This window comes from Littorina saxatilis, linkage group LG7 (assembly GCF_037325665.1).
Source record: "Littorina saxatilis isolate snail1 linkage group LG7, US_GU_Lsax_2.0, whole genome shotgun sequence".
NCBI classification, from domain to species: domain Eukaryota; kingdom Metazoa; phylum Mollusca; class Gastropoda; order Littorinimorpha; family Littorinidae; genus Littorina; species Littorina saxatilis.
The window spans coordinates 22705966-22778054 of record NC_090251.1 but is presented as its reverse complement, the minus strand read 5'-3'; the positions used below and the strand labels follow the sequence as shown (position 1 = coordinate 22778054).

Sequence of the window (72089 nt, the reverse complement as noted above, 5' to 3'; positions counted from 1 at the left end):
TACAAGTCATCCGGTAGAAAAACCGGAAGTATCGTGTACTAAGCATATGTATATGTTTAAAAAGTTAATTGTGTTAACGTAGAACATCTTGCCTATGTATATGTTTAGGTTTTGAATACTTTAGGGGAAAAGCATAGCCATTATTCAGTCATCTTTAACTAACACCCCTAATCTCAGGGCCCATTTTGTTAGTGGGGGTAGGGTTTCAATCAGTCAAAAATCACTTTCATTCAATATTGTCTACCATTTCAAATACATACACGTAATTGCACAATTTCTTGAATTTTAAGATGCTTTAACTGACTATACCAAGAAAACCTGCACTTTTTGTAGAATTAGTTTTTTGTCCATGATTTATGTTTAAAAATGTCAATTCTTACGACAAAAAATGCTAACAGTTGCCTCACCAGACGACACGTACCTACGACGTGAATCGTGTCTGCCAATTAAAATGCATATATTTTGAAATAAGGGGAATCATAACATATTTCACTGTAAAGTGTCTCACTCTAATATCTTCTGGGTTCATGGTGTATTTGGTTAAGTGAATTGCAGATAAGGTTTTTTGAAAATGACAGCTATACACATATTTTATTAAAACTGAAACTGGTGGAGTGAAAAACAGACCTGTTTTGAAGAAGTCGTACTAAAATCATTTATGGCCTTGAACTTCACAGTTTGCGTGTTATCTTTTAAAGAAAACCCGTTTTCATCACTAACAATGACCTAATTTACACATACATATCGGTCGGTCATAGTCGCGTTTTTTTAGAGAGGTAGTGTACAAAATGTCGTTTTGTACGTTTAAATTACATGTCCATTATTTTAGTCATATATCAATCAATAAGTAAATGCGCATACTTTTATTAAACGTTACTTTCACTTTAAGATCGCTTCTAACATTTAGTATAATTTCTGACAAATGCACGCTATGTAATAAATTGATAATATTATGGACGCCATGTGGTAAAACCGGAAGTTGAATTATTTTGCGATAGCAAAATCCTTTTACAATGATCACTTTCCTTTTATATTGAGCTGATCTTTAACGTTATGGGTAAAAATCTAACAGATTGAACCAAATTATCCTTTTTCAAGCCTGTGTATGTGTAAACTCTTTTTTGCTTCGACCCGGTTCGGTTTTCGGAGTTGATTCAGAATCATCCATTATTTATCTTATATGACTGTTGTTTTCCTCAGTAAATTAACAATTGTTGATGTAAAATAATTCTAGCTGTGAGAATAAACAATTTTTAAGATGTTTTTGATTGCGGTTTCAACCAGGCGTTCAGTTAGCTATACATATCGATTGAGAAAATGGCATTTCCTGTTTTGTCGTCCGCATGTTATACAGATGTTGTTAAAAATAAAACTGTGTATACGAATTAGGCATTTTACTTGCTGCCTGATGGCAACAATCTTTAGCTTTCGTTTAAGGTATAATTTGCTTATATCCGTATGCAGTCAAGCGGTACATGACGTTTTTTTGTAACCTACCCCCTGCGTCATGGCTGCATTTTGCAGAATATGGGTCATGTTACAAAAACGCTTCTCATTCTTAGGTGGTTGGGTTTAGCCATTTGTCGTTTACCGAACTGTGGCTGCAAATAAAACGAACTTTCCAAAAAACATAATATCTAATGTGACCACCAAAAGTAACCCTCCCACTATAGCCAGCCAGGTGACTAGTAAGCTTAGGTGTCACTGTGCAAGAAAGAGAGACACTAGATCTAGATCTGTCTGTGTCTGCATGTAGCCTACTTACAGGGACACGACTGCCAAATAGTCTCGGCCCGCTCAAAATAACAATGACCGAGACCACACACACCACGCGAGAGAGAAAGACTACAGGGAGGCATGCCGTCATGATGCATTAATTGACGTCAAACACTTTTGACCGTGACGTAATCTTATGCGAGCTTTATCCATAGTCTTGGATAACCACTCACACATAGACTCGGAAATGTTAAAGTTTCTACCACAGACATACACACACACGCACACACACACACACACACACACACACACACACACGCACAAACGCACAGACAGACAAAGTTACGATCGCATAGGCTACACTTCGTGAGCCAAAAAAGTTGGTGGCCAACATTGAATATGAGGGTATGTCATTTCCCTTCGTAATTTCCCCGACATTTTCATTAAATGCACCTATGTTTTGAGTGAGAACGTATATCCTTTACAATTGCCATGTGATATAAATATCTTTTAGTTGTCGGCTGTCTGGCTATTTTAGAAGACATACATTCTTACTGTTTCACTCATGATTTATGTCTTTCCTGAAAATCTTCAGGTATTGTTCATTCCCTGTGAATTGTCTGTTATACACCCTCTAGCTGTACGCAATAAGTACACCATAGAAGAATAGGAGATCTCCATTGATAAAGATGCATGTATTGTAAGAAGAAACCTTTTGTAAGTCCACGGTTCTGTCTGGACCCAAACCTTCTTGTATATCGCACGTGCATAACGGTTGTTTTCCTGATGGCAGGAAGAATGAAGTCGCGAGAACAGACGTCAGTACCGCTGGACTTGTTCCCGTAGTATATTTGGATATTTACGTAACACCTTATGTAGACAAAGCTGAACATTATCCAGGAATGTAAAGGAATGTCCACGTGAGCCCATCTGTCCATTTTGTTGAAATGGTAGAACGTGTGACCATCAAAATTGTGCGTTTGAATGTGTCCTGAAACAAAGAAACAAAGATAAACAACAACAATAAACAAACAATCACCCAATCAACAAACAAACAAACAAACAAAATAAACAAACCGCTTGCATCGTAATTAAACATTCAGTCAATTAGTATAGGCTTATACAGACGTCAAGTTTTTGACAAAATGTTTTGAGATAGACTGGGAATCGAGACGAGTGTGATGGTGAATGTGTGTGTGTGCGTGCGTGCGTGCGTGCGTGCGTGCGTGCGTGCTCTGTCGGGTTTCTATGGGTTGTGAAAGAGTGAGTACCCTTGCTTCACTCAGACAAACATCACGTGGTTCTTGTCCACGTGTTTGAGACACACTCTCGCTAGTGACTGGCGTCTAATGTCACGTTTCACAAATGGGAAAAAAACTGACGTTACGTACGCGCGCAGGGTATCGACTATCAGAATCGCACTTTCCCCAGAAGCAACCCATAATTGTTGGACCGATTTCTCTCCTCTCTCCTTACTTGTTTACTTACTTAACGTGTTGGCCGGAAGCAGAAGTGGAAATATTTGTCCGAGCTTCAAGCGGCATAACTCTGCCGAACGGTCATGCAGCAGTGACAGAGTTATTTCTAAAAAGCGTCTATTCTACGCCTTTCCCCACCCTGTGTGCGAGCATGGGTTTATGAGTCTACCAACCTGTGCTGGGACTTGTGAAGACAGTCTCCAGGCCTGGAACAAGCGTGCTATTGACCCAGGTAAAGTTGACTACAATGGGAGGGATGTGATCCATATCCTGTACGTTCACATGCAACCACACGGTCTGACCAGGGCTGCTGTAGGCTCGTCTGTCCCAGGCTCTCCCGAAAGTGTTCCAGGACACCACGTACTGTCTGTTGTAACGATCCACAAGCTCCTCCCCTGACGTCTCCGATACGGAGAACACGATGGCTGCACTGTCTTCTCTTGAAGTTTCGCTGAATTCCATCAGCAGAACCTTACCCGGGGCAGCTGCCATGGACATGTGACACTCGAGGTCTTCGTTCAGCTCTTCACTCAGTTGTCTTGGATCAATGTCAAACACCAGCTGTCCGTCCAAGGAAGGTAGAGCAACAATGCTGTTGGCTTGGAGACAATTCACCAGGAATTCAGTGTGGAGATGCAGCCGGGAACCGTTCTGGGAGGTGACAACTGGCGGTTGTAGAGTGGTTGTTTCAGAGTCGTTTTCTGTGTGTCTTCGATCCTGGTCGTGAGGGTACTCTGAGGACAGAGGTTCGGAGCTTCCGCTGTAAGTTGAATATCTATCAAATGTACCAGCAGCTACAGTGCTTGCATACGTCTTTTTAAGAACTTGATGGTGACATTTTGGAATTCCCGTGTTCGTGCTAGTGGTATCTGCCATCTTCAAAGATCCGTTTTTGGAGAAGACCCGCAAAGTGATATTATCATTTCCATCTGTAGCTAAAGTCATCGTGCCTGGAACAACTGCAGTAGAGGTCCATTCCCGCAAACGTTGCTTAAGGTTACGTTTGTTGTTTACTTGTGTGTCAGACGCATTTTGTGTTGAGGTATTGATCGCAAGAGAGCTAAGAGCAAACTTGCTACTCAAAGATATTTTCTTGGATGACTTGCCAGTGACTTGAAAGCAACTGGCGAATAATCCGCAGGTTCTTGATACAGTACTCGGAGAAAAGTTCCTAAAGACTTGAAGCGTTCTTGCAAGGGGTGATGTCCTCTCCAACATGTCGTTTTCATCTTGTTTAACTGTCATTGTTTCCCTGAGGCCCGTGTTCTTGGCGACTGTGACAGCAACAGAGAACACCACTAATGCAAACTGTGCAGCCACCATCTTATTCCTAACTGAAGCACGTGATACAAGAATCAAGTGTTCTTCCATGCTGGTGCATATAGCAGTGTACTGAATGCAGAAAGGATTGTCCTTATTCGTTCTTTTTTAAACCCAAAATGCGAAAGTGGCATACCTGTTTCCGAAGTATATGGTTGTGTGTGTGTATGTGTGTGCGTACGTACGTGCGTGCGTGCGTGCGTGCGTGCGCGCATGTGTGCGTGCGTGCGTGTGTGTTGTGAGTGTATGGGTGTGTGCGTATGTGTGTGTATATATATATATATATGTGTGTGTGTGTGTGTGTGTGTGTGTGTGTGTGTGTGTGTGTGTGTGTGTGTGTGAAGTTATGTACATGGGCACTTGGCGCTTTTGTACCTCATGCGTGCGAATTTGCGCGCGCGCGCACGTCTCTATGTGAGTGTGTTTGTGTGAGTGTTTGTGTGTGTGTGTGTGTGTGTGTGTGTGAGTATGTGTGTGTGTGTTGTGTGTGTGTGTGTGTGTGTGTGTGTGTGTGTGTCTATGCGAGTGTGTCTATGTATGTGTGTGTGAGTGTGTGTGTGTGTGTGTGTGTGTGCGTGTGAGTGTTAGTGTAAGTGTGTGTGTGTGTGTACTTGTTTGTGTGTGTGTTTACGTGTGTGTGTGTGTGTGTTGGTGTGTGTGTGTGATGTGTGTGTGAGTGTGTGTTTGTGTGTTATTTTTATATTCTGCTGAAGATTTCTCCTATTTTATACATTGTTACTTGCAATTTCTTCTCCTGCTGTTTCTTTGCCAACCACTGGTAGCTTTGGTGAATTCAGGGTTACAATCGGTGCAAGCAAGGCGACCCAACGTGCAGGATTAAACAAAGCTGGATTACAAAAGCTGGTAAAAAAAAAAAGAGCTTTATATTCAGCAGGGAAGCAGAGATGGCCAATTACAAAGGAAAGTAAACTCACCCGGAAAGTAGGTATTGTAACAAAAGAAATGCCTTTCATTGTGTGGAACGCAGTCTACACAATACTCTTAATAATTAAATCTCCATCACGAATGCCGAACAGGGAGCATACAAGAAAACAATTATATCATGTGCGCGCATTTATTTATATGGCGTGTCTCTTTCAAATGTTTTTTCGTAATTAGCTACCTTTCGTGAATCTTTCTGTGTTTTTGTTCTGTGGTTTTTTCTTTCAATATCAGGCTGAAATTGTTTTTACCTTTAAAATGTTAAAGATTTAAAAATCTGTATAGCCTGGGGTAAATACCAACAATTACAAAGACAACTGACGCAAGCTTCCGTGACAAACGACAGAAGACATTAACTCAAACACACACACACACACACACACACACACACACACACACACACACACACGTACACACACACGCGCGCACGCACATGCAAACACACGGTAAATGTACTGTATGATTTGTGCACACACTTCTTCCTGTAAATATTCTTGTCGGGATATATTTATTTTCAGCACTATGCCAAAAAACAAAGAATTCGTCTTTACTGGAAATAGTTAAGACGAAGAAGGCTAAGGTGTCTTGTAAATAAACATGGCATTCAGCCTTAACTTTGGCACATAGAGAAGGCTCCAAGGCACAAAGTCAGAGTTCTAAGTCGCCACATCTTTTGTCTCAAACGAGACACAAACGGAGCTAGATCAGGGCCCCAGAGACAGTAGAATACTCAGAGTACGTGACACGATACTGAGAGCCTTGATGCGCCCCCATGGGGAAGGATTCATACTGCCTTCTTCTTCGGGGTGGGGAAATAGCTCAGTCGGTAGCGGCGCTGGCCTCAAAACCACTTGTCGCTATTGGCGGGAGTTCGATCCCCACCTTCGGCGAGGGATTGATTTCCCAGAGTCAACTTTGTGCAGACTCCACTCGGTGTCCGAACACCCCCGTGTGCACGCATGTGCTGGATAAAGATCCCAAAGATCACAGCGAAAGTCTCAGGGCTTGGAAACGTGAATACACGCATGCAGGAAACAAAAAATGGGTAGCACCGTACTGAATGGCTGCTTGCTTTCCCCTGAGAGAAAGCCTCACGAATGTCTACGAGGGTAACCTCACAGGACTATATGACATCTTATCCTTATCTTTCTGCCTTCTGCTGCTGTGGCAATATCGTGTAGCACATGCCATGATTGAACCAAAACCATAACATGGCGGTACATGGTGTGCGGTTATTAATTGTGATTTTTCTTTTTCCAGAGGTTGCAGAAAGTTCAATTTCCCAGAAGGAACAGAGCAGATAAGGATGTTTTCCCTTTTCGACTCTTTTTGTTTCGGAAAATTAAAGCAGTATCAATTCTAGTGTCACATTTAGACTGAACTTTGCCAAAAGCGTAAATAAAAAACAAAAACAAGTCGCGTAAGGCGAAAATACAATATTTAGTCAAGTAGCTGCCATTTTTCAGCAAGACCGTATACTCGTAGCATCGTCAGTCCACCGCTCATGGGAAAGGCAGTGAAATTGACAAGAAGAGCGGGGTAGTAGTTGCGCTAAGAAGGATAGCACGCTTTTCTGTACCTCTCTTTGTTTTAACTTTCTGAGCGTGTTTTTAATCCAAACATATCATATCTATATGTTTTTGGAATCAGAAACCGACAAGGAATAAGATGAAAGTGTTTTTAAATTGATTTGGACCATTTAATTTTGATAATAATTTTTATATATTTAATTTTCAGAGCTTGTTTTTAATCCGAATATAACATATTTATATGTTTTTGGAATCAGCAAATGATGGAGAATAAGATAAACGTAAATTTGGATCGTTTTATAAATTTTTATTTTTTTTTACAATTTTCCGATTTTTAATGACCAAAGTCATTAATTAATTTTTAAGCCACCAAGCTGAAATGAATACCGAACCCCGGGCTTCGTCGAAGAATACTTGACCAAAATTTGAACCAATTTGGTTGAAAAATGAGGGCGTGACAGTGCCGCCTCAACTTTCACGAAAAGCCGGATATGACGTCATCAAAGACATTTATCAAAAAAATGAAGAAAAAAAAATGGGGATTTCATACCCAGGAACTCTCATGTCAAATTTCATAAAGATCGGTCCAGTAGTTTAGTCTCAATCGCTCTACACACACACACACACAGACACACACACACACACACACACACACACACGCACATACACCACGACCCTCGTTTCGATTCCCCTCGATGTTAAAATATTTAGTCAAAACTTGACTAAATAAAAAAGAGAAAAGCCTAACGGTTTTGTGGTTTATGTTTCTGAAACTGTTTTGACATGTGCAAGTTATCCAAAAAGGGGGAACATACAGCGAATGAAATTGTTTACAACGCTCTAGCACCGTTAGTTTGTCAGAACAGAAGGTGGTGCATATTAGGAGGTGGTCCAGACACGTGTTTGAGTTCCTTGGCCATTCCTGGTGGATACAAGAGTTCAAAGGTCCGCCTCAGCATAGGCTACTGTCTCAGCGTGCTATCTTCTCTTGAGCTCTTGGCGCCAAGATTCTCTTCCCTTTTGGAACAAAGTTCTGCTGTTCCTCCAGGATATACCTGGAAACAGCTGCCAGATGTATTCAGTGATTATTTTATCAAGAAGGTTTCAGATATTCCTTCTGAACTTGATCAGATGGGTGCACATTCTGCTTCCTCCAGTCATGTTGATGTTCCCACTGATTGTTCTTTTCCATCATTTCAGCCGATCAGTGAAAAAGACCTCAGATCCATTATTCTAAAGTCCAAACCAACAACTTGTCCACTTGATGCCATACCCACACCACTGCTTTTTGAGAATCTTGATGTGTTGTTGCCAACTCTTACTCAAATTGTCAATGATAGCCTGTTATCAGGAGTTTTTCCATCATTGTTCAAAACTGCACTTGTCAAACCACTTCTCAAAAAACCTAGTCTTGATGTCAATATTTTGAAGAACTATCGTCCTGTATCTAATTTATCATTCTTGTCCAAAGTTTTTGAAAAGGTTGTTTTAAAGCAGCTGTTGTCATATTTGAACACCCATGATTTGATCTCGCACTCTCAGTCCGCTTATCGCCCTTCTCACTGTACTGAAACAGCCCTACTTAAAGTAATCAGTGACATTCTGTCTGCTCTGGATGGTGGTGATGTGTCAGTGCTTACCCTACTTGACCTTTCTGCAGCGTTCAACACGATTGACCATGGCACGCTTCTCCATAGACTTCAGACTCTGTACGGCATCTCCGGTCCACCGCTAGCATGGCTTGAGTCCTATCTCATTGGCAGGACTCAGGCTGTGCTTGTCGATGGCCAGATGTCTGCTTCAGCCCCACTTTCTTTCGGTGTTCCTCAAGGTTCAGTACTCGGTCCCATCCTTTTCATCATGTACACTAAGCCCCTATCCATACTGATTCAAAACCATTCTGTTTTAAATCAGTATTTTGCTGATGACACCCAGCTGTATAAACCCAGTCCCCCTGCAGAGACACATTCCGCCATCCAGACCATTCAGACATGCATCACTGATGTTAAATCTTGGATGGTCGATAACAAACTTAAGCTGAATGATGATAAGACTGAAGTCTTACTGTGCAAAAAGAAGAACACTACATTTCCCTCTCCCCAACCTGTTTCTGTTCAAATAGGCAACACCGACATTCTTTTCTCACCATCAGCTAGAAACCTTGGATTCACCCTTTCATCTGACATGACCCTTAACAAACATATATCTTTAGTCTGTAGAGCAGCTTATTTTGAGCTTCGTAAGATCAGCACCATTCGCCACACACTCTCCTCTCAAACAACTAACACTCTTGTCTGTGCCTTTGTTCTTTCTAAACTTGACTACTGCAACTCTCTTCTCTCTGGCTGTCCTCTGTACCTCCTGCATAAACTACAAAAAGTCCAAAACTCGGCAGCACGCCTCATTCTCAAAGCACGAAAACGAGATCACGCAACACCACTTCTTCACACACTGCACTGGTTACCTATTCAAGCCCGCATTGATTACAAACTATCCACCCTCTGCTTTAACTTCTTTTCTGGCTCGTCTCCTGCTTACTTCTCTGAACTCCTCACCGTCTATTCTCCGGCAAGACAACTCCGTGCCTCTTCTGACTGTCGCATCCTCACCATACCACACACCAAAACCAAAACATACGGACAACGCACTTTTACTTTCTGCGCACCCACACAATGGAATTCTCTCCCCTTTCACATCCGCCACTCTCAGACACCCCAAGCATTCAAACGAGCACTTAAAACGCACCTCTTCAAGAAATACAACCCCTGATTTTGTTTTCTCAGTCCATCAGTAGGCTACATGTAGTGTATTTGTTGTTTTAGTGATAATGTGATAATGTTTATAAACATCTAGGGCTGTTTTTCAGTATTGTTGATAACATGTTCTGTTTGATTAAGGGTATCCAGCTGGTATTTCCTTGTTTTCACTACCTATTTTATTCATGTTTTTATTATTTAGTTAGTGGAAGAATCTTTTGTAATGTATGTTTGATGGTGTATGCTTTTAATTAAGCGTTGCTGACTATGAATGTAGATGTAAATGCTTGTATAACTGTGTTTTAATTTTAAATGTGTCAAGCGCAAAGAGCATAATTGTAAAGTTATGATGTTGCGCTATATAAATGCTCATTTATTATTTAAGTTATTGAGACATCCCAGTGCACTAAGGGATTTATAGAGCAAATCGAGAAAATTCATTATTGAACGAAGCGCATAGCGCTGAGTTCAATAATTATTTTCGAGATTTGCTCTATAAATCCCTTAGTGCACTGGGATTGTTTCAATAACGATATTGTCAGTACCGCCATAGAAAAAAGCAGATTCCAAGCGCACATTTTGCAACGCGCATTTGAATAGGCATAACTGTGTGGTCAGGTCGTGTACAGTAAAGATCTACTTTTGTGTGGGGTGTCTCAAGTGTGTCGTGCTTTCGTCACACGCATTTTAATTTCTGTTGGTAAATTCCAGTGTAGCGTTAATCTGAACAGTGATGATCTTTCAGAGAGACCTCATTTGAACTCGGAGAAAGGGCTGTGCTCTTCATTATTTGCGATTCGAAACCTCCAGTCGAGCTTCGACGGATTGACTGTGCGGAGTGACTCCCCTTGAATTGACTCGAAGCCGCGGGACTCGACGGTTCGCACATTTTCAAAACAAATGTGGCATATTTCTCGTGTTGTATCTTCACTCATCGGGGAGTCTGATACTAAATATGAACGGTAAGAATGCTCTGAACCCTACACGTATTATATCCCCATTTTTTTTTCGTTCACATTTGCCCAACATGTTAATTTGCTGAGCGGGGTTAATGTCGTCTGCTAGGCTACCTGCCAACCTGGGCAATGGAACGACTGCAGTCTGCACTGAGTCTGTACGCATGAGGCAGGCTGCTAATAAATCTTATATATGGTAAGAACGTTGTGAACCTTACACGTTTTCGATTACGATTGTTCTTGCTTTGAAATAATAATTCTGAAACCATTCATTTACTGAACTGATGTAGTCGTATTTCTGTGTTGTCTGCTACAGAGTCGATCGAGTCAGTCTTCCAAACTGGTCTAGCTGGTACGTTATCGGAATAACACTTGTGTTTTCTGTTAGCCGCTGGGAATTGTATACTAACTCATCATTTGGTAATGTGGATGATAAGCTACATGCCACTAACACGGCATATGAGAAGAATCTATGCAAGTCGGCGAAAATTAGATGAAACACAGCGGCTTCTATTTTTTTTAGATCACTGGCACTGGCACAGGCACATGCAATCTGTCAGAAAAAACCCCACTTCTGCTTTAATTGAGAAGCAGGGAATTTATGGTCATTTGGTATTGTGGAGAATATAAGCTACATGTCAGCAATTAATTCTGAGGATGAGAGCACAGTCTTGCTTAGGCAAAGGGCGCAAGAATACGCTCTGTGGAAAAGTTAGCGCACTCCAAGAGTGCGCTAACAGTTTTAGCGCATCGCCATTAGCCAATCAACTGGTTCACATCAGTCATGTGACACCAGTACTTACTGACAATTATTATTATTATCATTATTATTTAAGTTATTGAGACATCCCAGTGCACTAAGGGATTTATAGAGCAAATCGAGAAAATTCATTATTGAACGAAGCGCATAGCGCTGAGTTCAATAATTATTTTCGAGATTTGCTCTATAAATCCCTTAGTGCACTGGGATTGTTTCAATAACGATATTGTCAGTACCGCCAGAGAAAAAAAGAAGATTCAAAACGCACACTTTGCTACGCGCATTTGGATAGGCGTAACTGTGTGGTCAGGTCGTATACAGTAGGATCTACTTTTCTGTGGGCTGTCTGAAGTGTGTCGTGCGTTCGTCACACGCAAACTCTTGTTTTAATTTCTGTTGGTAAATTCCAGTGTAGCGTTAAGCTAAAAAGTGATGATCTTTCATAGAGACCTCATTTTAACTCGGAGAAAGGACTATGCTCTTAATTATTTGCGATTCGAAACCTTCATCGAGCTTCGACAGACTTGACTGTGCAGAGTTTTGCCCCTTGCCAAGGTCGACGGAAAGCACATTTTCAAAATAAATGATTCTCGTGTGGTATCTTCACTCACCGGGGAGTCTGGTACTAAATATGAACGGTAAGAATGCTCTGAACCCTACACGTATTATATACCCATCGTTTTATCGTTCACATTTGCCCAACATGTTAATTTGCTGAACGGGATTTATGTCGTCTGCTAGTGCTACGCACTGCACTGAGTCTCATTTCAAAAACAAAAATTGCTCGTCTCGTTGCACTGAGTCTGCAAGCACGAGGCAGGCTGGTCTTATATATGACATATATGGTAAGAACGTTCTAAACCCTACACGTTTTCGATTCCGATTCTTCTTGCCTTGAAATAATAATTCGGAAACCATTCATTTACTGAACAGATGCAGTCGTATATCAGTGTAGTCTGCTAGCTACGCCGGCCGGTGCTGATCTAGCTGCTAGTCTACGTTATCGAAATAACACTTGTGTTTTCTGTTAGCTGCTGGGATTTGTATACTAACTCATCATTTGGTAATGTGGATAATAAGCTACATGCAACTAACATGGCATAATTATGAGAGGAATCTTCGCAAGTCGAAACTGAAAAATTAGACACAGCAGGTTCTATTTTTAGATTAGTGGCAACTGTAGGCGGCACAGGCGCATGCAATCTGTCAGAAAAAACCCATTTCTGCTTTTAATTAAAAAGCAGGAAATTTATGGTCATAATCATTGGTATTGTGGAGAATATAAGCTACATGTCATTAATTAATTCTGAGGATGAGAGTACAGTCTCGCTTTGGCAAAGGGTGTAAGAATACGCTCTGTGAAAAAGTTAGCGCACTCCAAGAGTGCGCTAACAGATTTAGCGCATCGCCATTAGCCAATCAACTGGTTCACATCAGTCATGTGACACCAGTACTTACTGACAATTATTATTATTATTATTATTATTATTATTAATAATAAACAAAATAAACAAACAAAAAACCAACCAAACAAACAAACAAGCAACCAACCAAACAAACAAACAAACAAACAAGCAACCAACCAAACAAACAAACAAACTGCCACATTGCGCACACAATTGCCAAATATTTGTATGTCCTTTTCGATCGATTGTAAAAAGTGTACGGCTAGAGTGTGCCTCGTGCAATAGACTCTGTCTCTGTGTCTCGCGGTTCTGGTGTGACAACCAACAATACATTCGCGTTCCTCGTAGCCCAGTTGGTGGTCCTGAGTTCCAATCTCAAAGTCAGGCTATCCACTGGTACATAGGAATCAGAAAAGCCACAGTATTTCCACAAACGACTTGCCAACTTGCCCCCCACATCCCACCTCGTGCAATAGACTCTGTCTCTGTGTCTCGCGGTTCTGGTGTGACAACCAACAATACATTCGCGTTCCTCGTAGCCCAGTTGGTGGTCCTGAGTTCCAATCTCAAAGTCAGGCTATCCACTGGTACATAGGAATCAGAAAAGCCACATTATTTCCACAAACGACTTGCCAACTTGCCCCCCACATCCCACCTCCCACCCCTCCTCTCTCTCCATCCTCACCCCCACCCCCGTCTCTCTATGTCTCTCGATCTCGATCTCGATCTCGATCTCGATCTCTCTCTCTCTCTCTCTCTCTCTCTCTCTCTCTCTCTCTCTCTCTCTCTCTCTCTCTCTCTCTCTCTCTCTCTCTCTATCTCCCTCTCTCTCTCTCTCTCCCCCCTCTCTCACTCTCTCTTTCTCTTTCTCTCTCGCTGTCTGTCTTTGTCTCTTTCTCTTCACATGAAACGTGTCCGTAAACAACCCCTTCCCTACCCATTCACTGATTCACGGACTGACGAAAAACCTACAGCGTTAGCATTCTTTGTTCTGTGTTATCTTTTTCTAAAATATATCACCATTATTTTTCAGATGTATTTGCATTAAAATTATATGGCATGTTTCTGTGTTTCTTAGGAAAAAAACGGCATGGGACATAAGACATATGACAACACTTGATTATCTTGTCTGATTAACTGGGATTTGGTGCCAACAAGACAAAATCCCATTATGGAACAGACTCGGTATGTTTGTAGTGCCAACTGCACGAGAGAGAGAGAGAGAGAAAGATATATATATATATATATATATATATCCCATGACCTCCCTTCTTTGTCTCTGTTACTTCAGTATGGGTATATATGTTGTATTTTTATAGCTCAATAAATACATCATGGACTCAAAAAAAAATATATGATTGTGCAGATTCCGATTTGGGCGAAGAACTACTTTGCTCCCGACCTTTGACCTCGCGCCGAACAATGTGACACATTTGTATGAAGTTCCAAAATCGTATTGCACGGCTCAGAAAACCATATCAGTTGCACGCAAAAATGAATCTCAGAACTGATCTGATGTATGAGATGCAATAAGCAAACGTTTCTTTCATTATGAAAGCAATGCAGGTCGAAAAAAACGAACATTCAACTTACAAGATAACCAGATGCTAGCGAACCAAAACAAAAACACGAGTACTCTCCCTTGCTTCGTTAGCAGACGACTTTTGAGACCGTCCTTACCTGGCACGGTTGGGCTTCGATCGCTATCAATCTATCGGCTGTTTCACGTGTTTCGCGAGCAAGTCTACTCTTTTGCCTGGCTCTGCAGTAAGTCCACATTGGCGATGAAGGTATCCGATAACTTAACATGTGTGTATTTTTCCGTAATCCAGTCATATTCCTTCAAAATGCAATCAATCGGCGGTGACAGACGTGTCGGTCGCGTTTTCCTCACACCCCATACCAGTTTAAGTTCATCCATGCAAACACACTCGCAAAACAGTTTATCACGTAGATACATTTCAAATAGGGAGCAAATGGTTAAATCTAAACCTACATATTTGTTCCCTAAAATTTGCTTCTCTGTCAATAAGCCTAATAACACACGTTCGAGAAAAACAACGTGGAATCGATTCTGAATCGAGTAAGCCAAATGGGTTTCGCCCGTTCTGCCGACCTGAAACGCAAAACAAAAGAATTGTGCGCTTCAACTAAATTAATTTCTATACGACTTCATTACTTTCTTGCAACTTATGAACCTTTACTTAAAGCTTTTAAATGGTCTGAAAGTAGTGTTACCGCGTACTTATCGATGCACTCATTCGTTTTATTTTTTCAGCGACGGTCACTTAGTTTAAGGTTGCAAAAGGGCTAAGTCTCGCTGGCAACAATGTTTTACACTGCACAGATCGCAACAGTGCCGCTAGTAGTCTACACTTTGTGTTTGATGGTAGAATGGGATATACAGATTACAACACTCGTGGTTTTTTTATATGGCTTGTATTTCAGTCAAGACCCAGCGGGAATATCAATCGAGAGCCACTCGCCAGAGGCTCGTGTCTCCCGATGATATTCATCCGCTGGGTCTTGACTGAAATACAAGCCATATAAAAAACCACTCGTGTTGTAACCTATACATATATAATATATATATATATATATATATATAGAGAGAGAGAGAGAGAGACAGAGAGAGAGAGAGAGAGAGAGAGAGAGAGAGAGAGAGAGAGAGAGAGAGAGAGAGAGAGAGAGAGAGAGAAAGATCAAATCAAATCAAATCAAATCAAATTTTATTCTACGAGGGTTGTGGCATAAGCAATATAAACGAGCATCTTTTCAACCAGCCCTCGCGGCCCAGAGAGGGACTATATCTTAAATACATATATATATATATATACATACGTAAAACAATTACAAAAGATAAGCAAGGCAGAGAAACTATTCACATGACTATATACACGTTGTAGGCTATACATACATTCTTGCGAGAGAGAGAGAGAGAGAGAGAGAGAGAGAGAGAGAGAGAGAGAGAGAGAGAGAGAGAGAGAGAGAGAGAGAGAGAGAGAGAGAGAGAGAGAGAATTCATGTAGACATTGATACAGTGTCACATGCATTCACCATTAAGCCCCTTGGTGTACTCATTTACAGGCATAACGTTCAGAGACTGTACTTTTGGTCATGACTTATTTGGGAACATAGCTGTTCCAGACACGCCGACTCTCGAGATTCAATTTTTGCCACCCATAATAATAAGTCGAATACTTGTAGACCCAGATGTACCTATTTACGCTTTCCTTTGACCTTATCCTTGTGGAAAGCTGCCAACAAATGTTATCCGAAATACGTGAGATGGAGAGAGAGACCACCCATGTAATAAATAAACCATCTATTCACAAGTTCGTGGGGAAAGGCTCCTAATATGGACCACTTTTTGTTTCATGCTGATAACTAGCTTGTTTTCTTGCGAAGAAGTTTCATTTTGTGTTTGGTAGTCCTTCTCTCTTAGGTTAATCGTTAGGCCTAATTAGAGTGAATTAGCTTTGTTAGACATTCAGCAAAAATTAAATACAGAAACAATCGCAAATGGTCCATATCAGGAGCCTGTGCGCTTAATATGGACCAGTGAAGAGGCCTCCACTGATCATTGTAAAATGCGCCCTATACTTCAAAATAACATGATCCGACTTAGTGTGTAAGTCAGACTAATTAAAATATGCTTTAGATTTGTCTGTTTTGGGTTGATGAGAGCATAATTTTAAGCACACCGGGAAATTAAAGAAACTTGTCCAAAACAAAGTGAAAATAAGTGAAATTATCAACTATCACGAAAAGAAGACTATTTGATATATTTTATTGTTATAAGTTATTTTCATCAAGCTTCTTAATCAATCAATGAAAATAGCCTTTAGCTTTCATTTTTTGTTCGATTTGTTAAAGGTGGTCCATATTAGGGGACACACACATACTTTGATATTTTGCTATTATTTTTTGTTAGCAGTACAAACTAGAGGTCAACACTGCTAAAATGTAACAAATACGGTCTTAGCTGTCATATATAGCAATTTTTGTGTGATAACAGCTTTGGCTGTGGACAGAAACGGGTCCGTTTTAGGCGGCAAATTTTGAGTGAACGCTGCCAAAAGGGAAAACAAGTGCGTAAGGCGAAAATACAATATTTAGTCAAGTAGCTGTCGAACTCACAGAATGAAACTGAACGCAATGCAACGCAGCAAGACCGTATACTCGTGGTCCACCGCTCACAGCATTGGCAGTGAAATTGACAAGAAGAGCGGGGTAGTGGTTACGCTATGCTGCATAGCACGCTTTTCTGTACCTCTCTTCGTTTTAACTTTCTGAGCGTGTTTTTAATCCAAACATATCATATCTATATATTTTTGGAATCAGAAACCGACAAGGAATAAGATGAAAGTGTTTTTAAATTGATTTCGAAAAAAAAATTTTGATAATAATTTTTATATATTTAATTTTCAGAGCTTGTTTTTAATCCGAATATAACATATTTATATGTTTTTGGAATCAGCAAATGATGGAGAATAAGATAAACGTAAATTTGGATCGTTTTATAAATTTTTATTTTTTTTTACAATTTTCAGATTTTTAATGACCAAAGTCATTAATTAATTTTTAAGCCACCAAGCTGAAATGCAATACCGAACCCCGGGCTTCGTCGAAGAGTACTTGACCAAAATTTCAACCAATTTGGTTGAAAAATGAGGGCGTGACAGTGCCGCCTCAACTTTCACGAAAAGCCGGATATGACGTCATCAAAGACATTTATCAAAAAAATGAAAAAAACGTTCGGGGATTTCATACCCAGGAACTCTCATGTCAAATTTCATAAAGATCGGTCCAGTAGTTTAGTCTGAATCGCTCTACACACACACACACACACACACACGCACAGACAGACACACATACACCACGACCCTCGTTTCGATTCCCCCTCGATGTTAAAATATTTAGTCAAAACTTGACTAAATATAAAAAAGAGTGTGTTTCTGCAACAGTTTTGACATGTGCAAGTTATCAGGAGAGGGTGAATACAGCGAATGAAATTGTTTTGAGCGCTCTAGCGCCGTTAGTTTGTCAGAACAGGAGGTGGTCCATTTTAGGAGCCAGTCCATATTAGGAGCCCTTCCCTATATCATGTATATGAGGTCGGGTCAAGTCTGGCAGGAATAAGTAATTTTATCCTACATACGTGAGAGAGACACTCGTGAGATAATAATCGTTCAAATCACACGTGTAGCCTCCCGTAAACCATCACAGAGCTCCCCGAGCGTCTACATACAGTACAAGCATACTTCCATTTGAACGCTCACCGAACGGGAACATCCTGGCTGCTTTCTGTCGAGCGTGAGAAATGTTCAAAGAATTTATTTTCGTGGACTTGCTCCTCTACAACAATGGCGCCTCGTTTTGGTGCTGGACGGCTGTTATGAATATTCAATACCGGAAATCACGCCCGGACAGTAAGCCTCCCGTAAACCATCACAGACTACTGTCAGGCTTTTACACACAGTACAAACACCCTTCCATTTGAACGCTCACCAAACGGGAACATCCTAGGTGCCCTACGTAAAGAGCGGGCAATTTTTAAAGAATTAATTTTGCAGATTGTCTCGAACACTTTTTGGACCCATCCTGAACTCAGGTCAAACATGAGTTACTTCCCTTCGGGTCTCATTCTATCGATGTAAACTGGCGATAGCCGTGGATCAATGATTATCAAAATGTTTTTGGACCGTGGTGCGTTTTTGCGCTAGACCTAACTTTTAAAATCTAAATAATAAATTGACAGCTTGTTACACAAACATTCTTTAATCATAAAAGAATTCTTTTTTCATCAAGGCAAGATCAGTACAATTCGAAGTTTTGAAAGTTTGAAAAAAGAAAAGCCCGGAAGCAGGGTCACGCAAGGGTCGTAGCAGACGACGGTTTATGCATATCGCCGTTCCTCTCAACAGTCAAAAGCCATCGCTAGAGTTCTTGTGAACCACAGCCGTTTGTTTCGTGCATGAAAACGTGCTATTGTAAATAAGCTCACATCGAGTCGCATTCAAATGACTAACTGACGACTACATTGTGAAAAAGGGAAACTGGATCACACGGGTTCACGATGGCTCAGGGGTAAGATAAACCACGCAAACATAAATTCTTTGAAAATTGTTCGCTCTTTACGGAGGGCACCTAGGATGTTCTCAATCAGTGAGTGTTTAAATGAGGGGGTGTTTGTACTGTGTGTAAAAGCCTGACCGTATCTGTGATGGTTTACGGGAGGCTTACTGTGCCTTTAAATGAGACGCGTCTTCAATGGGCGGTTCTGGTGAGGTTATGCCCCCTCTTTCTTTCGGCTGGTAACTGGTGCCACCTCGCGGCAAGATCACACGAGAGAGGAACAAAAACTTGCATTGGTCCCAAATAGCATATCGGTTTGGTAACAGTTCGTGTGTAAGTCGTGCATTTTATACGGTAAACAGACAATGGTCGGTTCTGGTGAGGTTATGCCCCTTCTTTCTTTCGGTTGGTAACTGGCGCCACCTCGCGGCAAGATCACAGGAGTTGTCTCGAGTTATCACCCCAGAAGCGCTCATTAGGACACTCGGTCTGGAAATCTTTTTACCGAAAATTCAATGCTGAAGGTATAAGTGCAGCGGTCTTCGTAGAGAAGACTTCGCCAAATTAATATAATGCTTAAATGTGTGCAAAATGGCCACAGAAACAGTTCGGAATAAACCTTGCTAAGACATCCGTCACTCTGTGACTCAAATTGCAGAAATGGGGCATAACAAGATAAATTCATTAAAAACTAAATAATAAAACAAATAAAACATAACATTAGCTCAGGTTAATACATTCACAGTGAAGGTCCATACAAAAATGCTATTGATAAAGTTACCGTGATAAAGGACAGTAACTCTCACGCCTCCACTGCGTATAATCATGCGACAGGCGAAGATTGTGATAGATATTCTTATCCAGAAGCATATACCATATCAAGACTAGATGCTCTCTTAGTTAGCAATAACCTACATACCACATTGATGTTGTTGAAGACGTGCGTAATGGTTGACATCAAGAGTGTTATCGCGACGAAGTCCTGCATTTAGAAAAAACAATTGGGTTAAAGAAAACGCTGACTTGTCAACTACTGTAGGCGAAAGTCTACATCGTTTTGTTGTCGTGTCTTCACACGAGAAGTAGACTATAGGGTATCTAATGTCAATAGTGTAACCAGAGTTATTGACAATCATAGACAGTTCTGGTCTTCTACTCTGCAGTCATTGTTGGTTTGTGTTTGTGACAAAACAATGATGGTGCAAACTTTGCTAGCTGTGTTAGGATGCTGTGCAACACTGAACGCAGGTAAGACACACACAACGGCAATGTGTGTGTGTGGGTGTGTGTGTGTGTGTGTGTGTGTGTGTGTGTGTGTGTGTGTGTGTGTGTGTGTGTGTGTGTGTGAACATTAGAAGCCTAGACGAAAACATTTTGTTTACTCATATGATAAGATTGATTGATTGATTGATTTATCGAATGTTTATAACTAAAAAGTTTAATTGTTTGGAAGGCTAGTTGGTTGATTGATTCAATAATTGGCTCAAATGGATTGTTGGATTTAAAAATGAAATAACATTGACCTATTTATTCGTTTCAGCCCCACTTGCAAGCCACACTTTAATCTTCAAAACTGAGAAGCCAGAGGCCGAAAACCTTGGTGCAGCTAAATTTGACTTCACTGTTGATGACCTTGGAAAATTTACCTTTTCTCAAGGAGGGAAGACATGGCTCCAGGTAACTTGGACCTTTTTGTCTGTAAAATGCGGAAATGGGGCGCTGCTGAGGGCAAGACGCTCCTTCATTATAACGGAGTAATTCTTACTTTAGGCTTAAATTATTCATGTAGCATTGTGACTCACCAGCTTCGTTGTTTGTAGCATTTATGTTTTGATAGTGTTTATTTTTTTTAAATCTATCCCTTTGACTATTTCTTTTGGCTTTCCTGTGATTCAGTGAAAGTGAGTGTAAGCCTATTGCCGCAACATTAAGGCAAATTCCTGGTGTCATTGGGCAATGATATATCGATCCTGTATTCTGTAAGTCAAATTTAGACGATGGGTTGTTGGAGTTTGTTTTGAGTTTTGGGGTTTCTGAATGATATCCTTTTTTCATGAGTAAGGGAAATAAGAGTCTTTGCTATTGGAGCATTCCAAATCGGGCAAATGTTAGTCTTGAACTGAACTGACAAAAGTTTCAAAACTTGTTGGCAACATTTAAAGTTTCTTGCCTTCACCGTCCGGAATTATTCTTATTGCTTCAAAGCTGAAAACCTCTTTCACTTATGCTGTTGTCACTACTTGGACTGTATAGTGTAGCGCTTCAAACCAATTGTCTAAACTGATTTATCCTCTCAACTAACTTTATGTATCCAATAATTTATTTATTTATTTATGACTGTTTTTCCGTCTTCAGAATGCATGTGCCTGTAGTTGGTATGAGTGAGTGCGTCGCGTTCTCGCTGTGCGTCTGTCTGCGAGTGTATGAGTCCGAGTGTCTTGGTCCTTGTCGATTTGTGTTTCGTATAATGTTCACTATGTATTGTATATTTTGTAAGCGCCTAGGGCTATATTTAGATTAGGCGCACAAATGTTCATAATAATAATAATAATAATAATCCTACATACGTGAGAGAGACACCCGTGAGATAATAATCGTTCAAATCACACGTGTGTATATCATGTAAATGAGGTCATGTCAAGCAAGTCTGGCAGGGACCTTTTTTTCCACTGTTTATGATGGCAAAGTCACCGAGAAAAACGTCATTATAGAAAAAAACATTGCGCTCGCTAATTACCCTCGATGAATTTTTAGAACTAACACGTCACGCCACACTTTCAGAGTGACGTTTCTTTACTTTGACGTCATAGATTGCACGAGGCTTTGGAAGAGATCGAGGTTCCAAAACAAGCGTCTTCAATTTAGCTGCCTCGACTGCAGGACATTTTCAGTAAAATACAAGTAAGTACAGTATGTAGGATAAACAGAATACTACATGGCTTGCTGTTTCGTTCCAGATTTACACTCGTTGCTTTTTCAAATAGTGAACAGCTCGCTTTCGCTCGCAGTTCAATATTAAAAAAACAAACCTCGTGTAAATCTGGTACGACACAGCAAGCCATGTAGTATTCTCTATGGAAAGTACAATTTAAAAGAAATAATAATGAGAGCTAGTTTCCAACTACGTAGGGCGCGTAATATAAGCGTTCGCTTGAGTTCGTGTCCCTATTGTTTATCGTTGTATTATTGTATCATGTTTGATTTAATAAAACATTGTTTAAACCAAAAACAATAAAAAATAAATAGTGAGAGGTGTTGTTAACAATGAGACCAATAAAGATGCACTTGAACACCGAGTAGGACAGAGAGGATTATGTTGGTGTCGTCGCTGTCGATGATGATGCTGCTGCTGCTGCTGCTGCTGCTGATGATGATGATGATGATGATGATGATGATGATGATGACGACGACGACGACGACGACGACGATGATGATGATGATGATGATGATGATGATGATGATGAGGGGGAAATCTTCTCATACTGAATAATGTTCCATTTTTTTGCCAGAGCGCTCCTCCGTTCCTCTACACAGAGGGGAAACGTTTCAGCGCAGAAGACGGCTCCCTGAAACTGGTCCACCTGGAGACTGAGAGCGGGGCCGATAAGATGGGCACGTGGACATCACAATGCTTCGTCTACATGGCGGGGTCAAGGTCCTGGCGGCTGTGCATGAAGAAATGGCAAACTCCGTCATTCCCACTGGTGGTATTTCAGCAGGTAAGTGTGTGGATAGTTTTAAGCCTGTCATTAATTGGGCGAAGTCGACTACGCGAAGTATGCTTCGCGAAGCTGCCTGCACGGAGCTTTAGTACTTCTGGCACAATTAATGATCGCCTTTACCCTAACCCTCTTTGGAACTTAATGAGTCACTGAAAAATGGAATGAGTTTATGTCTCAAAGGGCAATGACTTGCACACATAGCGCGCGGTTCGTTAAATACGTCATTACATTTTCAAGCGTGGAATCTCCCATGTCATGACAGTTACATTGTGTATGCAAATGGATGTTTTAACAAGTCCGAATACTGTTCTTGTTTTATATATTTGTTATATTTTGAAACAAGGGCCTACTGATAAGGGATTTTACTTTTAAACTACCACTGAAATGAAGCGACATTTTACAGTCAATACAAACTCAACTTTAGATTTGACATCAAGGTTCAGGATGATGACACTTTCATTGTCCTGTGAGTAATTGTTTTATCATACAACTCATGGCAATCTGACTCTGTGTGTGCATGCGTGCGTCGTGCGAGCGAGCGTGCGTGCGTGGGTGCGTGCGTACGTGCATGCGTGCGTGCGTTTGTTCGTGCATATGTGCTCGAGTGTGTGGGGAGGCTAAGTTTACATTACAGCTTTACACCATCCCAAAAAACACAACTATTTTTGTTTTGTTTGAAGAAAAAAAGCATTTGATACGATCCATGTTGTCTAATTAGCATTTCATCAACGGGACCAGTGGTTCAGCACGTAGCACCGATCGCGTCATTTCCGCCTTCCCGTCATTCCAACTCTCGGCAGACGACAGTGGCTTGGCGTTTCTCGGCTACCAAGGAAGCATGTTTGGAGGCACTGATATTATCATTCAGGGGTGAGCGTTCTTCAAAAAGTGAGGTATTAATTAGGATATCGTTATGTTATGATATGTTTGCATAATATGTGCTACTGATATAAACGTTCAGATGAAGACAGCGTTGACTGCAGAATGTTTGTTGTTGTTGTTGTTGTTGTTGTTTTTCCTGTTGTTGTTGTTGTTGTTGTTGTTGTTGTTGTTGTTTTGTTTCTTGTTTCTTGTTCTTGTTCTTGTTCTTGTTCTTGTTCTTGTTCTTCTTGTTCATCTTGCTCTTCTTCTTCTTCTTCTACGTGCTTTTGAAAATACAAAATACCACTTTACAGACTTTGCTCGCGCTCAAATCGCGTGTCCTCTTCAATGTTTGGCTGAGTTAGAACACAAATAGACAAACTAATGGACATAAGTAATTTCATGTATGTGCGGTAAATAAAATTAAATATTCAACAGGTGGAATGCCGGGGGCGTGTTTCTCTCTGGTGGCACCGAGGGAGGACCCTTGGCTGTCTATGACAAGGCTGGTAGTGTCTGCATCATGGCGCCATTCTCTGAGGTACCTGTGCTCACCTGGATGAGTAGAATGTTTGGTTGGTCGGTCGGTTGGTTTGCTGGTGAATCAAGTGTTGAGTTTGTAAGGGCGAAGTACTAGAGTAGTGAATATTTCGATTAGTTTGTTTATGATTAAACAGAACTATCGATGTACTGATGACTATTTGTTTGTTTGTATCTAAACGTTCCAACTTTTTTGGTTCCCTAATTGTTAAGTTGATTGTTTGGTTCGTTGCTTTAAAATACATTTGACAAAGAGAAATATATATAAAGCAAATACAAGCGGTCTGTCTCGATCGTTACATCGAATATTATAACCCAGTTTGTTTTTAATAAAAGTAGGTAATTTCTGTGTAGATAATCAAACAATGTATCACGTGTGATCATTATGATTATTTGTCCAGTTCATGTCGTCATCCCGTGAGGTGGACGAGAACTCACGTGTAAACTGGGGGGTGATGGGAGGCGTGGAGTCGGTTCCTGCAGGCTTCATTCACCAGACCATGGTCTATTGCGACACGCAAGGAATCAACCAGGTTTCAATTATGTTTCCAACTTTTTTGGTTTATGAAACTTTGCCAACAATTTGGTTTGGTTGTATGCATGGTTTGGGTTGTTTTGGCGTTAGGTCGGTTGATGTTTTATTTCGTTTTGATTTATGTTTTTTGCCCTGTTGTTTGTGTGTGTGTGTGTTTATCCGTGTGTTGAAGTGTCATTTTAAGTTTGTTTCTTCCTGCAGGTTTTCTCTGATTGGGGCGAGTTCATGAGAGGGTATTACGATAAAGAAGATACTTTTCGTCGTGCAGACCTGACGCTGAATTACCTTGGTTACTGGACCGATGGAGGTAATGTTCTGCTCACCCCCCCCCCCCCCACCAGCCTATCATGCTAGCTTTTTAGAACGTGCATTAAGGGGTAAATGAAATGCGAATGAGTCACCTAATATATGCGGCTGCTTGAGTTCGTGTCCTAATTACTTGTTAGAAATTGTTTCATGTTAGTTGGTTTAAACAAACTTTTGTTCAAAATACATGACACAGAACAATTGAAAATATGCAACTGGGACACGAACTCAAGCAAAAGCTTATCTTAAGTCACCAAAACATTATAACATTGCACAAATCTTTATGATGGTGGACATGACAATATTAAACCAGAAGAACAAATTGTGACCGAGGAATCCACAGAGAATAAAGGGGAAAAAAACCATACATCATGTTAGTTGTTTGGAATCTAATTCTTTTTTGACCAAATGCAAATGACGCTGTTTCAGGAGCGTACTACTACTACAACACAGAACCACACCAGAACTACGAGCAAACCATGTTGGACGTTAAGAAAGACACAGACAGTCAGAACATCCCTTACAAGTAAGATTTGATGGCGTGCGGTCTTGTTTGTTTGTTTGGTTGGTTGGTTGGTTGGTTATGTGTTTGTTTGATTATCAGATTTTTTGTTCTTTCTTGTTGTTGTCGTTGTCGTTGTCGTTGTTGTTGTTGTTGTTGTTGTTGTTGTAATTGTTACTTTTGCTGTTGTTGTTGTTGTTGTCGTCCTCGTTGTTGTTGTTGTTGGTGTTGGTGTTGTTGTTGTTGTTCTCGTTCTTGCTGCTGCCGCTGGTCAGCGAGTCAAACATGTGCAAAAAACACAACAAAGGTGCATTCATATTAGAGTTCGAGTGTATAAGCTGTGTATAAGCTGTGTTGCTTTCATGTCCTTTCAACCTTTTTGCCTATTCGGTACCGATTCAGTTTTGTTTTATTACACCCCCGGTATAGGGGTGTGTATAGGTTTCGCTCGATGTGTTTGTTTGGGTGTTTGTGTGTTTGTTTGTGTGTTTGTGTTCGCATATAGATCTCAAGAATGAACGGACCGATCGTCACCAAACTTGGTGAACAGGTTCTATACATTCCTGAGACGGTCCTTACAAAAATTGGGACCAGTCAAACACACGGTTAGGGAGTTATTGGTGGATTAAAATTATACAAGGACTTATACAGGGACATCTTCATGGTCAAAGGGAAATAACCATTCTCACTCAGTCACTGCCACCAACTGAGAAGGTTATTTCCCTTTGACGGGGGTGTTTTTCCTACCTCATAGGAATTTCTTGTTTTTGTTCATTAACCACAGAAAGGAGACGAATTGTTGACACCAAACGTAGTAAACATTTATCTTCTAAAAATCAAAGGCCAAGCAGCGTATGGGGACACTGAATATATTTTTTCCAGATACGTGCAGTATGACAGTTGGTTTTACCCCAAGGGGCCCAAGGGAGGAACACTGACGTGGAATGCAACAAAGGACATCGCTCCTGATGGCTTTCAGTAAGTGCGTCAGTCTTTCTTTCGTAATACTAATGTCGACATCTTTGTGATGTTCAGTCCGTTTTTCGGTCAGTGCGTCAGTATGTTCCAGACCTGCCTGAGAGATAGGGAGAGGGGAGGGAGAGATGATGATGATGATGGAACTTTATTTTTCAAGGATAGAGGCTTAAGGCGACGCCTTTTCTTACAACCGGTCCTTACTTCTAATACAAATGTCTACTAAATGATAAACAAGTAAAACAACACGACAAATAAACAAATTAAACGAACGAACCAGCAAACAATCAACAAGTAAGCAAACAAGCAAATAAACACAAACAACAAAATGACAAAGTAAGCAACATACAAATCGAAAGCGAAACATGCAACATGTTAATTGAGGTTACACATGCAAAGTGATCGACGGTAAAATTCACACGATACCAACGTTTACACTAATGCTTTCAATGATTATATGGTGTAAATGATGATGATGAAGATGATGATGATGATGATGATGATGATGATTTGATAATGATAATGATGATGATGATGTCGATGATGATGATGGAAAATAGCAACATAAATTCCACATAATACATGTAATAAAGAACATATTTTTGTAATTCTTAAAGCTTTGCCAATTGTTGACAGCTACTTGCACTAAGACTAGTATAGCTATCTAGGTAGACATATAATGCTTATGCAGAGCTTGTTTAAAACTCTTTAGTGAGGTTAATGATCTTATTACAGACGGAATGGAGTTCCACACCATAGAGCCAGAGAAGGCGTGACTAGTTTTGAACAAATCAATCCTGGGAATTGATAGACCCGTACCTTTCGGTGACTCTGTGAAATAGGTCCTGAATATAGTTGGGCACTTCGCCATGGTATACTTTATACATCATTACAGTCTTATTAAACTGTAACTGTTTAACTAGCGGCAGGTAGTTTAGATTCTTTAACTTCAAATCAGCTGATAATTGTGGACCATTTTACATGATTCTAGCTGCCCGACGATGTAGAGAGTTTAAAATAAAAATAAAAATTAAAATAAATAAATAAATTCCTGCGCTTAGAACTGTACCCACGGAATACGCGCGATATAAGCCTCATATTGATTGATTGATAGAGAGTTTAACTTTTTCATGTGAATATCAGAGACGCCATCCCAAAGAGTTGATGCATAATTAATATGGGATAAGATGTGGGCATGAGGGAGAGGGAGGGAGAGAAAGAGAAAGATCCACGTGATTTTCAGTCAGAATGTTGCTTTGGTTACGATCTACATGGTTTTAGAGATGACTTTGATAAGTGAAAATATCCTACAGTGACCCACATTTTCTTTATTTCAATTTTACTCAGGATTATTCCATAAATTTGATAGATTGCTGAGACCTGTTCAAATCTGCATTCCTTTTTTTACTCAACAAGTACGTGAAATATTTCCACACTAAAACAACGGAGACAATTAAAGAAGCATCTCATGGCAATTCCAGTGGTATATGTACAAAATGCATTCGTTTTCTTCAATTCTGTCAGGTACCTTTACAACGTAAACCAATGGCCCGCAGGAGCGCACAATAGATACTGGTGAGGACGATGTAACTTACAATGTGGACGTGTAGAAATCTGCGACATGAAAGAGAGGGAATGTTCTGACTATTGTTGACATAATTTAACTTAATTTTACTGGGATGGATTTTGAAATTGACTTATACTTTGAGGAATTGGTGTGTGTGTGTGTGTGTGTGTGTGTGTGTGTGTGTGTCTGTGTGTGGGTGTGTGTGTGTGAGTGTGTTAGTGTGTGTGTGTGCGTGTGTGTGTGTGTGTGTGTGTGTGTGTGTGTGTGTGTGTGTGCGTGTGTGGACTGACAGACTTTTTACTATTAAATTAGTGTTTTGTATGTCCAAGTGATTATGTATGTATACATACCTACGGCTACGCATCTCTAAGTTTTGTTTGTATGCGTAGAGAAACTTTTAAAATTTTGTTCAGTTATTTTTTGTATCACTTCTCATCCGTAATTTAAATGTATTATCCCTCAATTCATTTGATTGATATTCATGTTAAAGGTCGTCTCAAACTCCGTATGCACAGGCCAATGGTGGACGATACGACTTCATTGTGGAGACTGAAAAAGCAGTTCCGCAAGACGTGGTAAGGTTTAAACATATTTCAGTGAAACATATGTGTGTGTCCTTTTTTATGTGTGTGTGTGTGTGTGTGTGTGTGTGTGTGTGTGTGTGTGTGTGTGTATGTGTGTGTGTGTATGTGTCTGTGTGTCTGTGCGTTTGTGTGTGACTCTCTCTCTCTGTCCTTTCATTTTCTCTTACTCTCTCTCTATCTCTCTTTTTCTCTCGTTCTTTCTCTCAGTTGAACAAATCTTAACAGTCTTTTAAGGGCGGGGACGTAGCTCAGTTGGTAGCGCGCTGGCTTTGTCGCCAGTTGGTCGCTATCAGCGTGGGTTCGATCCCCACGTTCGGCGAGAGATTTATTTCTCGGAGTCAACTTTGTGCAGACTCTCTTCGGTGTCCGAACACCCCCGTGTGCACGAAAAAGATCCCACGTTCACAGCGAAAGTCTCAGGGCTTGGAAAACACGAAGACACGCATGCATCATCTCTCGTCTCTGATTATCATGATCGCATTTCGATACTTTGACGAGACAAACCCAATGCTGGTGTGTCGAAGAAGACAGCCACAGCGGGCTTGTTCGAATCAAAGTATCACACCATATCTTCAGCGTATTACCAATACCTGTCCCAATATAGACCAGTTGGTCTAAGAGGACGTTAAACCCAAATAGTCAGTCAGTCAGTCTTTAAAAAAAAATGTGTTCCCCTTTTTAGCGAGAACTGCTATGTTGAATTGAAGTATATCGTTTTATGTCCACAGCATTTTTGGATTGACCTGTTCAAAGAGGCTCGAACCTGGGGGCTGATTTTGTATGAACAGGTAAGCTAAGCCATTGCAACTATTGTAAATGTCAAGCTACTCTTATATTGTGGCGGATCAAACATTCAGGAGGAGGCCAATAGACGAATGCCGGGTCTTAATGATGTGTGGGAGAGTTGTTTTTCCTTGTTCTTGTTTGCTTTGCAATAGAAGCACTGAAGCAAGCTACACATGACATTGAAGGCTTGCCTCGATGTGTATATAGGAACAAGCAACTCTTTCACAACTCATAAAAACTTGATAGAATTATTTCCGAATATCGTAAGTTGTGTTTGCCCTTGCTCTCGGAAGGAAGAGAAACCGAAGAGACTGCAGATCGAGATATACGAAAAGAGTGGAGAGAGGATAACAGGGAGAAGTATAAAGGAAGAAAAGGGGCCGCGGGGCAGCAAAACATTTCACAGAGGGAAAAAAATAGAGAAGATTGCTCACAACCGGCAGAGGTGGAGACAGCTGGTGCAGCGCTCATCAGGGCAGTGCCCCTACGACCCAGGTGGGTTACGGGATCAGTGAGCCGTGAGAAAATGAGAGATAGGCATGTGGAAAAAAATAAGAATACCCCTTTATCGACATCGATTATGCTCTGCATTGGTGTGTTTGTCTGTGCCTTAGAATCACAGCATTAAAAAAAAAGTAAGCAACAAACATACACTACCATTAAATATGCGAATGTGCTTTTCAGGACTGGCTAGACCGGGAATTCGCCGGGCTGAACGCCACCCAGTCCACTGTGGACGTGGCCAAGACGTGGCTGATGCAGATGGGACAAGCTGCACGTGCTACTGGTCTGACCATCCAGTACTGTATGTCCAACCCCCGTCACGCCATGCAGAGCTTGGAGATACCCGCAGTCACACAGGTCTTGGTTTTATTTATCTTCTTCTTTGTAACAATCTTAAAACAGACGGACTGTAAAAATGCTCCAAAATTCAGAATAAAAAAGCAAAAATGGTTAGTCAATAAAACGTTTAATTTTTGACAAATACTTTTTTTTTAATTCTTCTTCTTCGTAGCAATTGAGATTCATGCAACTATTCAAAGCACAAAAATGTCATATTTTTACTAGCTTACGAGCAAACGCCAAGCGAACAGTTCTTGACTGTATGCATACTTCAATTTCGCTCGTGTCTCTCCTTCACCGTCTCGGTGATTGTGCTCACCATCTGAGATCTGGCCCTGCTTTTACATGGGATGAGGCCATTCCTCCACTTGGACATGTACCAAATATTAACAGCATGCCTACTTATGTGCCGAGTTGGAATTCATGGAAAATCAGAGAATTGGTCAAATTAAATATGGGAATATAGGTGAAATGAGGTCGCGTTTCGGAAGCCCTCTTACCCGGCAAATGTACCTTTTTTTTTCTCAAATGACCCAAGATATCCCTTGCGAATGCTAAATTGTAACAGCATGTGGGTGGAGGGGATCCCTTGCACCCCTGCCTCATTTTGGAAGCCCCCTCCCTCTCATACACTAAATCCAGCCCAGGTAAACTCCATGAACGTACGGGGTTTGGACACGTGTTGAACAGGCCCGAATCAGTGGAGAATTACCAAGTCCAACCCAAGTAAACTCCGTGTAACGTACGTGTTTTGAACACATTTTGGACAGGCCCGGGTCAGTGGAGATTACAGAGCAGGCAGTGACCAGTGGCAGATTGGAGTGATCTCCATCTTTGCGCACGCTATGGGAATTGCACCGTTTAAGGATACATTCTGGACTATCACAAAGCAGCCTGGAAATACTTATGGTAGGTTTGAATATGTTAGATTTAGCTCGTTTTCATTTTGGAAGAAAAATCGTTCTACTGCGTTGTGATCGTTTTTGTAATTTACTTATGGGTGGCTCCATAAAGGTGGAAACCATATTACACGAGCAAAATGTTATGTTTTCAACAAAGTACTTTCAATCGATTCTCTGCATTGAGTGTCTTTTTAATCAGTCAATCAATCAGTTACATCAATCACTCACTCACTCAATCAACGTAAAGCATTGCGTTCTTTGTCCATTCAGACAAAGAAGAGACCCACCCCGAGCTGCAAGCAGCAGTGGCCACTCTGAGTATGGGGCCTGTGGGACCCAGTGACATGATCCAGCACACCAACGTCTCCATGCTCATGCAGTAGGTCAAGGTCGTTCGGTAGTCTGTGACTCGTGGTGGTAACGACAATGCTTTCACCTTAGTAGCCTAGGCTAGACCAACTATTCGTGTGTATGCGCTACCAATGTAATAACTTAGATTTGACACAATAAAGTTATTTTGCTTAGATTTGATTTGATTTGAACTACCCTCTTGTATCCGTATGCCACGTTCCCACTTCGTTCATATTCTTCTGTGTTCTGTATTCTTCCAGCAGTCACACAACACACGCAAGCACGCACGTACGTAAGCACGCAAACACACATGCATAGACGCACACACGCACGACCGCACACACACACCCACACACACACACACACACACACACACACACGCACACACACACACACACACACACATACACACACACACACATTCGATAAGTGTGGGCAGCGATTACTTGAGTTACTTCAGTCATTGTATTGTATCTTGAAGCTTTTCGGTTTACCTTTATCTTTAAAAGTGGCTGTTTTACCCATTCCACACTCTTATTATCTTCTGTGCCTTATATTTATTGCACTGTGTTTCATCTTAAATTGGAGGGGCGGGAGGGGAGGAGGATGGAGACTAAAAGAAACACTGAGAATCAAACTCAATCAACATTTCAAGACGCGTCGCTCTCTTCGTTGCTTTTAGGTTGTCTTTCCATTTCCCCCGAAAGCGGCGTATGGCTGTCTAAATGGCGAGTTAAAAACGGTCATACACGTAAAAACCCACTTGTGCACACAAAAAAAAAAAAAAAAAAAACACGAGTGTACGTGGGAAGAAGAAGAAGAAGAAGATGAAGAAGTACTTCCAATGGCTTTAATGAAACATTATACTTATTCCAGGTGCTGCACTGCTGATGGTTTGATTCTGCGGCCAAGTAAACCAGCCACTGCCATCGACAAACAGTTCTGGCAGGTGAACAGTCTTACAAGTCTCGTGTTCTCATTACATTCTCGATTTAAGATTCTGGAAAAGCTTGTAAGGTTGATGTGCTTTACGCAGGCGGTGTTGTTTTTATTTTATTCCTTCTATATTATTTCTGATTTTTGGGTTGAATATGCATCTTTTTTTGTGTTCCCATAAAGACATTCAAAATCACCCCTAATCTGATTGTGTGCAGTGGCTAGTTCTTGTGTTTTTTTTCTCTCTCAAAGAGCATAGTAAACTTAACACAAAAATTGTCTCTGTTGTTTATACGGGTCGATTACGTTTCACAAAATCATTTCGCTCTCGCTCTTTTTCTTTCTCTCTCATCCTACTTTATCATTTATAAACGGTTCCTTTGCTTTTCTTGTTTTCTTTCTTCTTCCAATTTTTCTTCAATTGGTAGGTGACATCTCACCTGGGGGAAACACTGTATTTCGTTCTTCTTACTGTTTTGTTTTGTTTTTGTTTTTGAGATCCCGTTCTGCTTCCATACTATGACGGTATATATATACGATGGCACCAAAAGTGATAATTTCAAAGAACAGCCTGACCTTTGTTCTCTGGTCCTGATACTTTTTTTTTTTTTTTTAAAGAACAGCACTGAATTGCGGAAATCAAAATTTTCAACTGTGATTCTCTGTCTTGTGACAGAGAGCGTGGGGGAACGAGTTCGGTCCAGGAGGGGAGGTGTGGACCACGTACAATCACGTGGGACAGGGCTGGTACTTCGGCATCATCCTGGCCGCTGCCATGGACAACTCCCCCTCCTTCAACCTCACTCCCTCGGATGCCGGCTTCCACTTTGTATGTTTTCATTTCCATTCGTTTTCATTTTCATTACTCTATTGTCCCCTCGCTGGGAAATTCGGGTCGCTTTCTCCCAGTGGAAATCTAGATGCGTGCGTGTTTAGGTCTGCACTTATGGCAGAATAACCGAGGTCTTGTACAGTGGTGACTTGGGGGTGGAACATGGATACCGTCTCTGAGTCTGCACATAAAGCTGACCCGTGTCCGTCCCGGCCCGGATTCGAACCCGTGACCCTAGGATCACAAGTCAAGTGCTTTACCAACTGAGCTAACAGGGCCCCCATTGTTGGCTCTAGTTGAAAAAAGACGTGCAAATTAGGTCAAACTTATAGGGAAGTTTGCTCAGTTCTTATAAGAACTTATAAGAGTTCTAATCAATATCGTATAGGTACTAATGGAAAACTTATAAGGATTTGTTTTGCCCATGCCTATAAGTTTTACTTCATTTGCATTTAAAATCCGGACATGTACGTCCTTATACTCTTTATAGGCTACGTTTGTATAATGATTTGGTAAAGGTTCCTATAAGTTTCTTATTAGTTCATTTCGTACGGGTATCTATTTCAGTTCAATGCAACAAGGGTGATGACTCGCTCAGCGCACAGTGTGACACCCATGGTCTACACCTTCAGCGAGGACAACCCTTTGATGCTCACCAACGGCTGTAACCGACCCAATTTCTGCATGTACTACACCAGCCCTGTCTTCACCGTCGGGTATGTAATTTGCAGTATATCCCTTGAGCGTGCTGTTTACGTTTAAGCACAGGAGCTTTTATCAAAGCGCCGGTCGATCATTATTTACTCCTTCATCCTTACTGTACCTTACTAGGGGAAGGGCTCCTAATATGGACCAGTTTTTGTTTCATGCTGATAACTAGCTTGTTTTCTTGCGAAGAAGTTTCATTTTGTGTTTGGTAGTCCTTCTCTCGAGATCTTAGGTTAACCGTTAGGCTTAATTAGAGTGAAATAGCTTTGATAGACATTCAGCAAAAATTAAATACAGAAAAAATCTCAAAGGGTCCATATTAGGAGCCTGTGCGCCTAATATGGACTAGTGAAGCGGCCTTCACGAATCACTGTAAAAAGCCTCCTATATATCAAAATAACATGATACAACTTAGTGTACAAGTCAGTCATACTCTAGATTTATCTGTTTCTGGTTGATGAGAGCATTATTTGAAGCACACTAGGAAACTAAAGAAGCTTATCAAAAACAAAGTAAAAATAAGTGAAATTATCAACTTCCACGAAAAGAAGACTTTTTGTTGCATTTTTTAAATCTCGAGGGCTAGTTATAGGTTATTTCCAGCAAGCTTCGTAATGAATTAATGAAAATAGCCTTTAGCTTTTATTTTCTTCGATTTGTTGAAGGTGGTCCATATTAGGGGACTCGCACATACTTTGAGATTTTGCTATTATTTTTTGTTTGAAGTAGAAACTCGGGGTCAACACTGCTAAAATGTAACAAATACGGTTTTAGCTGTCATATATAGCAATTTTTGTGTGATAAAAGCTTTGGCTGTGGACAGAAACGAGTCCGTTTTAGGCGGCAAATTTAGAGTGAACGCTGCCAAAAGTAAAAAGAAGAGAAAAAGCCTAACGGTTTTGAGATTTCTGTTTCTGCAACTGTTTTGACATGTGCACGTTATCCAGAGAGGGTGAATACAGCGAATAAAACTTTTTTGAGCGCTCTAGCGCCGTTAGTTTGTCAGAACAGGAGGTGGTCCATATTAGGAGCCGGTCCATATTAGGAGCCCTTCCCCTACTACTATTCACTACAAGGAATATAACGCCGGAAGCTCAGCACTGCTGACTCGCTTCGTTTCAAGCTTCCTACATCACTGTCTGCACCCCTTTCCCGAACGCACGAGGCTCAGACTAGACACAGACAGAAATGATTAAGCTTTCACTTTAAGCAACACACTCGAAATAACCACTCACCAACTTCGAGAAGTTTGTCAAGAACCAGCGAGGAACCAGTGTATTCGAAGAAGCGAAAGTACAACTCACACCAATCAGAAAAAAACTTACTTTTATTCATTTTAACTCACTCACTCACTCACTGCTCACTGATCCCGTGACCCGCCACGGTCGTAGGGGCACTGCCCTGACGAGTGCTGCACCAGCTGTCTCTACCTCTGCCAGTTGTGAGCAATCTTCTGGGTTGTCGTTGTTTTCGGGCAAGGGGTCAGGTTCCGCGGTCCATTATGTTTTGTTGTCAAGTCGTGTTCATTTCAAGGTCTTCTTTCAGGGGAATGGAGATATCCATCTACGGGGAAGAGCCCAAGTTTGTACCCATGTCAAGTGACCGTGTCGCTAACATTGACGTCACCAATGATGACGTCATACTGACCCTCAAAGGAACGACAGGGGAGAGCACCATCTTCACCAATTTCATCAACGGGGAGATAATCCGTCACTCATGCACTTTCGGCCAGACGGGAATCGCGCATTTGAGTCTGGGAGGCTTGCACTCTTCCTGCAAGTCTTATTAATGTTCGAGTTAGTGACAGCGTTAGAAAAAAGGCCAATAAAAATCATACAATGTAGGCTACTCACGGGTTATGAGCATAAGAACCAGCAGAACTCCCACAAAACTGGGTGCTGGGCGCGTGTGAATTCAGACGCTTGAAATATAAAACATAAGAACGTTAGAATATTCGGTTGAGCATTCGTTGCTTTTGTACATAGCGTTAATAATTAATTGTGTTAAGTTTATTACACACACACACACACACACACACACACACACACACACACACACACACACACACACACACACACACTAACACGCACGCACGTACACACGCACGCAATCACGCACGCAACCACACAAACGTGTGCACGACAATTTCAAGACACTGTCCTTTCTTTTGCGCTGCCACATTTTGCTGAAACGTAAACAACAGTATTTTGTAGACTTCCAAATCACAACGCCGATGAAACCGAAAGTAAAAGTTCTTGCCAAAACTCCTTCTTTCGAGAAATTGTGCAGTTTAAACAAAAATCCAATTATTGATTACCCACTGCTTTATCATTTACGTACACGGCAATAAAAGAAAGAGTATTTTGTGTATACTTTTTCAATATTTTAGGCAATATGTGATATTCTAAACATTGATTTCTTACGGTAATTTGCGAATAAAATGACACAATTGAACTCTCTGTCGTCTGTTATTTCATCTTTGGTGAACATCAACTTCAGATGATGGATTACAGTTCACAGATTTTCAAACTAACAGATTACATGTTCGGACTGGATAAGGTTGTGTTGTTGAATATGGTGTGAAAGTAAGAGTGAAGCTTCAAAGGGAAGCAATTCGTGTATTTGAATTGGCTAACTTCCTTGTTCGTGATCCTCACACACACACGCTCGCGCGAGCACATTTAAATACATTTGCATGCGCCTGCGTACACACGTGTGTGTCTGTCTGTGTGTGTCTGTGTGTGTCTGTACGTATATATGTGTGTATCTGTGTCTTGGTGTCGTTTTACAATGTTTGCATTGGATATATTATCTTTGTAAGCTATATTTTTATGTTTATGTCTCAAAATTTGGCAGGGTCTTTTTCCTTTTGCCTCACTTATTTGCATTTGTATGTTTAATGCCCATTCTTATTTATTTCGTTTTTATGTACCAATTTCATTTGACTGAAAATTGTCAATACTCATTGATAAAAACAGTAAATCATCCATCCATCCATCCATTCATCTCTCTCTCTCTCTCTCTCTCTCTCTCTCTGTCTCTCTCTGTCTATGTCTCTCTCTCTGTCTCTCACTCTCTCACTCTTACTCTCTCTCTCTCACTCTCTCTCTCTCACTAACTCTCTCTCTCTCTTTCTCTCTCTCTCTCTCTCTCTCTCTCTCTCTCTCTCTCTCTCTCTCTCTCTCTCTCTCTCTCTCTCTCGCGTAAGTATTTGGTGAAGTCTTTGTTTATGTAAAATTTGGTAACATTTTATTAGCACTGTAAAAGCAAATATCAACAAATATCAAGAATTACATTCTCAAAAACACAATGAGATCATCTTTGTTTCACCCGTCACAACAGCAATATCATCAAGGACAACGAACAATAATAAAAAAGCACAACAAAGAAAACATCAACAACAATGAACAAGACCAACAACAAAAACAAAAAGGTAAACTCAAATACAATGTATGACGGCTTCGTAAAGAAGCGGTAAACTGAGAGTGTAAAGTGTCTCCTCATGTGGTATAACAATGGTTTTTAAAATGGCATTAAGTAGAGAACCTGTAAAATGAAACAGTGTCTCACAGTCAAATATTATGCATTTTGGTTGTCACTTTGTTCCCCGAATGCGGCGTATGGCTGCATGAATGGCGGGGTAAAAACGGTCATACACGTAAAAACCCACTCGTGCAAAAGCATGAGTGAAAGTGGAAGTTTCAGCCCATGAACGCAGAAGAATAAGAATGTTGTCACTTTGGAATTAAACATCACGAACACTAGAGCATAATATATAAACACATCTATCTAAGTGTAAACAATTAAAAAACTACTCAATTCACAACTCAATTCTCTCTCTCTCTCTCTCTCTCTCTCGCTCTCTCTCTCTCTCTCTCTATCTCTGTGTCTCTCTCTGCCCCCTCCACCTTCGCTCTCTGTCTCTCACACTAAATCAGCGTCTAACAGACAAAACGTGTGTATTCTGATTGTCAGTATAGACAGAGAAAAATCACAAATACTAGAGTACCACATCAACACGGCTATCTAGATGATTTGATTTGATAGTTGCTGCTTTTTGGGTCCAGCGGACCATATAGGCCAAATCAGGACCCCGGCTATCTAGATGTCAACAGTTGTAAAATATTGAATGCCTCTCTCTCTCAGTCTCTCTCTCTCTCCTCCCCCTACCCATCACCCAACACACAGTGAAGGTCAATCCAATGTCAATACCTCACAACGCTATTTAGCCAGTCTTCCAAAACTAACTAACTAACTAACAAACTAACTAACACAATTACCAAAGACTTCTCAGTCTGGATCATTCAGCAAACACTGTGGAGATGTAGTGATTATTATCCTGCCATGGATGGCTGGTCCCTCATAAAATTCCCCTGTTCCCGCACATCACACACTCTACCCATCCTCTTGTCGAAAAGTCCAGCGAAAGATGTCTAACTTGAAAGAGGATCCGGATACGTGTGACACGGTAACCTCCTTTGAATGGGGAAAAACCGACCAATCAGGAAGCGTGCTTAAAAATTGATCAGCAAGAATGCATGTTTCTAACTTCCGGGATAAGAGTTGACATCATTGCACGTTTCGGTAAGACCCATTAGGGCCAAGATTTCGTCATTTTGACGTGGACGGCTTTTTCATGGGGATTGACGGATCGTAGATGTCGTGTCTTGAAGTTTACTCCAGCATTCTGCATAACTCGTAAGCCTCTGTAAATAGAAGAAACCCTCAAATGGTGAATAAACCATCAAACATACCAGAGCAAATGGGTAAGGGCACAGGGTCAGTACGTTTGACTAAACATGCTCACCCAGAGATGACTGACTGACTAATGACACAATAATCTAGCAATTACTCTTCTAATAACCAAACACACCTCACTTCACTTCTACAAAGAAAGTCACGACAATACCCAAACAATCAACTAGCTAACCGTTAAGATTAGAACTACTAAATGAACAAACATTTCAGTCAAACAGTCAGTTTTTATCATTAAAAATCACTGGCAGGCAAAGTGACAAGTCTACCTATATCACCTCACTGATCAGGAGCCTAAAACAATAAGTCAGCGACGTCTAAAACGACGGATTATTAATCAACTCATGATCTAATACTGAAGAAAGCGATTAACTTATGTGATCCAAACACCCATGCAGGTGACAATAGGGTTAACGCAGTGGTATCTGCGATGAAAGATACCCTTTTGACCAGCATAAACTGTCCCTACATTACAGGTGGCCTGTCATGACACGTACATTTTGTTCAAGGTAATAGACACAATGTGACAACAGAGAGTGTTCCTACATTACAGGTGGCCTGTCATGACAGGTAAACTTTGGTCAAGGTGATAGACACAAAGGGACAACAGAGAGTGTCCCTACATTACAGGTGGCCTGTCATGACAGGTAAACTTTGGTCAAGGTGATAGACACAAAGGGACAACAGAGAGTGTCCCTACATTACAGGTGGCCTGTCATGACACGTACATTTTGTTCAAGGTAATAGACACAATGTGACAACAGAGAGTGTTCCTACATTACAGGTGGCCTGTCATGACAGGTAAACTTTGGTCAAGGTGATAGACACAAAGGGACAACAGAGAGTGTCCCTACATTACAGGTGGCCTGTCATGACAGGTACATTTTGACCATGGTAACAGACACAAACGGACAACGGAAAGTGTCCCTTCGTGGAGGTGTCCTCTCCTCTGAAGGGGTCGGATACCGCTGTTATCACTGCATAATAAACGAAAGGCGTGAAGAGAGGATAATTATTTAAAAGTACTTACCAATTAATTTCTCGTACAAGTCAAGCTCCTGAGTGTCGATTCTGCCATCTTTGTTTTCTGAAACAGACAACAGGGAATGATCAGCGGGGTGACGTCACATCATACACTGTATTTCATTCTTATACTATATTGCACAAAAATAAAGACAATAAACCAAATATAAAAAAAGTAAAGTAAGTTTATGGAAAATTTAATTGACAAAATGAACTACTCGTAATTTTGAAACATCGGCAGCGAGTTTTTTCTTTCGGGTTTTCTTTAAGAAAAAGGGAAAAGGGGGGGGGGTTGGGGAAGGCCGACAAATTGGTTATAAAACTCAGTTTTATTTTAATTCAATTAAATTAATTTCAATTCAATCTAATCTAATTTAATCTAATTTTAATTTATGCATCAAAATGCCTCTTTTCAATTTGACAAGCAAAAAAGCATAAACAGAAAAAAATCAACCCAATGTAAGCATGGAGAGTAACAAGACATAATATGACTTGGATGGGTGAGTAGGATAAGACTACAACAGTAACTTTACAACATCGTCCCTTTGCATTTTTCTCTTAGCTTGCCGCGTAGCTGATTTTATCCTCAGTTAAAGTGGTTTTTTTTTTTTTACTCAATATCCTTTGACAAATGCAATGGTAGACAACACAATATCATTTCAGTTTTCAGTGATGCTTATCAAACAGGATTGGATGTGGTCACCTCACAACCTGGTAAAACGGATACATTCATTGATATTTAGTTTCGTGACAGGCACAGCTTTCTGTCAACCAGCATTGAAACTAACACCTCCAAAAAAAAGTCAATCAATCAAAAAGTAAGCCAACAAAAGAAAAAGAAAGAAAGAAAGAAGATTTTGAAATAAAAAAATAAAATAAAATGAAGTTGAAAAATATTTTGTGTTTAAATTTTTTTTTCAACTTCTCGCCCACAGTCATCTTGTTGTTTAAATAAAATGAACTAAAAATGAACGAAGAGGGAAAATACTTACTGTCAGCTATGCGGAAGACAGTGTCGAATGTCTTTATGGACAGACCAGGCCCCTGCTCAGTGTCGATGTCAGTGTTGGCGTTGATGACAGGACACATCAAGCGCCATTGCTGTAACGCCTTGTCAGTCTCCGACGTCGTGGCTTTGTCAGTCTCCGACGTCGTGGCTTTGTCAGTCTCCGACGTCGTGGCTTTGTCAGTCTCCGACGTCGTGGTTTTGTCACTTTCCGACGTTTCAACCGTACCGTCGACTTTGTGTTCAACATCCGCGCTGCGTCTACCTGTAGGAAGAAGTCAATTGTTAGCAGACTTTTTCACATAGTATCTAAGTGTGCTCATACACTGAAGCTGTACAGACTTTAATATAAATTATCCATCTTTAACATTATTGTACTTCCCCTACCCCCCCCCCCCCCCTCCTTTATCGGTGACACTAATATGACTAAGTATAATTATTTGCAAAATACAAAGCACACGGCCATTTACGTTGGGGAAAAAACAACATCTGATTTGAAGAGATACTCTCGTAAGGATTATGATCATGAATCGCATCTTGCGTTAAATATGAACTACGTACCGTAATATCCGCGTCAATTTTAACTGTGCAAAATCTGGTCATGTCAGTTTACGATAAGTTTTACTGCCCTCTTCGTGCTGACTGTTTTTGTTTGTTTGTTTGTTGTTGTTGCTGTTGTTGTTTTGGTAGTGGTGTTTATTGTTGTTGTTGTTGTTGTTGTGGTATATAGTACAGTAAACAAAAAAAGTAAAACAATACTCACTTCTTCTGGCGAATGTTCCATATCCCAGCTGCAACAAACGGAAAAAGCAAAACGTAAGTTACTGTGAAAACGTCATCTCTCTACCAATGTTCATAGTTCTTCCCACTAACTAGCTTCAATTGAATAGATTTGACTTAAGGCAGAGAAAGGGAGCTCAGTTTTTTTTCTTCCAAGTGACAAAATCGGTACAGGAGAGACGTACACAACAAGCAGACGCTCCAACAATTGACATCAGCAGACGTACGCTGACTGACATACTGAGAAGTCATGCACAGACAGACAGGCAGACAAAAAGACATTATAATTGCCAACTATCCATTTAAGTCCAGAACGCCTTTGGACTGGAAGCATTCAGACACATTTTTCACACACACACACACATACACACACACACACGCGCGCGCACGCATGCACGCACGCACACACGCACCACCTCCCCACACACACGCATGCACCCCCCCCCACACACACACACACACACAACTTCAGACACGTACCATGTCCATAACGCCTGTGGGCTGGAAGGAGTCAGACACTTTCTTGATGTTGCCGTTGCCGTTGTTTTTCATCCACCTCTCAAGCCAGTCTTGTGCGGACACTCCTTCCACCGCCAGCATCGTCACCACCACCAGCGATAGCAACCACATTGATATTTTCATCTGAAACACACAGTCAATGCCGGTGAGAACAAGTCAAACTCAGACGAGTCAAGTCAACAACACAAAAACAATGTTCCATTGTCTCGTCAGCCACAACATGAATATCTCTAATTGAGGTGAGCAAACATTATTGTACATGTTTTGTATTGTATTGTATTGTATTGTAATGTATTGTATTGTATTGTATTGTATTGTATCGTAAATTATCAGTAGGAACGAATCAGTCAACAACAAATAAATACATAAATAAAAACATAAATAAATAAATAAATAAACAACAGACAAACAAACAAACAAACAAACACAGACACACACACACACACACACACACACACACACACACACACACACACACACACACACACACACACACACACACAAAACAACAAAAAACGAACAAACAAATAGATAAATAAATACATAAATATATAAATTCATCAATCAATCAAGAAAGAAAGAAAGAAAGAAAGAAGTAAATAGATACAAAAGGGGTCATCTTATGTATCGCTATAATGATGAGAATTGCCTCTTTTCAATACAAACACAATCTCGCGCTTAGCTTATCTGGAAAAAATACAGTGGTGCGACGTTTAATTTACCTGAAGACAATTCAGGACTGAGTTACTTGAAAAGCACGCAATATCTTACTTTGTTGAACCAGATGCAAATGTATCCCCCCCCCCCCCCCCTGTATCCTTCCCTCCCCGATCTCACTTGTCTTCCTTGCTAAAATGATTGAAATTTAAGGCGTAAGTATTCAGAAATTAAATGTTTTGATCTGTAGGAAATATTCCTCTGAGCTTCAGTCAGATACCTCTACTACAACAATCTAATGATCTCAGGCACGAACCAACAAGCACACACGCACACACTCACACGCACACACTCACGCACACACTCACACGCAACACACTTCAGTATAACAAAGAAAAAGAAGAAAAAGAAAAGAAAGGGGAAGAAAATGAATAAGAAAGGAAGATTTTTTTGTAGAAAAAGAAGATAAAAGTGAAGGACAAAAAGTAAAGAAACAACAATATAAAAAACATGCTTACCATTATTGTAGATTGAATTCTTGGTCAAATATCTGGAGCAATATAAAATTGTCTTCTGGCACTGAAATCTTGGCGCAAAAAAATGAAGCAATCGGTCAAAGCCTTTCAACTGTGAGGAATATGTGTCAATACTCTGAGTAGCGATCCAAATTTCTTGCACTCCGTGTCTGTAGCTCTCGCGTTCCTGTTCTATGTCAGTTCTATTTCTTAAGTCTCGTAGCAACTTGATTCGATCTGTCCATATTTCATACTGCCGTGTCTTATATATCTGTCAGTCAAATCCGTGATTCTATAATTAACTCCGAACAACCCCACTTATATGCGAACTATCCCAACAAGCAGTGATCGAAGCTAGACGGCTCCATGCTTTTGGGGTCCTTGTTCTAATTTTAGCGCAGCGAAACTCCGACCTGCCACTTCGCTAAATTTAGTAACATATGTCGTACTACTGTGTGATTGGACTCGACTAGTGATACTCATTTCCGAAGAAGCCGGATTTTAGGACTTCAATCCGAAGATTCATCCGAGCGTTCCCAAGAGTACTGATCCGGTGTTGATTTATCCGAAGATTCCTGCCACAGCTATGCATATGGAGCACTTGCAAATTCACACGTCAAATTACGTGTCGTCCACGCAGTAGAAGCAGTCCCAGAATTATCCCAAAAGCTTTACGATTCATTTTTTTACATTTAGTCAAGTTTTGACTAAATGTTTTAACATAGTGTGTGTGTGTGTGTGTGTGTGTGTGTGTGTGTGTGTACGTGTGTGTGTGTACGTGTGTGTGTGTGTGTGTGTGTGTGTGTGTGTGTGTGGCGTGTGTGTGTGTGTGTGTGCGTGGCACGGTGCGTGTGTGCGTGTGTGTAGAGCGATTCAGAGAAAACTACTGGACCGATCTTCATGAAAAGTTCGTGGGTATGATATCCCCAGACTTTTTCATTTTTTCGATAAATGTCTTTAATGACGTCATATCCGGCTTTTTGTGAAAGTTGAGGCAGCACTGTCACGCCCTCATTTTTATATCAAATTGATTGAAATCGGTGAAGCAATCTTCGACAAAGTCCGGACTATGGGATTGAATTTCAGCTTGGCAGCGTAAAAATTAGGTAATTAGCTCATTAAAAATCGAGTTTTCGCTAACAGATTTTAAAATGATTGAATTGTATTCCTCAATTCCTCCTGAATTCAAAAATATATACATATGTCATGTTTACTCTAAAAATGTGCTCAGAATTACAGAAAATAGGTTAAGTAAGTACTGCGTTCGCACGCTACGCCCGAGACGAGCGTGACCCGTCTCGGTCTTTTGATGTGGTTACTCGAGACTATCTTAATACTATAGTCTCGGCGATGACTGTTTTATGGTGTTAATCTGTTACTTTGATGCCGACAGCTTGACTTAATGTTTTTATATCGCTTCACGCAACTCAAGTTGTTAAACCTTGATTATCAGTTGGAAGTGAAGTGTATGATTCGGGTGCCTGTAGAGCGTTTTGGGATTTAGGCCGCTGTAATGCGCAGCGCTTAAAATTAGTGCTATTCATGGCTGAGTATGCTTGTGTGTGTGTGTGTGTGTGTGTGTGTGTGTGTGTGTGTCTGTGTATGTGTGTGTGTGTGTGGTGTGTGTGTGTGTGTGTGAGTGTGTGTGTGTGTGTGTGTGTGAGAGAGAGACTGAGAGACTGAGAGAGAGAGAGTGTGTGTGTGTGCATCATGCGTGCGTATGCGTGCGTGCGCCATGCGTACGTGTGTGTGACCGAGAGAGAGAGGGAGAGAGACAGACAGAGACACTCTGGTTCTGTGTGTCTCTCTCTCCGCTGTACCATTCACACGCGTCACGTTAATATTGTTTTGTGTAGTAGGTCTCTCCACAGCTGAATGACATGATCTTACAAGTTCATATTATCCTTTATGGGCTCTGTCGACGCCGTTTTTAACCGCTTCCTTCCCTTTATATTATAAACCGGCCATCTTGGTCCATGTGTACAGTTTTTGCCAATTGCGTACAATTTGAATTCCTACAAAAATGGGTGCTGGGCGCATGTGAATTCTGACGCATGTACACACAAACGCTCGCACGCACGCACGCACGCACGCACACACACAAACGCATGCACGACAATTTCAAGATACTGTCCTTTCTTTTGCGGTGCCACATTTTGCTTAAACGTAAACAATCGTATTTTGTAGACTTCCAAATCACAACGCCGATGAAACCGAAAGTAAAAGTTCTTGACAAAACTCCACCGTTCGTGAAATTGTGCAGTTTAAAAAAAAAATCAAACAATTGATAGTCCACTGCTTTATCATTTACGTACACGGCAATAAAAAAAAGAGTATTTTGTTGTACTTTTTCAATAATTTTGGCAATATGTGATATTCTAAACATTGACTGATTTCTTACGGTAATTTGCGAATAAAATGACACAATTGAACTGTCTGTCGTCTAGCTGTTACTTCTTTTTTGGTGTATATCAACTTCAGATGATGTATTATCAGTTCACAAAGCTTCAAACTAACAGATTCAATGTTCGGACTGGATAAGGTCGTGTTGTTGAATAATGGTGTGAAAGTAAAAATGAAGCTTCAAAGGGAATCAATTCATGTATTTGTTCAACCATCAACCTTTGAGTTGGTTATCTTCCTTGTTCGTGATCCTCACACGCTCGCGCGCGCACGCAATCGCACACACACACACACACACACACACGCACGTGACAGTGTACGAGTAGGCCAAACAGGCATCGCTCTTTATGTTCATCAGTTCATTGCTGACATTTTCAAACGTAGAACTGATCTTGAAGATGAAAATATTGAATGTATGTGGGTGGAACTGAAACATGACAAATCCTCTTCCTTGCTTATTGGCTATGTGTATTGTAACCCTGGTGAAACGTCAAGGTGGATTGATGATGTTGTTTCCATGATGGACAGAGTGAAGCATCGTGACGAGAATGTTGTATTGCTGGGCGATTTTACCTTTAACCCACTCAGGCCTCAAACAACTTGGTGCTCAACCACTGCTCTGTTTGGTCTTCATCAGCTGGTTAAAACCCCCTACTAGAGAAACAAATACTTCATCAACCCTGATTGATCATATTTATACTGAGAATATTGTTGCAAATGCGCAAGTAGTGCATTCCAGTTTTAGTGACCATCATTCTGTTTTTTGCTCGATTTCTCTTAGATAAAGGCCACACAACAATGGAATACAGAAGTTTCAAATATTTTGACGAATCTGCCTTTTTCTTTGATCTTAACCAAGCCCCATTTTATAGCGTATTCAACTGCAGTGAAAACAGAGTATAAACTGCAAAAAAATAAAGTTTTGGACACAGTGAGAAAAGCAAAGGCAGAATATTTTAATAAACTGATTTCTGATAAAAAGGATACAGCTACAGTCTGGCGAGTAGTGAATGAAATATCTCCAAATTATTTTAACAAACACTTCATTTCGCTAGCAGACAACCTAAACACTTGTCTCAATCAGAATGATTCCCTCGATACGGATGATTGTTTTGAAAAATTAAAAACATTCTTTGGACAAAAGTTGACTCAAACTGACACGTTTTCTATTCCTCCAATCTCAGTGCACGAGGTTGGACAACTGGTAGAACAAATGGCGAATAAGAAGTCAATGTGTCCAGACATTATTTCAGTCAAGTTGCTTTACCTTACATTGTCGATTCCCTAACTTATGTTTATAACCTGAGCATACAACAAAACGTGTTCCCTTCTATTTTTAAGAGTGCAAAGGTGTTGCCACTTCCAAAAAATAAAGATCTTACAGACCCAAACAACTTTAGACCTATTTCTCTCTTACCTGTTCTATCTAAACCCTTGGAAAAGCACATACAAAAACACGTACCTACTGGCATATATGGAACAAATGAATCTGTTTCATCTTTAAGCTCTTTATGCGAGATTTGGCTGTCAGCAATAAACAAAGCAGAAATAACGGGAGCGTTGTTTCTTGACTTTAAGAAAGCCTTTGACCTAGTAGATCACTCACTTCTACTAAAGAAATTAAAGTGCTATTTAAAAGACGATTCCGCCTGTGCCTTTTTTTAATCGTATCTTTCAAGACGGACACAGTATGTATCCATTAACTGTAAAACTTCGTCAAACGAGTTTGTCAGGAGTGGTGTCCTTCAAGGGTCTGTATTAGGACCTATCTTGTTCTGTATTTATACAAATGATTTACCCCTTCATGTGTCGGATGAAAAAGTTAGATGTGAGTTTTTCGCGGATGATTCTTCTGTTCACACCAGTCACAAATCTTTGGAATCCGTCAACTCTTCTCTCCAAAAAATTGTGTGGATGAAATCACTGAGTGGTGCGTTTCTAAAGCAATGATCATTCATCCGATTAAAACAAAGAGTATGGTGATAACCACGAGACAAAAACACCAATTAAGTCCTTTAATATTACAACTGTCAGTTGGTTCAACTCAATTGCAGCAAGTTAGGGAACATAGATTATTGGGTGTTACCATTGATCAAGAGTTGAAATGGTAAACTCATTTGAGTAATATTTGCAAATTAGAATCAAAGAATTTGTACCTGTTATCAAAATTAAGGCATTACGCAGATTCTGAAGCACTCAAAATGTTTTATTACGCCCACATAATGCTTCATATAAACTTTGCTTCGACACTTTGGGATAAGTGCAGTGATGTTCATTTAAAAAGACTCAATTCCCTGCATCGCCGAGCTACAAAACTTATTCTGCACGAGTTGAATAGGTCCACGGATGATAAACTAAAGCTCCTGAATTTCCTCCCCTTGAAAGAGCTGTGTTCGTGTATACAATTCTAAATGACGACTGTCCTAAATATTTGCAATCATATTTCAAACATGCCACAAAAAGATATGGGTCCCAGAAAATCATCCCTCCTATACCTCGCATAGACCTCTACAAATCAAGCTTAGCCTTCTCGGGAGCGTTTCTCTGGAACTCCTTCCCCCGACAGATAAGAAATGCAACTTCAGTGAAAATGATTAAGAGACAGTCACGTTCACACATCATTCGTGAATGAAATGTCTTGTTCGATCCTTATTTTTTAAAACATGTTGTATTAGTATTAACGGATGTGTAGCTGATCTGAGCAACTTTATTCCCAAATAAAAGGTATAACTATATCAATGTAATTTTGTAATTTTTGAGTTCTCCTTATGTAATCCCTTAAATGCACATTGTGCTGCATTTCATACAATATATTTCTGTATTTTATATTTCTTTCTTTATTTGGTGTTTATAACGTCGTTTTCAACCACGAAGGTTATATCGCGACGGGGAAAGGGGGAAGATGGGATAGAGCCACTTGTCAATTGTTTCTTGTTCACAAAAGCACTAATCAAAAATTTACTCCAGGGGCTTGCAACGTAGTACAATATATTACCTTACTGGGAGAATGCAAGTTTCCAGTACAAAGGACTTAACATTTCTTACATACTGCTTGACTAAAATCTTTACAAACATTGACTATATTCTATACAAGAAACACTTAACAAGGAAAAAAGGAGAAACAGAATCCGTTAGTCGCCTCTTACGACATGCTGGGGAGCATCGGGTAAATTCTTCCCCCTAACCCGCGGGGGGGTTGTATTTTATATGATTGATGGGGATTTTTTATGTGCGTCTGTCTTTATGTGTTGTATAAAGGACAGGTTGGAAGAATAGGCTTTGCCTAAAACTTTTATCCTTTTGTAATAAAGTTCTGAGTCTGAGTCTGTGTGTGCGTGTGTGTGCGTGTGTGTGTGTGTGTGTGCGTGTGTGTGTGTGTGTGTGTGTGCGTGTGTGTGTGTGTGTGTGTGAGCGAGTGTTGTGTCATGTATATGTACTTGTTGAAACGGGTCAGTTGTCCTAGGCAATAAACTTTCTGATCTCTCTCTCTCTCTCTCTCTCTCTCTCTCTCTCTCTCTCTCTCTCTCTCTCTCTCTCTCTCTCTCTCTCTCTCTCTCTCTCTCTCTCTCTCTCTCTCTCTCTCTCTCTCTCTCGCGCGCGCAAGTATTTGATGGAATCTCTGTTTATGTAAAACATTTTATTCGCACTGTAAAAGCAAATATCAACAAATAACGAGAATTACATTCTCAAAAACACAATGAGATCACATTTGTTTCATACGTCACAACAGTAATATCATCAACGACAACGACAAATAATAAATAAGCACAACAAAGAAAACATCATCAAAAATGAACAAGACCAACAACAAAAACAAAAAGGTAAACTTTAAAAACAATGTATCACGGCTTCGTAAAGAAGCGGTAAACTGAGAGTGTAAAGTGTCTCCTCATGTGGTATAACAATGGTTTATAAAATGGCATTAAGTAGAGAACCTGTAAAAATGAAACAGTGTCTCACAGTCAAATATTATGCATTTTGGTTGTCACTTTGTTCCCCGAATGCGGCGTATGGCTGCATGAATGGCGGGGTAAAAACGGTCATACACGTAAAAAGCCACTCGTGCAAAAACATGAGTGAACGTGGAAGTTTCAGCCCATGAACGCAGAAGAATAAGAATGTTGTCACTTTGGAATTAAACGTCACGAACACTAGAGCATAATATATAAACACATCTATCTAAGTGTAAACAATTAAAAAACTACTCAATTCACAACTCTCTCTCTCTCTCTCTCTCTCTCTCTCTCTCTCTCTCTCTCTCTCTCTCTCTCTCTCCCCCCACCCCCCTCTCTCCCTCTCTCTCCCTCTCTCTCTCTGCCCCCTCCACCTTCGCTCTCTGTCTCTCACACTAAATCAGCGTCTCACAGACAAAACGTGTGTATTCTGATTGTCAATATAGACAGAGAAAAATCACAAACACCAGAGCACCACATCAATACGGCTTTCTAGATGTCAACAGTTGTATAATATTGAATGGCCCCCCCCGCTCTCTCCCTCTCTCTCTCTCTCTCTCTCTCTCTCTCTCTCTCTCTCTCTCTCTCTCTCTCTCTCTCTCTCTCTCTCTCTCTCTCTCTCTCTCCTCCCCCTACCCATCACCCAACACACAGTGAAGGTCAATCCAATGTCAATACCTCACAACGCTATTTAGCCAGTCTTCCAAAACTAACTAACTAACTAACTAACTAACACAATTACCGAAGACTTTTTAGTCTGGATCATTCAGCAAACACTGTGGAGATGTTGTGATTATTATCCTGCCATGAATGGCTGGTCCCTCATAAAATTCCCCTGTTCCTGCACATCACACACTCTACCCATCCTCTAGTCGAAAAGTCCAGCGAAAGGTGTTTAACTTGAAAGAGGATCCGGGTACGTGTGACACAGTAACCTCCATTGAATGGGGAAAAACGGACCAATCAGGAAGCGTGCTTAAAAATTGACCAGCCAGAATGCATGTTTCTAACTTCCGGGATAAGAGTTGACATCATTGCACGTTTTGGTAAGACCCATTAGGGCCAAGATTTCGTCATTTTGACGTGGACGGCTTGTTCTAGGGGATTGACGGATAGTAGATGTCGTGTCTTGAAGTTTACTCCAGCATTCTGCATAACTCGTAAGCCTCTGTAAATAGAAGAAACCCTCAAATGGTGAATAAGCCATCAAACATACCAGAGCAAGTGGGTAAGGGCACAGGGTCAGTTCGTTTGACTAAACATGCTCATCCAGAGATGACTGACTGACTAATGACACAATGATATAGCAATAATCTTCTAATTACCAAACACACCTCACTTCACTTTTACAAAGAAAGTCACGACAGTACCCAAACAATCAACTAGCTAACCGTTAAGATTACTACCACTAAATGAACAAACATTTCAGTCAAACAGTCAGTTTTTATCAAAATCACTGACAGGCAAAGTGACAAGTCTACCTACAACTCCACTTATCCTAAAAAAAAAGTAAGTCAGCGACATCTAAAACGACGGATTAGTAATTTACTCAATATCTAATACTAAAGAAAGGGATTAACTTATGTGATCCAAACACCCATGCAGGTAACAATAGGGTTATCACAGTGGTATCTGCGATGAAAGATACCCTTTTAACCAGCATAAACTGTCCCTACATTACAGATGGCCTGTCATGACACGTAAACTTTGGCCAAGGTAATACACACAAAGTGACAACAGAGATTGTCCCTACATTACGGGTAGCCTGTCATGACAGGTATACTTTGTCAAGGTGATATAGACACAAAGGGACAACAGAGAGTGTCCCTACATTACGGGTAGCCTGTCATGACAGGTATACTTTGTCAAGGTGATATAGACACAAAGGGACAACGGAAATTGTCCTTTCATGGAGGTGTCCTCTCCTCGAAAGGGCAGGACACCGCAGGTATCACTGCATAATGAAGGATGAACGTGAACACAGGATAATCTATTATTACAGAGTACTTACCAATTAATTTCTCGTACAAGTCAAGCTCCTGAGCGTCGATTCTGCCATCTTTGTTTTCTGAAAGAGACAATAGGGAATGATTAGCGGGGGGACGTCACATCATACACTGTATTTCATTCTTGTACAAGTATATACTATTCAGCACAAAAATAAAGAAAATAAAGCAAATATAAAAAAGTAAATTAAGTTTACGGAACATTAAATTGACAAAACGAAGTACTCGTTATGTTGAAACATCAGCAGCTAGTCTTGTTTTCCTGGGTTTATTTAAGCAAAAGGGAGGGGAAAATAGGCCAACAAATTGGTTATAAAACTCTGTTTTATTTTGATTCAATTCAATTCATTTTAATTCAATTTAATCTAATTTAATCTAATTTAATTTATGCATCAAAATGCCTCTTTTCAATTTGACAAGCAAAAAAGCATAAAAAGAAAAAACCCAACCCAATGTAAGCATGGAGAGTAACAAGACATAAGCCTACTTCCTTGAGATACAAACACGACAGCTGTGGTGAGAACGCCGGGGAGGGGGAAAGGTAAGGCTAATAAAACAGTAATTACAGGGCAACACAATTGTTGACAAACCCACACCCTGAACAAGGAAAGTATGTTGAAATGCTTGGGGATTTCCAAGGTAAGGATCAAAGCCAACTTTACGTACAACACTGAGAGCTTGACATTTGTGACGGCATTACAAAACTTCACATTCGTGATTAACTGTCTTACGCAGAGAATGCTGAACTCTCTGGTTCTTTGCTTAGGCAAAAAAAAAATTCTGTTTACGGTAACATAGGCTAAAAAATAGGGTCGGTAGGTCGGGATTTTTTGTGTTTTTTTTGGTTTTGTTTCCAAAAAACCATATTTTTACGTTAGATTTTTTTTTTCTTTTTTTTTTCCCCAAATGCCAAAAAAATGTCTAGGGTCGCGCGAAAAAAATAGGGTCGGTCGGGTTACCGTAAACAGACTTTTTTTTTGGGCCTTAATTTCTATTCATATCACTTGGATGGGTAGGCTAAGACTTTACAGAAACTTTACAACAAGCGTCCCTTTTCAATTTACGCTTAGTCTGCCGCGTGGCTTATTAATCCGTAGTTAAAGTTTTTTTCTTCTCAATGTCCTTTGACAAATGCAATGGTAGACAATGCAATTTCATTTCAGTTTTCAGTGATGCTTATCAAACAGGATTGGATGTGGTCACCTCACAATCTGGTAAATCTGATGCATTCACTGATATTTGATTTCCTGACAGGCACAGTTTTATGTCAACCAGCATTGAAATTACAACCTTAAAAAAAATTCAATCAATCAAAAAGTAAGCACCAAAAAAAAAGATTAAAAAAGAAAAAAAGAAAATGGTGAAATAAATAAATTAAATGATAATCTCACACACAGCCATCTTGTTGTTTAGATTTAAATAAAATAAACTAAAAATCAAAGAACAGGTAAAATATTTACTGTCAGCGATGCGGAAGACAGTGTCGAATGTCTTTGTGGACAGACCAGGCCCCTGCTCAGTGTCGATGTCAGTGTTGGCGTTGATGACAGGACACATCAAGCGCCATCGCTGTAACGCCTTGTCAGTCTCCGATGTCGTGGCTTTGTCAGTCTCCGACGTCGTGGTTTTGTCATTTGTCGACGTCGAGGTTTTGTCTCTTTCCGACATTTCAACCGTACCGTCGACTTTGTGATCAACTTCCGCGCTGCGTCTACCTGTAGAAAGAAGTCAATTGTTAGCAGACTTCTTCACACAATATCTCCATGCGCTCATAGACTGAAGCTGTACTGAGTTGAATATATCCATCTTTAAAATTATTGTTTCTCTCCCCCCCCCCCTTCCTTTATCGGTGACAAAATATTACTAAGTGTTTTTTGCAAAATACAAAGTACACAGCCGTTTACGTTAGGGGAAAATCCAACATCTGATTTGAAGAGATACACTCGTAAGGTTTATGATCGTGAATCGCATCTTGTGTTAAATATGGACTACGTACCGTAATACCCGCGTTAATTTAACTGTTTATAATCTGGTCAAGTCAATTTGCGATCAGTTTTACTGCCTTCTTCGTGCTAACTGTTTTTGTTTGTTTATTGTTGTTGCTGTTGTTGTTGTGATGGTGGTGTTTATTGTTGTTGTTGTTGTTGTGGTGGTGGTTGTGGTTGTTGTGGTAAATGGTACAGTAAACAAAAAAGGTAAAACAATACTCACTTCTTCTGCCGAATGTTCCGTATCCCAGCTGCAACATACAGAAAAGGCAAAACGTAAGTTACTATGGAAACGTCATCTCTCTGCTTATGTTCATAGTTCTTCACACTTTAAATGGAAAAGATCTGACAAAAGGCAGAGAAAGGGAGCTCAGGGTTTTTTTTTTCTAAGTGACAAAATCAGGACAGAAGAGACGTACACAACAAGCAGACGCTCCAACAAAGACATCAGCACACGTACGCAGACAGACAGACAGACAGACAGTCATGCAGACAGACAGACAGACAGACATGCATTTAAATGCAACCTATCCATTTAACTTGATTCCAGGACGCCTTTGGACCGGAAGCATTCATACGCTTGTCAACACACACACACACACACACACACACACACACACACACACACACACAAACACACACACACACACACACGCGCACGCTCGCACACCCCCCCCCCCCCCCCCCATACACACACAGAGCTTCAGACACGTACCATGTCCAGAACGCCTGTAGGCTGGAAGGAGTCGGACACTTTCTTGATGTTGCCGTTGCCGTTGTTTTTCTGCCACCTCTCAAGCCAGTCTTGTGCGGACACTCCCTCCATCGCCAGCACCATCACCACCACCAGTGACATTAACCACACTGACACCTTCATCTGAAACACACAGTCAATGCCGGTGAGAACAAGTCAAACTCAGACGAGTCAAGTCAACAACACAAAAACAATGTTCCATTGTCTCGTCAGCCACAACATGAATATCTCAAATTGAGGTGATCAAACATTATTGTACGAATCAGTCAACAATAAATAAATACTTTTATTTTTTTATTTTTTAAATGAAGAAATAGACAAACAAACAAATAAACAAACCAACAAAAAAACGAACAAACAAATAAATAAATAACTTCATTAATCAATCAATCAATCAATCAATCAATCAATAAATAAAGAAAGAAATAAGTAAATAGATAAATATATTATTAAATGCATAAATAGATAAATACATACATAAATAAATAAATAAATGAAAAATAAAACACACACAAACTCCAAACGGCTACTTGCAACTGACGTTCGACCAATTAGGCACATCTGTGATTTTCGCTTGAATGTCAATCAAAACAATAATTATAGCCGTTATACTCCGCTTCTGGTGAGGTGAAATTGACTAGGCAGGTCCTTGTCTACAAAAGGGGTCATCTATGTATCGCTATAATAATGAGAATTGCCTCTTTTCAATACAAACACTATCTCGCGGTAAGCTTACCTGGAAAAAATACGGTGGTGCAACTTTTTATTTACTTGAGTTGAAGACAATTCAGGACTGAGTTAAAAGCACGCGATATCTTACTTTGTATAACCAGATGCAAATGTATACTCGCACACACACACACACACCCGCGACAACACACTTCAGTACAACAAAGAAAAAGAAGAAAAAGAAAAGAAAGGGGAAGAAAATGAATAAGAAAGGGAGATTTTTTGTAGAACAAGAAGATAAAAGTGAAGGACAAAAAGTAAAGAAACAACAATATAAAAAACATGCTTACCATTACTGTAGCTTAAATTCTTGGTCAAATATCTCAGTGCAGCAATATAAAACTGTCTTCAGGCACTGGAATTTTGGCGCACAAAAATGAGGCAATTGGTCAAAGACTTTCAACTGTGATGAGTTCCAATATGTGTCAAATACTCTGAGTAGCGATCCAAATGTCGTACACTCAGTATCTGTAGCTTTCTCGTTCCTGTTCTATGTCAGTTCTATTTCTTAAGTCTCGTAGCGACTTGATTCGATCTGTCCATATTTTATACTGCTTGTCTTATATATCAGTCAGTCAAATCCGTGTTTCTATAATTGACTCCGCCCAACCCCACTAATGCGAACTATCCCACCACGGCTCCATGCTCTTCGGTTCCTTGTTCTAATTTTAGCGCCGCGAAACTCCGACCCGCCACTTCGCTAAATCAGAAACATCGTAGGCCCTACTACTGTGTGAATGGACTCGACTAGTGATACTCATTTCCGAAGAAGCCGGATTTTAGGACGTCAGTCCGAGGATTCATCCGAGCGTTCCCAAGAGTACTGATCCGGAGTTGATTTATCCGAAGATTCCTGCCACAGCTATGCATATGGAGCCCTTGTAAATTCACACGTCACGTCAAACTAATGATTACGTGTCGTCCACGCAGTAGAGGCAGTCCCAAAATTATCCCCAAAGCTGTATGATTCTTCTTTTTAAACCTTGATTATCAGTTGGAAATGAAATGAGAGAGAGAGAGAGAGAGAGAGAGAGAGAGAGAGAGAGAGAGAGAGAGAGAGAGAGAGCATGCGCGCGTATGCGTGCTGCGTGCGCTATGCGTACGTGTGTGTGACCGAGAGAGAGAGAGAGAGAAATAGAGAGAGAGAGGGGGGTAGAGAGAGAGAGAGAGAGAGAGACGGACAGACAAACAGACAGAGACACAGAGACACAGAGAGAGAGAGAGAGAGAGAGAGAGAAAGAGAGAGAGAGAGGGGGGGGAGGGAGAGAGAGACACAAAGAACCAGAGATAGAGAGGGGGGAGGGAGACACACACACACACACACACACACACACACACACACACACACACACACACACACACGTACACACACACCTCTCAGTTCCGGCAATACTTCAACCCCTAGCCTGTTCAGTATCTGCCACATTGAGGAGAGGGGTCACTTGCCATCGCAGCGCTGTGGGCCGGCTGGGGGCGGGTTGCTATTTCATGTGCCTGTTTCTTTGTTTATTTCCGTGTTTGAAAATCGGCGTGCGGGTCTGCTTTTTTCCCTTGTACGTGCGCGCGATAGCTGTCGCGGTGTATGAGTGCGACTACACGTGCCTTGGCGTGTGTGTGCGAGTATCCTTGGCATTTGTTGTCATTAATCCAACAAAATAAGGGCACAAATTTGTGGCCCACAAACTGCAAATGTGCCTCAGTGACAATTTTTGGGGCTTATTTTTATGGGACACATTTTGGTTTGTGGGCTTATTTGTTGGATTAATGACATCGAATGCCAAGGATATGCGAGTGTGCGAGGGCTGTATTATGTACTAGATGAATACCCGCTTCGCCGGGTAGCCGGCTTCGCCGGGAAGAAGTACTTAGAGCCGTACGCCGGCTTCGCCGGGTCCGAACAATGGACCCGCCAAGCTTAGGTCCCTCCCAGATTCGTGGAATGGGAACAGCACGAAAATGATTCAGTGGCCATAATGCCATTCCTGACCATATCGAGTCCCATCCTTGTCGACGAATGTAACCGTGTTAATCACCTTTGGAGGCGAACTCCACTCAAACAGGATTGAGCAATTTAGAGCTTATCTGTAAGCCCTTTTGAACTGTTAATGCTTTTCAAAGGAAGGCCAGTACATACAAACTACTCAAAAGCCGCCAGACCACATCACAAACAGAACTGACCAATCCCCAGGTGTTGCTCACATAGAGAGAGACACACACACACACACACACACACACACACACACACACACACACACACACACACACACACACACACACAAACACAGAGAAGCCGTATCTATAGAGAGATAGATGACAGTGTATTTTTCGCGTGGCTATAAATTGATTGGACCTTTGCACTTTTACAGTGAGGATAATTTACGGGTCCAATTTACGTTCTGGACACTGCGGTGACCTTCTAAAAATAGTAACAGAACGCCGGGAATATCCGAAGATGCCCTCATACTATAGTGCACCATACGAAGGAAGGGAGGTAAACGTTGAAAACATGGAGAAGATGAGAAGATAAGAGTTACTGGGAATGGTGAAATGAACACAAAAACCAAAATCGGTTCAGCGCTGCGCGCTGAGAGCACGTGTTGAAATATCTCATCGATGATATTGTGTCCGGGGTGTAGCTGAATACGGTGTCCAAATTTGAAAAAGATCCACCGAGAACTTTGGCTTTGGTGTGTCGGTATGGGGGCCCGGGTAGCTGAGGTGGAACCAAAATTGGTTCAGCGCTGCGCGCTGAGAGCACGTGTTGAAATATCGACCAGGTTGTGTCCAGGGTGTACCTGAATATGATCACCAAATTTGAAACAGATCCATCGAGAACCTTTGCCGCGCATCGCGCACAGACAGACAGACAGACAGACAGACAGACAGACACTAGTCGTATATATATATATATAGATATTGATTATTTGATACATGTATAAATGTGTCTCCAGGAATATGTTTTGTTTTAATCTTGTGTCGATACTATTTAGTTCTGCCTCGTTATTAGCCATTGAGTATAACTCATCATTGCTTTGTTGTTGTTCTTTGGCCATTTACGTTGAATGACTTGTTATACATTGACATTGATAGTTTTATTCTTCTTCTTCTTCGTCGTTCGCTGGATAGTTTTATCATAAGAACCTTTTCTAATTCCTATTAACTCGATGTTCTTTAACTATATTTATACATAAATGCATATTGTAAAGCAGTATGCATTGTTAGAGGATTTTTTAGTAGCAGTGTTTAAATGTCGAAGCTGCTTTTCCCAGTTTTACCAAAGAGACCGACTGTATGTTGTGTTATTGTATTTGTCAGACTTGATTGTACCAAGTCTCTACACATGTTGTAATGCGCTTAGAGCCAAATATTTTTGTTTTTTGTAAGGGATAGGCGCAATAATTATAAATACACTTTATTATTATTATTATTATTATTTTTATTATTATTATAAAGACTGAGACATGGATGGTTGCGTGATATCAGTGTAAGTATTGCGCTATTCATGCACTGATGGTCGTCACGTCGTTCATACGTCACTAAAACAATCCTATACAATGCACATTTCCCACCCTACCTTTCTAAACCCCCCCCTCCCTCCGCCACTTTTTCTCCACTCATTCCCTCCATCTTCCTATCCACCCTCTCTCTCTTTTACTCTATCTCAGTCTTTCTCTCACTTGCCTGTGTATCTCCCCCCCCCCTCTCACTATCTTTGAATAAGCACTAATTGGGCGTGTGTGTATTTAAATACATGTCTGTTTACACTGTGTCATATATCAGACTGAATCAGGAAAACACAAATCGATAAAATAGAATGAAATAATGACGCGACGTCAATTAAAAAAGACTCATCCTCCAGAAGCACGAGAAGAAGAGCTTCCCAGGGGATGAGTGGGGGGGGGGGGTCTGTCCGCATATGGGCAAGGGTTGACAGCAGCTAGCCAATGACGCATGAGGAGATCTAACGATTGGTGGATAGACCGGATAGAACATATAGACCGGATGTCCCCCGGCAAATACCAATGAGCTCTAATATAACCTTGGGTTACTCAGGGCTCACTGGGCATAAATCGTGTTTCATTCTTCTTCAGATGTCGGTACAAGATATCTAACTGAACACAAACATCTGAAAACAAAAAGGACGGCTGCGGAGGCAGTGAGAGGGGGGGGGGGGGGGGGGGGGGGGGGGGGCAGAAAGGCCCTGAAGTCTCTTAAAATGATTGAAATTCAAATGAATCGTCCTCACATAACATGCAATTTACCATCAGGGTCAAATGAATCGTCCCTACATGATAATTATGCAGTTTTTCATCCATGATCAAATGAATCGTCCCTGCATAGGGGAAAGTGCCCAAATAGGGTAATGGACCATTTTTTATTTCACGCTGATAACTAGCTTGTTTTCTTGCGAAGAAGCTTCCTTTCGGGCCTGGTTGTTGGGCCTAATTAGAGCGAATTAGTTTTGATAGACATTCAGAAAAAAATAAGATACAGAAACATTCACAATTGGTCCGTATTAGGAGCCTGACCGCCAAATATGGACCAGTGAAGAGGACATCACGAATTATTGTAAAAAGCCCCATATACTTCAAAATAGCATGATACAACTCAGTGTGCAAGACAGACTAATTAAAAAAAATGCAGCAAATTTATTTGTTTCTATGAAATTATGAACTTTTATGTGAAGAAGACGTATTGCTATACTCTGTGAAAGCTTGAGGGCTAGTTATAGGTTATTTTCAACAAGCTTCTTAATGCCTGACTCAAACTCGTCTTTTCTTTTCTTGTATGTGTTAAAGGTGGTTCATATGAGGGGACACGCACATGCTTTGAGATTATTGTTTGTTTGCCTTTGAAAGACGGGACCAACACTGTTAAAATGTCACAAATACAGTCTTAGCTGTCATATACAACACATTTTGTGTGTAAAAAGCTGTGTCTGAGGACAGAAACTAGTCCGTTTCAGGGGCGGATCACATCATTTTTAAGGGGTGGGGGGGGGGGGGGGGGGGGGGGTGGGGTGAGTTCCAGAATTCTTTTAGGGACATTTCGACGACGCGAAGCGTTTAGTTGAGAGCGCGAAGCATTCGAACATCCTATTTGATAAAAAAAAAAAACCCAATGAATATGGAGCAATCTGGTGCAATCTGAGCCCAGAAACTTCCCCTAATACACCTTCCCAAAAGTGCATTTAAGAAGGCAAATTTAGATTAAAACAAGGACAATTGACCGATGTGGTGCAACCTGAGCCAACAAATTACCCTACTACTTTCCATAACCGTCACTTAGAAGACAAAGGCCGACTTCTAGGGGGTCTGGGGGCATGCCCCCCCGGACAATTTTGATAAAAATCAAGGAAAATGGAGCAATCTTGTGCAATCTGAGAATCAGTTTTTCTTTATTTTCAAATTCTTTTATTTAATTCTTTTTTTTTCTCCTTTTTACATTTAGTCAAGTTTTGACTAAATATTTTAACATCGAGGGGGAATCGAAACGAGGGTCGTGGTGTATGTGCGTCTGTCTGTCTGTCTGTGTGTGTGTGTGTGTAGAGCGATTCAGACTAAACTACTGGACCGATCTTTATGAAATTTGACATGAGAGTTCCTGGGTATGAAATCCCCGAACGTTTTTTTCATTTTTTTGATAAATGTCTTTGATGACGTCATATCCGGCTTTTCGTGAAAGTTGAGGCGGCACTGTCACGCCCTCATTTTTCAACCAAATTGGTTGAAATTTTGGTCAAGTAATCTTCGACGAAGCCCGGGGTTCGGTATTGCATTTCAGCTTGGTGGCTTAAAAATTGATTAATGACTTTGGTCATTAAAAATCTGAAAATTGTAAAAAAAAAAAAAAATTTATAAAACGATCCAAATTTACGTTTATCTTATTCTCCATCATTTGCTGATTCCAAAAACATATAAATATGTTATATTCGGATTAAAAACAAGCTCTGAAAATTAAATATATAAAAATTATTATCAAAATTTTTTTTTCGAAATCAATTCAAAAACACTTTCATCTTATTCCTTGTCGGTTCCTGATTCCAAAAATATATAGATATGATATGTTTGGATTAAAAACACACTCAGAAAGTTAAAACGAAGAGAGGTACAGAAAAGCGTGCTATCCTTCTTAGCGCAACGAATACCCCGCTCTTCTTGTCAATTCCACGGGCACAGCCTTTGCCACGGGCGGTGGAGTGACGATGCTACGAGTATACGGTCTTGCTGCGTTGCGTTGCGTTCAGTTTCATTCTGTGAGTTCGACAGCTACTTGACTAAATATTGTATTTTCGCCTTACGCGACTTGTTTTTATATTTAGTCAAGTTTTGACTAAATATTTTAACATCGAGGGGGAATCGAAACGAGGGTCGTGGTGTATGTGTGTGTGTGTGTGTGTGTGTGTGTGTGTGTGTGTGTGCGTGCGTGCGTGCGTGCGTGCGTGCGTGCGTGCGTGCGTGCGTGCGTGCGTGCGTGTAGAGCGATTCAGACCAAACTAATGGGCCAATCTTTATGAAATTTGACATGAGAGTTCCTGGGATTGATATCCCCGAACGTTTTTCTCCTTTTTTCGATAAATGTCTTTGATGACGTCATATCCGGCTTTTCGTGAAAGTTGAGGCGGCACTGTCACGCCCTCATTTTTCAACCAAATTGGTTGAAATTTTGGTCAAGTAATCTTCGACAAAGCCCGGACTTCGGTATTGCATTTCAGCTTGGTGGCTTAAAAATTAATTTATGACTTTGGTCATTAAAAATCTGAAAATTGTAAAAAAAAATAAAAATTTATAAAACGATCCAAATTTACGTTTATCTTATTTTCCATCATTTGCTGATTCCAAAAACATATAAATATGTTATATTTGAATTAAAAACAAGCTCTGAAAATTAAATATATAAAAATTATTATCAAAATTAAATTGTCGAAATCAATTTAAAAACACTTTCATCTTATTCCTTGTCGGTTCCTGATTCCAAAAACATATAGATATGATATGTTTGGATTAAAAACACGCTCAGAAAGTTAAAACGAAGAGAGGTATAGAAAAGCGTGCTATCCTTCTCAGCGCAACTACTAAACCGCTCTTCTTGTCAATTTCACTGCCTGAACGGTGGACTGACGATGCTATGAGTATACGGTCTTGCTGAAAAATTGCATTGCGTTCAGTTTCATTCTGTGAGTTCGACAGCTACTTGACTAAATATTGTATTTTCGCCTTACGCGACTTGTTACATTTAGTCAAGTTTTGACTAAATGTTTTAACATAGAGGGGGGAATCGAGACGAGGGTCGTGGTGTATGTGTGTCTGTCTGTCTGTCTGTCTGTCTGTCTGTGTGTGTGTGTGTGTAGAGCGATTCAGACTAAACTACTGGACCGATCTTTATGAAATTTGACATGAGAGTTCCTGGGTATGATATCCTCAGACGTTTTTTTCATTTTTTTGATAAATGTCTTTGATGACGTCATATCCGGCTTTTCGTGAAAGTTGAGGCGGCACTGTCACGCTCTCATTTTTCAACCAAATTGGTTGAAATTTTGGTCAAGCAATCTCCGACGAAGCCCGGACTTCGGTATTGCATTTCAGCTTGGTGGCTTAAAAATTAATTAATGACTTTGGTCATTAAAAATCTGAAAATTGTAAAAATATTAATTTTTTCATAAAACGATCCACATTTACGTTCATCTTATTCTCCATCATTTTCTCATTCCAAAAACATATAAGTATGTTATATTTGGATTAAAAACAAGCTCTGAAAATTAAAAATATAAAAATTATGATCAAAATTAAATTTTCGAAATCAATTTAAAAACACTTTCATCTTATTCCTTGCCGGTTCCTGATTCCAAAAACATATAGATATGATATGTTTGGATTGAAAACACGCTCAGAAAGTTAAAACGAAGAGAGGTACAGAAAAGCGTGCTATCCTTCTCAGCGCAACTACTACCCCGCTCTTCTTGTCAATTTCACTGCCTTTGCCATGAGCGGTGGACTGACGATGCTACGAGTTGCATTGCGTTCAGTTTCATTCTGTGAGTTCGACAGCTACTTGACCAAATGTTGTATTTTCGCCTTACGCGACTTGTTAATTTTTTTGTTTTAAAGGCCGGGGGGGATCCGGCCCTGCGTTTAAGTCGTCAACTATTTTGCCACGTGCAAGTTATAAAGAGAGGGTAAACACAGCGAATTAAATTGTTTTGAGCACTCTAGCACCGTTAGTTTTTCAGAACAGGGGGTGGTAAATATAAGGAGCCAGGCCCTTCCCTTACGTTGCATTTACCACACGAGCTGCAGGGGAGTGTTTGCAAAAGATCAGAAGTACATTAAGCAGAAGTATTTAAAGACCATTACATGCAGTCGACGCGCAGCGATATCATTGCCCACTGGGCTCTTCCGAAAAGCCGATGTTATTAAAAACAGAATACGTAATTCTGGGAAATCGTTCACTGGAACTACTCAATAATCATGCAACCCTTTGATAACTGTGATCTCCAATACATCACTCAAAACTTTTGGAATAAAGAAACATGAATAAAAATACAAGAAGTAAGAGTTCAAAAAATAAAGAACAAGTTTGAAAAATGTTCTTGCCTGCTAAGAGATTCGAACCGCCGTGACCGCAAACGTAACGAATTACTGATCCGGCGCTCTACAGACTAAGATAACCGGGCTCACTGTCTTCTGAGGTAAAAACAGAAATTTGTATTTGAATATTTCACGTGAGTTCTCGAGCATGGGGATCCGTATCGACTCGTCGGTGTCCGAGTCGTTCCTTTCTAATTAATTTTGTGTACTGTATGTTCTGTTGATCTCACTGTTCGAGGTAAGTTAAGTTGATAAGTGACGCTTTGCTCCCGTTCATTTCGTATCAGTTTGGAAACCAAACTCAAACAGCATTAATTTCATGTGTGACCGACATTATGTTAGCACTCCAGTTCCGAAAAGCATTGACCAATCGCCGAAAGGCGCTGACGTCATTCACAAAAGGATTTCCCTACCCAGAATTCCAAACGTTTTTTGAGATTTTTCAAAAGATTTCGTTTGGGATGACGACGCCCCATGGCCGGTTTATAATATAAAGGGAAGGAAGCGGTTAAAAACGGCGTCGACAGAGCCCATGAAGGATAGTATGAACTTGTAAGATCATGTCATTCATCTGTGGAGAGACCTACTACACAAAGCAATATTAACGCGACGCGTGAGAATGGTACGGCTGTGATTATTACGTGGACATGAGTTTGCATTCAGTCAGCAGCAGTTATAAGACTTTTGGTTACATATTTCCACTTTGAAATATGCAGAATTCCACAAAGAAAGGGGAAATCCTTTCCCAGGCGCAGTGATGGGTGTCGTTATTTTTAAAATTCCATTTCTAGTAGTTTCCAGAAACTGCGAGATCTGTGAGATGCGCATGACCGGAACAACCATATCGTGTTTGTTCCGGCAGCCATGCAGACGTTTCTCTCCTCGCTCTTCCTTTAGAAATTTTATCCAAACCATCCGTACTAACAGGTGGGAGAGTTTTAGTCTTTAAGTTTGAGAATATAGATTCTGCATATCGCAGCACTGGCAAAAAGGGCGTGACGTTCAGTTGCGCTGTTTTAAGTGGGCATGCAGACACTTACATTACCAGTCATTATTATGACGCAGCACTGTAGTGTCACATATGATACGTGGCACAAAGGACACGTAGCGCTAGCGGGACGCACCGGTCACATATTGGGTGGAACCAAATGCACAAGTCTTGGGAAAGTTTTTTTTTCCCCTGTGCTCAGATCGGGAAAACTGACTTTACTTTCTTTATTTGGTGTTTAACGTCGTTTTCAACCACGAAGGGTTATATCGCGACGGGGAAAGGAGGAAGATGGGATAGAGCCACTTGTCAATTGTTTCTTGTTCACAAAAGCACTAATCAAAAATTTGCTCCAGGGGCTTGCAACGTATATTACCTTACTGGGAGAATGCAAGTTTCCAGTACAAAGGACTTAACATTTCTTACATACTGCTTGACTAAAATCTTTACAAAAATTGACTATATTCTATACAAGAAACACTTAACAAGGGTAAAAGGAGAAACAGAATCCGTTATTCGCCTTTTACGACATGCTGGGGAGCATCGGGTAAATTCTTTCTCCTCCCAACCAATATGGGACTCCCCCTAGCCCGCGGGGGGTAGGGAAAACTGACACCGATTTTCTCTGTGATCAGACATGAAAAGCGGAATGTTCCTATAAAAACGGATAAAAGCCAGGCAGTGCTTGACTTATATCCAATCATTGTTTTCGATGAACTTGGCATTGATTACAGTAATCATAAACACGACGAACTCCATGTTGGCTCCAGTAATGAACACGATTAACTTGTCACAGGTTCCATTAATGATGAAAACGATGAACTTGGCACTTGGCGCAAGTTCTGGTGAACACGATATACTTGATGCAAGTAACTACAAACAGTGATGATAAATACTGAGGCACAAATATCATTATAGTTATTTCTTATATTATATGCTGACTGTTAGCAAATGATAACAGACATGTCGAAAAAATCTATATCAACATGAGCCTTTGTTATTAAAGACACAGTTTCTCACAATCTCAGATCTGATCATGATCAGGCTATTACAACGGCCAGGACTATCGCTCTAGTTGGACACATACCAAAAATCAACATCCTGGTTTCATGTATAGTCCGCATGTCGTGGTCATTATGAATGGACGCACACATTCAAAACCAGACAGACTGATGACGTACCAAAATTCAGAATAAAAAAACCCACCTGATACATGTGGTGAGTTGAGAATGAAGTTTTGAGCAAAATGTCGAAAAATGGCATGAAAAATGGCATGAAAAATGGCATGAAAAATGGCATGAAAAATATGCACACAAAAACAAAACAAAGAAGAGTGCTGCAGTCAAGCAAGATTGAGGATCGGGGGCGGATCAGTTAGTTTGTTAGAGGGAGTGCACTTAGAACGTAAAAGTGTAAATCGAGGGCGCGAAGGGCGCCCGAGACTGCTATAGGAGGGGGGGGGGGGACATTGTATTTGTCCGAAGAAGCAAAATGGTGCTTCTGGTGCTATCAGAGCTGAGAAATTGCCACGGAATCAGCTTACCAAATCCCCAAGTAAAAGAGAATATAGGGGGGGGGGGGGGGGCGAATGTCCGGGTGCATGCCCCCCGGACATGGCATTAGGTGCACGTTCACCCCCCCTCCAGGTCAAAAACAAAAGAGGGAGAGAGGAAAAAAATCAGATTTGTGTAGGTCAGATTTTTGTCTCCCTCTTTTGTTTTTGAGCTGGAGGGGGGTGAAAGTGCACCGAGTGCCATAACCCGCCATGTGTCATTCAGTTCAGTGGGAGGAAACGCTGCTCTCCTCATCTTTGCGATTGTTAGTTGTGCAAACCCTTTTATTCAAGTGTTGCACATTTTGTTGGGAACGTGCGTAAGCCAGTGTTGGGAAATATCGGGGAGGGATTGGGCGGGTACTGAGGAGGAACAAATGCTATGGAGAGATGAGGCTGGCAGAGTAAGGGAGGTAGCGGGAGAGGATGGGGAGGAGGGTACAGATTGTTGCGGATGCTCTTCGCTTATCAAAAGGTAGTCATGCCTTTGGTCACGTTTGTGATGAATCAGGTGTGACAGGCTACCGAGTAAAATCTGTTTCCCTGTCACTCCTTGTCCAACTCTCACTTCTCCAACAAGTGTTTGATCTCCGGGATACGTTTTCCATGCTGGGCACGGCAAAGTATAGGCTAATTGTCTTAAGATGTCGCAGATCGCATTAGCTTGTCAGTCGTCAACCCCAGATAGTTTGTCGCATATATCCCAAATAGCCTGTGGCAGATTGTATAGCTTGTCGCAAATCATCCCAGATAGCCTGTCGCAGATTCCAAATAGCCTGTCTCATCTCAGTGCAGTTACTTGACGCGAGTGGATTAAGACTGACCTGAATTTAAAGAGTCTTCCACAAAACTCCGTTGTAGCAAGTTCTGCTTGCTGTGTCGCCAAAACTGCTACACTGAAGTGCTCATCCATGTTTGTCTCCACACCCCCATGGCCTAGCCTAATCTTTGTTCCCCCTCCCGGCTATACAGTTTATATGTGATCACTGAGTTGACACATCTAGCTTGATTATGCACACTGAAACCCCAAATTAAAATGAATGGGTTGGACAGTCTTGAAAATGAATTCCGAGTTGTGAAATCGACCTCACTTTGTTGCGTGAATGTCAATCATAATCACCGTAAAGTTTAATTCCGCGTGCCGTTGCGAAACACTTAATGCAATCTGCCACTAAAAATAAAATCGACAAAGATAGTGTCTTGTTGACAAAGACGGCGACAAAAGCACAAAACATCCTGAAAAATCAAAGGAGTATCATTTCTGAGGTCAATAGAATTTCGCAGTTGAACTGCCTGTGGCCGGGACTACACAGTTTCCTGTACTTAACGCCAACACCGGAACCGGAACTATCAGGACAAGGCCGTCGGAATATCATTACGTCATCATTTGCATATTTTCTCACTGATACACGTTTACGTCTTTCGAGTGTTGAATGGCCTTTTGTACTGGTAATTGTCATCGTGATTTTTCTCACGGGTTTTTAACGCCATTCATAACTTTACTCTACAGCGGAGCGGCGTACTCGTAAATTCACAAGATGTGTGTAAACCTTGCCAATACTACAAGTAGTCGTATTGCCAAATTTTATATTTAAACCTTGTCACTTCGCCGGAATGTATTAAGTGGACATAAGGTCGGGTTCGGGAAAAGAGATTTCTTAGAAAAAAGTCTACTCTACAAAGACTGAGTTTTACTCTTCACGACATCAACACTCAAACAACTTTCACTACTACACAGTCGTCAAGGCAACACACTGTAATTTACTTTTAAACATTTATTACCTTTTCTTCACTTTCACTAACAATTCTTTCCTTATACACAACTTCGGTAAAAAACAATAACTATTAGCTAAACTAAACACTTGAGGATAAACACATAAACTAAAACACTTAAAGCATGGCAGCTCCGAATGGGAGGTAGGAAAAGTGCCCCTGAAAATACAATGCATAACACTCATAAACACACTATAACAAAACAAATGTAAATAGTAAACAACTGACAATAAGAACATAGGATTAGAATACAAATACAAAACGAGACAACTCTTATGACTGATGACAAAACTTTAGCGCTTTAGAACCGAAAAGTATGTCATGTGACGCACGGCATAGGAATCAACATTGACAAGAAAATGTTCAATCACCATCTATGATAACAACTTTCTTTTAAACATGAACAAGAAGTTGTGTTTTGAGTTGCATATGACTAAGTGCAACAAAGTCAAATCAAAACGTCACTACGTCCACTAGTGATGAATTAAAAATACACCACTCACAGAAGAACCAAAACACTTAATGCCTCAAATTCTTCTTTGATATGACTAAAATACATTTCAGCCTTATCTTACTCAGCCATACTGTACACAGTGTCACAAAAGAACTGTATCAGCATACACTAACACAAATGTGATTCCACTCGCATCAAACTGAACAGTCCTATAAGTCCCAACTCCATCAGTCAAAATCAGACTCCTCAACATGTATTTTCTCCCATCACAAAGTGACAAATACAAATAGTAACCAACAGAGAAACTTGATACAAATTACAAACATAACATTTCAAACCACAGAACTCTTTCCGATACCTCACACAGGTTTCTCCCAAACTCAAGACCACATGGCCACACAACAGACAATGACATATACCATTTTCTATCTACTGGAATCATCTTCAATATTATTCATCCATGATTTATCTTTGCATAGAAATACAAGTAAACGGTTTGTGTGATCATCTCCCACAGTATTTTCAGTCTCTTACCTGAATTAGGAGCACTTTAACCCCCATGTTCTGGCCACCCGAAGCCGGTGCCATCTCTCTCAGAACATCATCCATCAAAAAGAGAGAAACCCCACTTCCAGACATGGGAACTCAAAAAGTTGGAAGGTGGTTTCATCATAAGTAATATATCTTCATAGTTAAAAATATAATTTCAACATCTAAATATTCCTTAAATGTAACCAATGACTTTCAGATACTTCTGATAATTTTCTCATCACTACTTCTATTTTATAACTTGATAATTGCAATAACCAGAACATGACAACAAGTAGTTAATTTAAGTCAAGGGAAGTAACCCACTGAAATACATGTCAAAATAATAAGCGTAGTTGTGTCCCTTTTAGTTTAGTCACCTCTTGAATGATAAGCTAAATGCCACAGCAGACAGTCTGTGTAAAATAAGAAATAATCCTTGTTAGGAATTATTTCACATGTTTACATGTGTGTAAATTGCGTTCCGCTCAGAAACTTTATATAGTAGTTTCTGACCGGGCCCGGCCAACTCAGTCTCTCCATATTTTTGTTCACGGTCAACGCCCCCCCCCCCCCCCCCCCCCCCCCCCCCCGCCACCTACTCTCTTCTTTACAATCCCCGCCCCCTTTTGTGTAAATACACAAAAACTTGCGGGAGGAAGCCAAGAGGCATGAACAACTGAGAGACTCGGAGAGAGAGAGAGAGAGAGAGAGAGAGAGAGAGAGAGAGAGAGAGAGAGAGAGAGAGAGAGAGAGAGCATAAGTGAAATGTCTTTGCTTTCGTTGGGATTGTTTGATTCATTCATTCGTTTTGGTATTTATCTTTTTTTAAAGTCGTTCATCGATGGGTTAACTGTGCGTTTAGTTAACAGCTATTAATAGCATCATACACTCCAAAAGCGGACATGCTAATCACTGTGTGTTGTAAAGAAGACGTGGGAGGTATGTCTCAGGGAAAAACCCCAGGAGCTTGTGCCGGTGGATTTGTATTATTAGTCCTTTATCCTTAGAGTAATAATAGTAGCCGACCGGCGCTTTGATACAAGCTCCTGTGGGGAAAACAGAAATGAGTTTACCTGGCTTTTCAGTGTACCGGCTTTTGTTCAGTCCACAGGTGTTCGCACAGAGGCCGGATTACTGTTAATGATTGTCGCTATACCATAAATACGGCACTCGATCACACATTGATACACACTGAAGAAGGTACGGTGTAGCCGATGGTACACAGACCGACAGACAGAGAGAGAGAGAAAGTTTTCGGGGGGCAGAGGCTAAGAGAGAGGGGGAGAGACTCAAACAGAGACTGAAACATTGAAACATTGAAACATTGAAACATTGAACTTTATTACAGGAAAGATAGCATTAGGTCCGTAGGACCTTTCTTACAGCTAGTCCTGATCTAAGCAAAATGGTTATAATCGAAATGGGAATACATAGGAACAAACTTTTTATGATGAAACGCAGACACACGCAATAATAGTAATATAAGAATAAGATCATTTTTTATCGACATGTGATATACAGATATACAACCATACATTATCAGAACACACACACACACATATATATACACGCACACGCACACGCACACACACACAGAAGATCAACTAACTTATAAGGCAAGCCAACATAACACGACACACTAACCAAATAAAGGATCAGGTAGCAAAGTTAAAAAAAAAATAAAAAAATAAAAAAAATAAATAAAAATAAAAAAAAAACCCGTTCATGACCTAATATATACCATCTTAGATTATGAAGGAATCACCATGCCAATATAAAATGCAGTAATACTATCTTAGATACTAGAAGGAGTAATACACGAGAATGTATTCTTATCACACCAAGTTGACGCAAGACACATACATGCACATTTTCAGAAGGATAAAAGGCACACATACGTTTGAGCAACCAGGCACATTACATTAAAGTGATGTTTGAATGTATTTTTGCAGATGTGTTTTGAATGTTTTAAGGTTACTGGTCGATTTTAAGCATGTAGGTAGGGAGTTCCAGACATAAGCTCCCGAGTATGAAAGACTAGTTTTAAATATGTCAATGCGTGGCTTCGGGCAGGCCAGATTATGCTTGAAAGTGGAATACCGAGAAGGTGTTGATTGAAACAAGTGAGTTAGATATTCGGGTGCTTGGTCATGTAGGATCTTGTGCATGAAAACTGATTTATTAAATAAAAGCTGTTGTTTAAGTTGAGGTATATTGAGGGCTGTCAGTTTTGCGTCAGTAGTTAGTGATGGGTCAGGCAGAATGAGTTTAGCTGACCTACGATGACGAGAATTTATAGTTTTGAATAATGCATCACTACAGCCATCCCAGATGACAGAGGCATAATCAATGTGAGGTTTGATGTGGGCGTTGTAGAACATTTTTCGGGCGTCTAAAGTTATGACTGACTGAAGTTTTGAAAGTAGGAATAAATTTCTTGAAACGCGTTTACACAGATGTTCAATGTGGGAATGCCACCTAAGCTTATCATCGATAATCACGCCTAGCAGTTTGTGTTCGCTAACCTTTTCTATTGAGTTTCCGTTGATGGTGAGATCTAGTGAGAGGGGGGACAACTGATGCTTCTGGCGCGTTGTAATTACCATTGATTTAGATTTCAGAGGGTTTAGGACCATGTTGTTTTCAGAGCACCATTGTGAGATGTCTCTAAGGGTGTGCTGAAGAGATTGTTGAATATTTTCAAGACGTCTATTTTGTGTCCGTAGTGTTGTGTCATCAGCGAGCATGTGGCATTCTACTGAGTTGTCAGAGAAGTGAAGTGGAAGGTCATTAACGTAAATACAGAAAAGAATAGGACCTAAGACAGAGCCCTGGGGTACTCCATATAACACGGACTCCTCTCTTGAGTACGCACCATGTACATAGACTTGTTGCGATCGGTTTTCAAGGAAAGACTGAAAGAAAGACAGAGAGTCAGATCCATTGAGATATAGTGATAATTTGTTGAGGAGAATTTTATGATCAACGAGGTCAAAGGCCTTAGAAAAATCTAAGTATACGACCCCAGAGAGCTGGGAGGAATTTATGGCTGACAGACATTTGTCTGTCAAAAGCGAGAGCGCAGTAGAACATGAGTGGTTACTGCGGAAACCAGACTGCAAGGGGTGGAAAAGGGCCAAACGGTCCATGTATTTTGTGAGATTAATGTGAATATGTCTTTCAAGAAGCTTTGATAGTACTGAGAGTAAGGAAATAGGGCGGTA

The 72089-nt window shown here is 40.6% G+C and overlaps 3 protein-coding genes across 3 annotated transcripts; 1 reads left to right on the top strand and 2 right to left on the bottom strand.

Annotated features, from left to right (window-relative positions):
• Positions 1-19932: 19932 nt before the first annotated feature.
• LOC138970940 (uncharacterized) lies at positions 19933-36449 on the top strand. The gene is made up of 19 exons (XM_070343528.1): positions 19933-20189; positions 20482-20618; positions 22451-22660; positions 23382-23533; positions 23963-24065; positions 24466-24597; positions 24801-24906; positions 25335-25431; positions 26290-26385; positions 27907-27957; positions 28440-28524; positions 29262-29321; positions 30004-30180; positions 30933-31071; positions 31335-31443; positions 32292-32364; positions 33028-33180; positions 33751-33899; positions 35437-36449. The coding sequence occupies exons 1-19, from the start codon at positions 20135-20137 to the stop codon at positions 35678-35680; spliced, it is 2328 nt and encodes a 775-aa protein (XP_070199629.1). The 5' UTR covers positions 19933-20134; the 3' UTR covers positions 35681-36449.
• Positions 36450-37106: 657 nt separating this feature from the next.
• Positions 37107-43454, bottom strand: LOC138970311 (uncharacterized). Its single transcript, XM_070342790.1, has 6 exons — positions 43150-43454; positions 41936-42097; positions 41439-41466; positions 40662-40940; positions 39677-39733; positions 37107-38597 (listed from the first exon to the last, which is right to left on the bottom strand). The coding sequence occupies exons 1-6, from the start codon at positions 43150-43152 to the stop codon at positions 38566-38568; spliced, it is 561 nt and encodes a 186-aa protein (XP_070198891.1). The 5' UTR covers positions 43153-43454; the 3' UTR covers positions 37107-38565.
• Positions 43455-49827: 6373 nt separating this feature from the next.
• LOC138970939 (uncharacterized) lies at positions 49828-55518 on the bottom strand. The gene is made up of 6 exons (XM_070343527.1): positions 55270-55518; positions 54212-54373; positions 53720-53747; positions 52969-53223; positions 51514-51570; positions 49828-50670 (listed from the first exon to the last, which is right to left on the bottom strand). The coding sequence occupies exons 1-6, from the start codon at positions 55270-55272 to the stop codon at positions 50639-50641; spliced, it is 537 nt and encodes a 178-aa protein (XP_070199628.1). The 5' UTR covers positions 55273-55518; the 3' UTR covers positions 49828-50638.
• Between the last annotated feature and the right edge of the window lie 16571 nt (positions 55519-72089).

What these genes read in the sequence shown, in the direction of transcription:
- LOC138970940 (XM_070343528.1), top strand. Translation starts at nt 20,135, where the DNA reads ATGATGGTGCAAACTTTGCTAGCTGTGTTAGGATGCTGTGCAACACTG. An exon ending in ACTGATATTATCATTCAGGG is followed by an intron (nt 23,534 to 23,962) that starts GTGAGCGTTCTT and finishes AATATTCAACAG; the next exon opens with GTGGAATGCCGGGGGCGTGT. An exon ending in TCGACAAACAGTTCTGGCAG is followed by an intron (nt 32,365 to 33,027) that starts GTGAACAGTCTT and finishes GTCTTGTGACAG; the next exon opens with AGAGCGTGGGGGAACGAGTT.
- LOC138970311 (XM_070342790.1), bottom strand. An exon ending in CCACAGGCGTTATGGACATG is followed by an intron (nt 41,467 to 41,935) that starts GTACGTGTCTGA and finishes CGTTTGTTGCAG; the next exon opens with CTGGGATATGGAACATTCGC. An exon ending in CTTGTACGAGAAATTAATTG is followed by an intron (nt 38,598 to 39,676) that starts GTAAGTACTTTT and finishes TTCTATTTACAG; the next exon opens with AGGCTTACGAGTTATGCAGA.
- LOC138970939 (XM_070343527.1), bottom strand. An exon ending in CTACAGGCGTTCTGGACATG is followed by an intron (nt 53,748 to 54,211) that starts GTACGTGTCTGA and finishes TGTATGTTGCAG; the next exon opens with CTGGGATACGGAACATTCGG. An exon ending in CGGAACATTCGGCAGAAGAA is followed by an intron (nt 53,224 to 53,719) that starts GTGAGTATTGTT and finishes TTCTTTCTACAG; the next exon opens with GTAGACGCAGCGCGGAAGTT.